The 72,089-nt window shown below is 33.0% G+C and overlaps 3 protein-coding genes across 14 annotated transcripts in view; all 3 read left to right on the top strand.

Annotated features, from left to right (window-relative positions):
• Positions 1-1,854, top strand: part of LOC128165331 (protein kinase C and casein kinase substrate in neurons protein 1-like) — a 13,333-nt gene extending 11,479 nt beyond the window's left edge. For all 6 annotated transcript variants that reach the window (XM_052829756.1, XM_052829753.1, XM_052829768.1 and 3 more), the window contains one exon: positions 568-1,854. In XM_052829756.1, coding sequence (XP_052685716.1) covers positions 568-674 — 107 coding nt within the window. In that variant the 3' untranslated portion in view covers positions 675-1,854. The remainder of the gene's footprint in view (positions 1-567) is intronic.
• A 9,802-nt stretch (positions 1,855-11,656) lies between these two features.
• LOC128165283 (lymphocyte-specific helicase-like) lies at positions 11,657-40,300 on the top strand. 2 transcript variants are annotated; one of them, XM_052829671.1, is made up of 19 exons: positions 11,657-11,759; positions 14,058-14,181; positions 15,000-15,134; positions 15,478-15,645; positions 19,577-19,673; positions 22,944-23,002; positions 24,410-24,697; positions 26,547-26,729; positions 26,820-27,043; positions 27,428-27,553; positions 27,656-27,758; positions 29,150-29,311; positions 30,840-31,021; positions 31,819-32,026; positions 34,416-34,535; positions 37,152-37,268; positions 37,905-38,064; positions 38,786-39,001; positions 40,007-40,300. In XM_052829671.1, the coding sequence occupies exons 1-19, from the start codon at positions 11,731-11,733 to the stop codon at positions 40,066-40,068; spliced, it is 2,763 nt and encodes a 920-aa protein (XP_052685631.1). In that variant the 5' UTR covers positions 11,657-11,730; the 3' UTR covers positions 40,069-40,300. The 2 variants fall into 2 exon arrangements, with proteins under 2 accessions (XP_052685631.1, XP_052685641.1); XM_052829681.1 differs by having other exon boundaries at positions 11,676-11,759; positions 14,061-14,181.
• Positions 40,301-46,551: 6,251 nt separating this feature from the next.
• Positions 46,552-69,599, top strand: LOC128165293 (transmembrane protein 117-like). 6 transcript variants are annotated; one of them, XM_052829721.1, is made up of 8 exons: positions 46,552-46,837; positions 50,998-51,163; positions 54,952-55,758; positions 59,860-60,095; positions 62,230-62,487; positions 64,582-64,705; positions 65,808-66,218; positions 68,296-69,599. In XM_052829721.1, exons 1-8 carry the CDS (start codon positions 46,820-46,822, stop codon positions 68,316-68,318), a joined length of 2,043 nt encoding a protein of 680 aa, XP_052685681.1. In that variant the 5' UTR covers positions 46,552-46,819; the 3' UTR covers positions 68,319-69,599. The 6 variants fall into 6 exon arrangements, with proteins under 6 accessions (XP_052685681.1, XP_052685689.1, XP_052685674.1 ...); XM_052829729.1 differs by having other exon boundaries at positions 65,808-66,223; XM_052829714.1 differs by lacking the exon at positions 68,296-69,599 and adding an exon at positions 48,989-49,008 and having other exon boundaries at positions 46,553-46,837; positions 51,001-51,163; positions 65,808-66,823.
• The last annotated feature ends 2,490 nt before the right edge of the window (positions 69,600-72,089 follow it).

The raw sequence follows: 72,089 nt of genomic DNA, 5'->3' as shown, positions 1-72,089 counted from the left end.
CTGAATAAAGTATTCAATTTTATTATGTTGGTCAATTTGAATTAAATTGATCAATGAAAGAAAGCAGATATAAATTTCTATCTGAATCACGTAACTTTGGCTAATGATTTAAGTAGGCAGATCCTACTGTGTTCGGTTCAAATAAATTGTTGTACAAAAATCAAATTGCACTATGTTAAATCTGCCTCGGTCCAACAGTCACACCGTTTTCATATTCATATCAGAGTGGGGGTATCAAAAGTGAGCATTGGCTCACAGATTCTCTTTTTTTTTTTTGGGTGGGGGGGGGGGGGGGGGGGGTTTAAATGCCCACAGGGAGAGTTTCTGTTTGTTAAGTAAGACAAGCAAGTTGCACCATATTCAAGACGAATGAAATGTATAACAGATTTTTAGAAAACTTGGCTTATGAAACAAAACACAGAGGCATTCAAGTTCTTCCTGTGAACATTTCAAGGGCAGACTATCCAATCTAAAGTTAGAAGCAGTATTGACGAAGACTAGACTTGCATGTAAAAAGTTTTGAAATAGGGTTGCTTTTAAACACGTATAATTTTGCTGTTGTAAAAGGTGATGTTTTTGTCAAACTGTCCGAGGAAGATGAGCTGGGATGGTGTAAAGGATACAAGGACGGCCGGGAAGGATTGTATCCAGCCAACTATGTAGAACCTGTGTAGATCTCCAAAATCCTTCCAGCGTTTGCATCAGAGGAATAACTCCTACATGATGGTCAAACACTCTAATAACCATGATCAAACTTTGTTATACAAAGCATTGGAATGGGATTGCGATGGCGAGGTGGCTGCAGCTTGTTACATCATGATATAAATGATATTACACTTGTTATTTCATTACTGTTACATAATGGTTATTGCCAGGTAGTACTTGTTTGTGTCTGGTTGTCTTTATGAACAGTTTATAAGAATGTAGGTTGTTTTTTCATGTATCCTCAATAATTTTATAATCAGAATATGCTGTAGATTTTTTTTCCCCCCACTCCCTCTATTCTGTATTCGCTGTGTTGAACAGAATGAGGTAGAATAAACGTGATATTGTTATTAATTACAAAGAATTGTGTTATCATGTTACATCTCCCTACCTTTCCCCTAGACAAATTTGACTACAAATATGCCCTGTGTGATATATCTCTCTTGCCACCACCAGTATAAAATCAAAAGGGAAATACATGTATATGTACTATCTTTAGGTCAGCGTCCTTTCTTGTTTATGTATAAGTCTTTTTATTGAGAACCTCTCTTTACATTCGTGAAATGAAATTGTTAGGCACCTTTGTTTAGTTGATTTTTGTATTCAAATATTGACATATATTCGATGAATTTTCTCAGAAATTTTCATTCTTAGAACTGTAGATAACTACCTCAGGTTGGCAATTTCACTGTACATGTAATTATCTCGTCATATCTTTTCCTTAATTGTTCTTGCTACGCACTTGATAGGCATTTTATTATCAACATCATGATTAAATGTGCAACAATCTACAGTATTGAAGGGACGGTCTTGGGAAGGCTTCTAGCTGGCTGATTTGAATGAGCTTCCATTTTTCATGATCCTATTGGTGTTTGATCTCCATTTTTTTTTTTTTTTTTTTTTTTTTTTTCATACATTCCATGCTTTTTTCTGATTGAAGGCCTGACATTGTAAGAATTAAAAAGTCATCATATCATCTATAGTTTTTCAGGTCACCTAAGTCACTCAGATGGTTTAAATAAAACATGTATATTAGTCATCTTATTTTAGGTTATCTATTAAAACATACACATACACCGAACTTGAAAGTTAACAAATATGGGAAATAATTTCCTATTAGAGTTTTACACCTTTTCAGTACATGTATTAGGTCATTGCCTGACGTCATGACGTCAGGCATATCTAAGGTTTAAAAGTTGCAATCTCCGAAACAGTGCAGACAATGGAACAAGCAATATCATGATATTTCACAAAAAAGATTAACCGATGCATGTTTAAGATGTCAGCATTTACGTTCATAATTGATGAAAATGTTTTATGGCATGTAATAACAACAGCGAGCAAGAGTTTTCAAGTAAAAGGGACGGTCACCATGAAGAGCACGTGTGTAATCCTGATTTAAAAATAGATCAGCATTCCACCATATTTGAACGGTGAAAAAGGGGGAGGGGTCATCGCAACAAGTTGTAACATATTGTCTTATACGGTACAATGTAAGTAATAATTGGTGTTGGATTTTCATTATTACAAGAGAGTCATCAGTTTGGATTAAAACAAATATATATTTATACAGCTGGAATGTTTACTGGAGGAACTAAATCGCCAAAGCGGGGTGTGACCCGATTTTCGTTCAGTTGGGCGATTTCATTAATCTTGAAAAGGGAACATAACTCGCGTGTCTTACTAAATGTACATTACTACATTTAACAATTACTAATCAAGTGTCTTTCTTAATTCGATAGATTTCTTCCAAAACATCCGATCCAAAGTATGATATACATGTATGTAGCTGTTACAAAACAAATGTCAAAAAATTCATTTAACCCCCCCCCCCCCCATGGATGAATTCATTCGTTGCGTGAACGGTAAAGCAGGATTTCGCGCCTAAATGTCTCATTCATAGTTTTTGCGCGCCGATTAGTTGACGAGTCCGTTGGGATCATGCAAATACCCCAGAGCACACCATGTGTTTACATCACAGGCACGTAGCATCGGGGTTGGGGTGAGGGAGGCTGTTTCCCCCTCCCCTCTTTTTTGACAGCTGGCACTTTTCTTAACTTTATAGGATAAATGGAAATATCATGGATTTGCCCCCCCCCTTCCACTTTTGTAGGAGCATGCAATAATGAAACTGCAAATAAGGAGTTCTAATTGAATTAAAGTTACAGTTAGGGTTTTTTCTTGAATTTGAGAATTCACCCTTTTTTAATTGCTTGTCAAGATGATTTTGATGAAGCTGCCCACACACATTAAAAACAATACGTGTTTGTATACCCTCTCATATTTCATGACGTTAGAAGTTTAAAAAAATGCCTTTCAGTTGATTTTGCAATTAATATAACAAATACAATTTGAAAAAACGACTATTTACTCTCCAGCTTTCAAGCTTACATGCACTTATATGATATGTGTGCATTCCTAAAAAATTGAATTAATAAAATGAATGAATTTCAAGTGATATATATGTACATGTTCTAGATCGAAGAAAAGACTAACATTTCGTCTTAAATTTGCACGTTCCATTTATAAATTTATGATCAGCAGCGAAAATTAAAATTCATTTCTGATAAGTTAGCCTAATTGATACATGCATGCTTCCATTGAATAATTTTGTTTAGTCAGGCAAGCTTTTTGGAAAGCTATTACTTGTGACTCTATTATGATCTTAAGGTTTTCTGCCCAAATTTTAGGTTTCATAGTCCTTTTTGAAAGATTTCAGGCAGAGGGGTGATCCTCATTACTTTTTACTCCAGAATAAAACTTAATTAAATGAGATTCCTCGACAGATATGGTTTTCAGGTGAACGTTAAGGCCTATTGTTTTAATGATAAATATAGATTTATTTTATCAAAGAAACAACATCAAATTTCCATTTTGTGATGTAAATACTTGGGGAAGGGCCATAACTTACATTTAGATACCACATTCTTTTCTTTGTTGAATTAACTTTTACATGTATTATAACAGATCCTGTGGTCTGTTGATTTCAGTCTATGTGCAGAAGATTGCCATAAACATTAAAATAGCATTATTTGCATGACATCATGGTTTAATTTTTCGTAATCATTGAAACATGGTGATAATTCATGTTCAGTTTTTACATAAGCGTTTTTGTACTTGGTATGAAGTCCCTATTGGTTCATGTCTCCTTCTCGTTTTTTCATTTCTTTTCCTCCATAAAGGATATCATTTATGTTTCTGTGGAAGTGTTCCATGTTTATCAGTGTATCCATTGTATGATAATTATGTTCCATATTTTGTGCCAGTGCTATAGATTTCATATATGCAAAATTATGGTTAAGATTGTATAGTGTTCAATGTGTATTGCATTAGAGTTGTACAATAAAAGCAGGTTCACAGGTGTCCCCCTTCATTGCTGCTATTGTTAAATCATATATATATGGAGGCAACTTTATTATCAAAAATGTGAAAAGTGATGTTCAATTGCATAAAGTTGTTTCTAATAAGCAGAAGCTAGGCTGCATATTTATTTTAAGTTAGTTTAATGTTCAACTGATTCTTTATGATTCGAATATTTATGTATCTAAGATGACTTCCGAATTACTGTTAATCCCACTGAAGAAAAAGAAGAAGAAGAAGAAGAAGCTTGGACTGCTTTAATGGTATTGAAGAGTGTTATTAATGTATTTTCATATAATATGAACTGTGTACAAGATACATATATATAAATATATCAATTGTGTAGCTGGGAAATTGACAGTTATTTATTACTGAACAAAAAATACTGCAATAAATAATTTCTAACAATGACATCAATATAGTTCATCTTTTGTATCTTCGTTATTCATAGTGCCTGTTAATAAGTCATTTTCTCATCTGCTTCCATAGTCTGTACCAAGTGATTGTTTCTATCATATTTATTAGACAATTTAATTCCTGTGAAAGATAAAACATTTGAAATAGATGAAAGGAATACTATTCAAGATATCTTCATTGACTTATTATCATTTTTCACTTGGAAAAACTCACAGGAACGAAAACAGCTTTTTAAGGATAAAAGAGATGGGATCACAGGGACATCGTATCCGCTGTACTCTCTATGACATATATATAAATACATGTATTACATATTAAATGATATATTTTGTATTATTTATATATATGTCATAAAATGTAGAGCGAATACGATGTCCCTGTGGATAATGAAAAGAAAAAATTAAAATATCAATAAATCTGATATTTAAAAAAAAAGTTTATTCAAAACATTATGTATTTAAAATATCAATTTGTAACCCTTAAATGTGTTCAATACTTGGAATATGTTGACTCTAACAGGGGTATACATATCAAAACCTCCAAATAGTGTCATTTTTTAGAACTTCAAGGCATTTTCTTTTATAGAGTGGGTCTGTGCTCCATATTTTTCTCATAGTCTGAATAAGGTCTTATGGAAAACAAACCAATATCAAACAACAAAAACTTGGAGGGATGACACACTATACATTGAAAATATCATTTTGTATCCCAACAATTGAACGTTTTGAAAAAGTAATACAAGTCCGTAAACTTGTGACCAAATTCACACACAGTATTTAAACCGCCTATTTTGTTGTGTCTGAAATGTCTCAGTGGTTAGAGCACCAGACATAAGCTAACCTTATATAACTAGGGTTTTTATGTTGTTGGTTCAATACCACAAAAATTTAAGGCAATATTTTTTCTTATTGTTTGTTAAATATATTAAAAACTGAATATAGTTAGAAACTATGCCTTTTCAAACTTGTATTATTATATAATGTATTTGAATAGAACATTTGCATTGTGCGCCTGTTGTTGATTGCATATTATGACGTCACCTTGTTTTGGAGTCATGAAGAGTTATTTACGTCACTTTTACGAATCAACAAATCAAAAGCGAATAATCTAATTCTGGTTGTAACGCGCTTTCTGATTGGTTAAAAAATTATTTTTTCGTATAAAGGATGTTGCCTACGTCATAGTAAGACTAATGTCAAAAACGTATCAATACGCCTGACGTTACGTTTGAATTTTGTTCAATTTTACATCATTTTAGAGGTCAAATGACCGTTTTTATCTACAATGAAGAGTAAAAAAAATTAAATTATAAGCAATGAATTCAATATTTATAAGTTTTATAAGATATAAAACGGTTTGAAACAGTTTACGCTCAGATTCAGCATTCAATCCTGTCTAGTGCATCAGTATCATAAGATACACAATCCATGCTAGTTTGGTGAAGTTGGGACCAGTAGTAACTAAGATATAATCATGGGAGGGCACCTGCTCAAAAAAACTTTAACCTGCTCCAAAAACCTTAACCTCCTGCAGCATCCGAAACCTATGGCTCAGATTCAGCATTCAAGCCTGTCTGGTGCATCAGTATCTAAGTCCCACCATCCTTGCAAGTTTGGGGACGCTAGGACCAGTAATAACTAAGATATATACATCAGAGGGCACCTGCTCCAAAAACTTTAACCAGCTCTAGAAACCTTAACTTCCTTCAGCATCCGAAACCTATGGCTTAGATTCAGCATTCCAGCCTGTCTGGTGCATCAGTATCTAAGTCCCACCATCCATGCAAGTATGGTGAAGTTAGGACCAGTAGTAACTGAGATATTGGCACCTGCACAAAAAAATTTAACCTGCTCCAAAAACCTTAACCTCTTCCAGCATCTAAAATTCAGGATTCAGATTTAGAATGCAAGTCTTTCAAGTCCATAAGTAGGTCCAGATGCATCATCCATGCAAGTTTGGTGAAGATAGTACAAGTAATAACTTAGATACAGGACCTGCAACAAAAACTTTAACCAGGTCCGGACACCGACGCCGGGGGAATAGCATAAGCTCCCCCTGACTTCGTCTCGGTGAGCTAAAAATGGAAAAATCAAATTTGACCAAAATTGTGACCATACCTTTTTAATGCAACTATGTCTGTTTTCCTTCTCATCACTCAAAAGGATGAATATTGAGTATATAATTTTAAATAAAAGAAGATGGGGGAATAAGATGGCGCAACTGCCCATTCGGTTTAGTCGTAAAATACAATTTCAAATTTAACATTTTTTCAATTAAATATATTTGATATGTTTTAATACAAGTTTACAAAAGGGTAATTTCTAACTCTATTCAGTTTGAAATATTTCAAAAAACGTATTAAAGGTTTAGTGGTATCGAACCCACAACCTAAAAAGCCATGTTCTTTAAAGTTACCTAATGCCTGGTGCTTCTAACCACTGAGCCATTTCATTCGCAACAAACTGCATTATTTAAATACTATATGAGATGTTGGCCACAAATCTACGTACTTGTATTATTTTTCAGAAACGTTCAACATTTTGTAAAATAACATTTTTAAAGTATAGTTGGTAATCTCTCCACATTTTGTTGATTAAAATCAGTTTAAATTCCATTAAACCGCATTTAGTCTATGACAAAAATATGGAGCTCAGACCCACTCCATAAAACGCATTGAAGTTATAAAAATGACACTATTTGGAGGTTTTGACACGCATACCCCAGTTTAAATCAACCTACTTCAAGTATATTAAAAATATTTAAGGGTTACAAACCGATGTTACGTTAAATATACACCGTTTTTAATTATTTGTAAAAAAAAAAAATATCAGATTAAATGATATTTTAATTTTGCAGTATCTAATCATTCCTCATATGGGCATTTTACACGCCTTATTCACCCATCTTCTTTGTTTACGTAAGATCAATCATAGGACAAACCCTTTTTAGCTCACCTGAACTGAAAGCTCAAGTGAGCTATTCTGATCACATTTTGTCTGTCGTCCGTCTGTCTGTCTGTCTGTAAACTTTTTACATTTTCAACATCTTCTCAAGAACCACTGGGCCAATTTCAACCAAACTTGGCACAAAGCATCCTTAGCCTAAGGGGATTCAAAGTTGTGAAAATTAAGGACCACGCCTATTTGCAAAGATAGATAATTAGGAATTTATGAAAATTTTCGAGAAATTTTCAAAAGTCTTCTTCTCACGAACCATAAGACCAGGAAAGCTGAAACTTGTGTGGAAGCATTCTCAGGTAGTGTAGATTTAAAGTTGTGAAAATCATGATCCCTGGGGGTAAAGTGGGGCCACAATGGTGGGTTTTACATAGGAATATATAGAGTAAATCTTTAAAAATCTTCTTCTCAGACACTAATCAGCCAAAAAAAGCTGAAACTTGCGTGGAAGCATTCTCTGGTAGTGTAGATTTAAAATTGTGAAAATCATGATCCCCAGGGGTAGGGTGGGGCCATATGGGGGGTCAAAGTTTTACATAGTTTCTCAGAAACTAATCAGCCAGCAAAGCTGAAACTTTTGTGGAAGCATCCTCAGGTAGTGTAAATTCAAAGTTGTGAAAATCATGATCCCCGGGGGTAAAGTGGGGCCACATTGGGGGGGGGGTCAAAGTTTAACAAATGAATATATAGAGTAAATCTCTAAAATTCTTCTTCTCAGAAACTAATGGGCCAGCAAAGCCGAAACTTGTGTGGAAGCATCCTCAGGTAGTGTAGATTCAAAGTTGTGAAAATCAGGATCCCCAGGGGTAGGGTGGGGCCACAATGGGGGGGGGGGGTCAAAGTTTTACATAGGAATATATAAAGTAAATCTTTAAAAATCTTCTTCTCAGAAACTTATCAGCCAGCAAAGCTGAAACTTGCGTGGAAGCATCCTCAGGTAGTGTAGATTCAAAGTTGTGAAAATCATGATCCCTGGGGGTTGGGTGGGGCCACATCGGGGGGGGGGTGTTAAAGTTTTACATAGGAACATATAGAGTAAATCTTTAAAAATCTTCTTCTCAAAAACTAATCATCCAGATGATTCTTTATAATTGTTAAAGGGTACCTGCAGTGCCGGTCAATTTTTGATATAATGGAGATCAGTGTGTAAAAACATCATCCTGAAAATTTTACAGCGATCGCATTAGTAGTTTTCGAGATATTTGGGGAAAACCCGATTTCACACCTGAACGAGTTTTGAATCAGGCCGATTTGGCGCGAGATGAACTGTGACGTCACGGGGTCAACACCGCTGTATGAGAAACAGGAATATCGTATGAAAACTGTTCGTTTTCTTGCATTGTTTTATCGATATATGAACATTTTTTTATGTTGTTTTATTTCCTTATCAACCCTGGATGATTAATTATACTGTTGTTTGAGTTTAACCCGTATTTCATCGAACAAAAATGCCGAATTCGGACAATTGTTCGCTTCATGAATTTCGTCAAATGTGTAACATTTTACATATAAATGCACAACATATGTAGCAAAATGACAATTAATCAAAGCATTATTGATATAAGAAACATGTTTTGTTAATATTGTCATTCTTTCGAATGATTTCTCAGTGACATTATTAACTGATTAATAATATTGATAATACATAAATAAATGATATTTCGTAAAAGGTAACTCGGGGTCTATTCCTCGTATAAGACATAAAATTACAAATGATGTCGCCCGATTATTCAATAATATTGATATCGGACCAATAACAATCAAAATATTCTGCATTCTTTAACAAACAAACACGGGATTATAAACGGATCAAGGCGAAAGTCCAAGATGGCTGCATGATTTAGTCTGTCTCGTATTCTAATGGAATTTAATTTTACATTTATTTACATCCTTTGTCAAAATGTTACAGTTTATTCAGATTTCATAATGATTCGTACCCAGTATTACAATTTAAGCTATACGGAGTTATAAAGCGTTTAATTGCTGGCCACAGCGCTCGAAAAAAAGTTGCACTTTATTAGATAAGGAATTATAAAGACCAACGTAATTACTTCCGAAATAATTACTTGATCACATAAAAAAGGTTTCAATTGCTCAATTGAAAATTTAGTCATTATTTAAGTGATTAGATAAGTAACAATAAAGGCATTTACTTCGAACATTAGTTTTACTATTTAATAGTATCATGCATGATTCTTTAATCACTGATTGACGGACTATACACTTGTTTTAGCTGACGAATGCTTGATTTTACACAGTCTAATTTATTTTTCTATTTTATCTTTTAACAATTCAGTAGCTAATTATACACAAATCAATTTACCCGTCTAGAGGTGTGAAACCCTCTTTTTGTTCACCAGACTCGTGTACCTTGTGTATACATACCCCAGATACACGTGTGTCTGGAGCAGTGGCTTCGTTAGTTTACCTGTCTACCTGTGTCATTGTCTCGGATCACCCGTGTGTGAAAGGATATTATGTAATCAAAAAATGATTAATGAACATAAATTTGCCCATGTAAGCGTTTTAAGATATCGTATTCATCGGTAAAAAGGCGACAGGAATAACAAATTTTAAAATCCTTTAAAAAGAAATCTGATTGTAATAAAATAATAACGGATACAAATTTCTAGATCTACAATACTTAAAATAACAAGATAAGTCAAAACATCAGACCTATATCAATCATTTTGGCTGAAAAATCGAATTTAATTTGTATAGTTTTGTAAGGAAATTTCCCTCCTGTTGACCTCGTGACGTCACTTCCGCTGAAGCCTCGTTATCGCCTAATTCTGTTTTCTCTTGATTAGATTTCCCAAAGCAGGTAAAAATAGCCACTTTGAAGAGGCGTAACTCTGTTATTTTTGCACCGATTTCGATGCGGTTTTTTGCATTATATTTTGGTAAATAAACTCTTTAACATATGTTTCACATCGGCTGGGCTGCAGGTACCCTTTAAGACTTTGGCCCCAAGACAATTCTTCGGCCTCACAAGAAGGTTCCGAGTTTGAAGTAGGTTTATATCCCATATATAAACAATTGTTAAGGATCTTTTTGAGAACTGCAATACTCACATGTGGTATGACTATAAAATCATCCTGTTTGAAAATGGACTAATGATTATAAACATAAGAATATCCAGGGGGAAAAATGGATTTTATTTATACAGGATCTGCATGTATTATTGTACATTGTCCAGATAGTTTGTATTATGACTCCATTAAACTGATTTTATCATACATATTGTTCCTCAGGTGAGCGATGTGGCCCATGGGCCTTTTGTTAATAATTAAAATTTACTTTTATGACATGTATTTAATTAATTTTTTTTTTATTTCAAACACAATACACAATCTTGAAAATTTATATCTGATATTTATTTTATTTAATTAAAAATTTACCTAAGGCCAATAACTGACCAGACTATAATTCACCTGTAATTAATCTCCTTTGTTCTTTTACACCCTTACCTGTGCACCATTCCCACTTTTCTAAAATCAGTCACCATTAGAAAATTCAGAATTTTAGCTAAGTGGGAAGACACCTATATGAAAGACTGTTGCTTAAAGAGTTTACAACCACTTTTGTTATCATTTTATCTCACCTGTCAGGTGAGATATTTATCTTTCAAAAATAAATTCCTAATTTAATTTGAAATTTCTTATCGGAATAAAAGATCGTGACATGATCTGATAAAATCCGATTGGAGAACTTAATTTCCTATAGGAAAGCTACCTGTCTGAATCAAATTCCTACCATTCTCCTGTACAAAATATTATTCCTCTAGGATTTTTTCTTAGAATCTTTTCATATCTTTACAAAATATCGATATCGTATGCAGAAAATGAAAGTCAACTCATAAACAAGGTATTTTTAAGCTAAAATTGTTGATAAATAGTTAGTTTTAATTGTAACACAGTGCTGGATGATTAACGTTACTGATTATGCCAGTGCCAAGGTGGCATTTTTGCACCCGCTTAAGATGCAGTTTCGGAAAAATCCATATATACCAAATGATAGGTCGTTGTTTAGAGAGTATGTAGCCATTTTTGTTTTTAGTGTATTTCACCTGAAAGTAGAGATATTTACCTTTAAAAATTAATATTCCATAGGAAAATGATAATTCATATAGAAGAAACGATTCCCCTACAGGAAAAATGACAATCCTATAGGATTTTCTATTTGGTTATATGAGATGACCTGCATACGAGTTGGTCTTTGTACGACTTGACTTGACACCACAGCGATTTTGTGGCGGGAACATACAGCCTATAAATAGTCGAGGTTGGTAATGGAAGAACAGCTGACAGCCAAGATCATGTACGTAAAATTGTATTAGAGAAAGATTTTGATGATTGTTTACACTGAATATATATATATATATATATTTAGAAAATATATATATAGAAAATATTTGGATCTGACCAACGAGGTAAGCTACAGAGTTCGCCCCTAAAAAACCGTCCGCGCTAAGACGTTTTGCCTCGAGACATTTCTCGAGACGTTTCGCACATGATCGCATCGTTTAATTATGTGTTGATTAGGCCTAAAAGTCGTGAACAGTAATTATCAGTTTGGACGGACTCCGAAAACGGAGTATGTGGCATCGTCATGCATTGCAATTTTCTCAACTTCTGTTTTGAAGCTTATGTAAATAATGGAGAGTTGCCTCCCTTCTTTGTGAAATTGTGATTAAATCAAATAACTGAAGTACTATATAACGGGAGTTGATTTTCTCGAATAATATTTATTTTAATATGTTTTACGGTGCTACCGTTCTGGCGGGCGCAGCAAGAATTGCACATACCTTGCATCATTGTCAACTTATATATACTTTTATTTAGGTATCAACGAACGTCAAAAATTTTTTGAGAGAGTATTTCTCTACAATAAGTATGCCAAAGGTACTAAATTTAATGGTTATGATACATACAGTGCAACCCCCTTCCCAGAGAGAGAGAGAGAAAGAGAGACCGGTACCTGTTTGTAGGTGTGTAATTTCCCACTTTTCAATTTAATGCAATATCTACATAATTTTTTTAAACTGTTTATTTTTTCTTTTTATTTCAAAATGTCCTATTGTTTATTTCCTACCTACTCATGCATGCACAATTAGCTTAAAAATGGATCGATATGACAGTAAAGTATGGCTCTTGCTAATATATATACATACAATCTCTATATTAAAAAAGATTAAAAACAAATCATACGTCAATGAGGCAGGTATCGCAGTCTATACTGAAATAGCTAGTACACGCATTACAGATGTTTGATCCACCTCTAAATTTATCGCGGGAAATATAGCGCGAGTGCACTGTGACGTCATCCATGACTTTGTTCGTCTTTGTTTACGTTTCTCGACTCAATACGGAGGTATGGAAGCATGTAACAAATCTTTTGAGTCTCGCCAAAGCATATGCGGTACTCAAAACGTGTCTTCAAACTTTAAATCACTGTAAATTACGAGTTAAAAGTCGGCCATTTTTGGCATAGCACCACGGCTGAAAACATTAGAGAGCATTATGGGACGTAGACAAAAAATTTTGTTTGATGAACAGTAGGTTTAGCTCGTTCTTTTTCCTGCGCACACTGGTTCTTAGAGCTCGCTGCGCTCGCTAAAATCAACGATATGTTATTTTGCATAGCAAGTAGTTTCTAATCTCTATTTGAAATGCGCACATTTGTATAATACGAATTCTCAGACTCAGGAATATGATTCAAAAATATTTTATAAATAAGTGAAGAGTGTTAAAAATCCAAAGAAAAATTCTGTCATCTGCATGTGATTCCTTTGATCGATACACATGTAAACATTACTAACAAAACCGTTGGGGTAACACGGAACAGCCGTCCAAATGAAGGTCTCTCTATAGGAGAAACGATTTGTAGAAATACTGGGCTGCTAGTAGAATAGAAATAAAGTTCGATCTTGTAATCATGAATGTTGCAGGATAACCACCTCGGTCTTGATATGTTGTTTTGAAATATCAAAGCCTCATCATACGCCTCGGTTTTATATTTCAGAACAAAATTTCTCGACCTCGGAGGTTATTTTGCAACATTCAGGAAAACTCATACATTATTTCTTAAGTATCATTTGGGAGAAATTATTATGTACATAATATTAATGGTAAGATTTGCCTCTCTTGTATTTGCTGACGTGAAAGCAAGAATTATTAAGACTGGAATTTCAGAAAGAAAACATTATTCTGATCAAATAATTTAATAAGAAAAACAATTTGTGGAGTGTTTTTCTCTAATTCTAGAAACATCATACTTGCGAATCATTGTGTTGGGTTGTACTAATTTGATCAAAATTGACTGGTGTTCGAAATTACCCTGGTTTTCCCTATTTTATCTTTTAAATTTGTAGAAATACAATCTCAAAAACAGAATTAGTTGTTACATATTTTACTTCTAAGTTCTTATTGCTTATTCCTTGCATACAAAATCTAAATTTCGATCCCAAGTCATGCAATGAGATCTTTTAACTTGTAACTTTGAGCACTGGATCTTGCCATGAGATAATTTCATCAAATCCTGCCTGCCAATATCAAGGATAATGAACTAACACTTGAATTGTAATTGATCATTTGAATTTCTTTTGTATGTTAATAGCAGGACAAAGATGTCGGGAAATATTTCCCCTCAGATCCCAAGTGTTGAGGCTGAAGAGCCCAAAGAAGTAGCAAAAATTATTGAAGACGATCATTCCAAAGGAGTTCCTGAAAATGATCTGGAGGTAAAGACTATAATATGGATTAAAGCTATTTGAATGTATCAGACTAAACAACTGCTTAATCATCCCAGATATGTAAGGCCCAGTCATAACTCTTTAAAAACTGTCAGATTGGCATTTGCAAAAAGAAAGCTTTTCACATGTGTATTTTTTTTTTTCTAATAAGGCTATCATTAAAAATATCTCTGTTACCCCTAACCCGACCCTAAATTTTGAAGTTGGGTAGGTAGGTAGGTAAATTTTTTTTCCCGCCAGGGCAGAATTGATAATAAATTGTAAGTTAAAATTAAAAATGAAAATATCAATCAATACTTTTATTAATTACAAAACTAAAAAAACATGACCAATTGTAAACAATTGTTATACTTGTACTAATGGAATCAAATTCACAATTTAATATTGTTAATTTTAAATTTAAATATGTAAACTTTGTATCAATCACAGGGGCATCGTATCTGCTCTACACACTTTGACATTTATACCATTATGGCAAATAAATAATACGCAAGGGTAAAAATACGAAAGTAGGACACAATTTGTAAACAATGTCAAAAAACAACTTACTTGACTCCATAAAGCTGATATTATGTCTGTTGTTGCTCAGGTGTTTCTGTTTTAAAAAAAAATTATCTCAGTCTATTCAATGTGGTAAAAAAAAATCAGTTGGCAGGATTTAATTGGGTTTGCCGCAGTAGGGGAAACAAAAATATTTTTTATTTTGGCCTAAAAACAGCTTTCTGTTCTATTGAAATCATTAATATTATTTCAATGGGTATTACAAAAGAAGAGACTTTTTCTGGAAATGATTTAATTCTTTAAAGAAAGTTGAAGATGTTGAGGAAAGCAAAGAAGACTCTTGTGAGGGTGTGGTCACAACTGATATGCTAAAGGAAGAGGAAAACTTGGAAAATGAGGGAAAGAAAGAAGAAGGGAAATTTAAAGAAGAACAACAGAAGGTAAATTAAAATGTGCTGTATTACAAGTGTGTCTCTCTTTATCTCTCTCTCTCTTCGCATAATGATTTTGTGTACAGTAGATTTCTTATATTATTATGTGAGTATTTAATTCCACGATTCAATCATTTTGCATCAAATTGAGAGAATATAAAATCGCAAATGACAAAGTTTTATCAGAGTTTTTTTTTTTTACATGTCTGAAAAATAAAAGTGAGATTTCAAAATCTGCGAGATGTGCAACTTTCGAATTTATGCGTATATATATATTCCTGGCAATTTATTGTTAATCTACATTAATATGGTTGTTTTGTGTATTTATAACAAACAATGTGTATCTATCCAGATATGGGATCAACTTGACAATGCAGATCGAGAACTTCGGTACAACAAACTTCAGCTTCTGCTGAACAAGAGTACAGTGTATACCCAATACTTAATAAAAAGGATGGAAAGACAAAAGCAAGAAGACCAAAAAAGGAGAGAACGTCTTGCTAAAAAAATGGCAAAGAAGGTAGGTAAAATGATGGATTTTGTGGGATTTTTAGGTCACCTGAGTCACTCTGGTGACCTTTTACAATTGGCCTTTGTCTGCTGTTGTGCATGTATTAACAATTAATTATTTTCAACTTCTTATTAACTACATGGCCAATTTCTTTCAAATGTTGTTTGATGCATCTTTGGAGTAAGGGAAACATGAATTTTAAATTTCATGACACTTGCCCCATAGGAGCCCTTAGGGCAGGGCAAAGAGTTATCGAGTTATCTTCCCTTGCTTGATCATATTCAATAATAAATCATTGTAATTAATGTAATAATTAAAGAAGTTGTGAAAGAATCATGAAAAGAGTTTTACAAGTATTTTTTACATAGAACAAAACAACCAAAACAGTTTTTAGCTCACCTGAGCTGAAAGCTCAAGTGAGCTATTCTGATCACTTTTTGTCCGTCGTCCGTCCGTCCGTCCGTCCGTCCGTCCGTCCGTCTGTCTGTCCGTCCATCTGTAAACTATTTACATTTTGAACTTCTTCTCTAAAACCGCTTATCCAATTTCAACCAAATTTGGCACAAAGCATCCTTATGGGAGGGCGAATATAAATTGCAGAAATAAAAGTACGATCTGTATTCAAAGCGGAGAAAACCTTGAAACTGTAGAAAAAGGGGGGTGCATTTTTAAAAATCTTCTTCTCAAGAACTACTGATTCCAATTCAACATAGTTTAGCATAAATTATCCTTATGGGAAGGAAAATATAAATTGCAAAAATTAAGGTCTAATTCTGTTTCAAATCTGAGTTATTACGAAAATAATAATAAAGGAAAGGCGTGTTTCAATCAGTTTAATAGCCTCGGATTCGGCATCCGGTAAAATGGGTAGACAAGACTTTGCCTGGGCAAAACAAAAGATAAGCAGTTATTAATCTGCCAATCTCATTAAAATTTCAGGATATTTGATGGACCAGTATATTTGTATTTACTGTAAATATTGCTGCAAAATAATGCGTATTTGGAATTGACGATTGCCGATCTGCCCCGGCTTTTATTTTGCCACGGCCCGGTTTTGCTTACCCATTTTACCAAGACTCGTATTCCATACTTCTAAAACGAGGTTCTTTGTTTAAAGCAGCCATGACATTATACGAAAAAGGGTCGATCTGACTATGATGAATTTGCTTGTTGTGCAACAGTTCGCGTATGAAGGGAAATTTTTGAAACATGAAAAATATATTGGTGCCGATTTTGTGAAGTAAATTGAGGCTAAATATTTCAATGCGTTGACAGTTTTCACACATGACGTTGATGTTAGCTTGTTCTGATTTTCGTTCCGTTTTCATTATTTATGCTTTGTAACCTGGAAACTGTTGTCTGTATTTCGTGCTTTTTACGTATCAAATCAAACAGAGACTTCGGTAAATCAAACAGTTACGTTAACTGTTTACCTGCGCAAATTAAGCAAAATCTGATGTAGGAGTACTGAAATACAATTCATTCTATCGGTAATTCAGCATTATTTTTTGCGTAATGGTAGATTAATGCAATAGGTTTTTGTTGAGATGCTCGGCATTTTCTCTAGTTTATTCAGTTTAAATAGAGTTTGATATCGCTTACGGAAATATGTAGGTATATACATGTATACATATGATTCATTTCGAAAAAATAAATTGTGTTCTTTATTTGTTATACATGTAGTGCATGTTTCTTGTGTTTAATTGTTAACAATTTCTATTTACTAACCATTTTTGAGTGTTTGCTTCGAATTATAAGCAAGATACAGAGATTTGCTAACAATTCTATGTTTGTACACAGATCTTAAAAGCTAAAGATTAAATCAAAGTACTGATAGTACTGAAAAGCGCTAACCCAGCTTCTGTATGTATATAACAGATATATGTATATAGCATTTCAGCCTCTGTATACGCACTATATTTCCTCATCACTGCATGACAGTCCCTGCAATGATGTATGTAAGCCCCGTACATTAATTTCACAATAACCCATAAATTAGATTCACAATAGCCCGTGCAGTTATGTGCATAAACCCCTGAAACTGGTTCCCTAACCAGTTTAAATGATGTATACTTTTGCTTATAGGGGGCGGTTATTCGATGCACCAGAAGTTGAAGTCTAACGACAATAAAGGGCTGAGCTATGCTTAGCGCTTTAAAAAGTAAAAAAATTGTCAATATTTATTACGAAAATTTTCAAAATCTGTTCTTCCAGAAACCAACTTATTGAATTGTAAACTTAACCTTTTTAGCTCACCTGAGAATGGGGCCACAATGGGGGGTCGAAGTTTAACAAATGAATATATAGAGTAAATCTTTAGAAATCCTCTTCTCGGAAACTAATCGGCCAGGAAAGCTGAAACTTGTGTGGAAGCATCCTCAGGTAGTGTAGATTAGAGAATGTGAAAATCATGACCCCTGGGGATAGGGTGGGGCCACAATGGAGGGTCGAAGTTTAACATATGAATATAAAAAGTAAATCTTTAAAAAACTTCTTCTCAGAAACTAATTGGCCAGGAAAGCTGACACTTGTGTGGATGCATCCTTATGTAGTGAAGATTCAAATTTGTGAAAATCATGACCCCCGGGGGTAGGTTTGGGCCACAATGGGAGATCGACGTTTTACATAGGAATATACACAGTTAATCTTTAAAAATCTTCTTCTCAGAAACTAATCAGCCAGGAAAGCTGACACTTGTGTGGATGCATCCTCAGGTAGTGTAAATTCAAAGTTGTAAAAATCATGACCCCCGGGGGTAGGGTTGGGCCACAATGGGGGATCGAAGTTTAACATAGGAATATATACAGTAAATCTTTAAAAATCTTCTTCTCAGTAACTAATTCGAAGGCAAAGCTGGAACTTGTGTGGAAGCATCCTCATGTAGTGAAGATTCAAAGTTGTGAAAATCATGACCCCTAGGGGTAGGTTGGGGCCACAATGGGGGATTGAAGTTAAACATATGATTATATACAGTAAATCTTTAAAAATCTTCTTCTCAGAAACTAATAAGCCAGGAAAGCTAAAACTTGTGTGGAAGCATCCTCAGTTAGTGTAGATTCAATTTTGTGAAAAGCATGACCCCTGGGGGTAAGTTTGGGCCACAATGGGAGGTCGATGTTTTACATATTAGGAATAAACAGGGTCATCTTTAAAAATCTTCTTCTCAGAAACTAATCAGCCAGGAAAGCTGGAACTTGTGTGAAAGCATCCTCAGGTAGTGTTGATTCAAAGTTGTGAAAATAATGATCCCCAGGGGTAGGGTGGGGCCACAATGGTGGGGGGGTCAAAGTTTAACAAAGGAATTTATAGGGTAAATCTTTAAAAATCTTCTCAGAAACTAATCAGCCAGATGATTCTTTATAATTGTTAAGACTTTGGCCCCAGGACAATTCTTTGGCCTCACGAGAAGGTTGAGAGTTTACTGTACGTTTATATCCCATATATAAATTATTGTTAGGGATCTTTTTGAGAACTGCAATACTCAACACATGATATAACTATTATAAAATCATCCTGTTAGAAAAGGGACTAATGATTATAAACATAAGAATATCCAGGGGAAAATGGATTTTATTTATACAGGATTTACATGAATTATTGTATATTGTCCAGATAGTTTGTATTATGACTCCATTGAGCTGATTTTATCATACCTATTGGTCCTCAGGTGAGCGATGTAGCCCATGGGCCTCTTGTTGAAATTGCTTTGAAATGCAAAAATGGTCATTGAAAACAGGCATGTTGAAAGCACGGGACCTTAAAACACTGGCCACGTTAGACATTATGTCGCTTAAATGAGTTTAAATATAGTGAAAAACTAAACGGGTGGGATTCAAAACTGGTCGCTCATGGTGAGTGGCCACTGATTAAAGGTGGCCGTAACAGCAGGTGCGAATATATATGGGTAAGGAAATATTTAGAGTTGTTCTTTTTTTTTTAGACTCAAGCAGAGACTTCAGATCAGAAGAACTCAACAGATGAAAGGCGATCACACAGAACCAAGACCTCCATGTACAGCTCTCCGTCATCCTCTCAAGGTGATCTTTATCATCAAGTCATAATCAAATGGTTTAAAAAATTTCTTACATATGAATTGCTGTAAGATCCAGAAGTTATTATGTAAAGCACATTTGATAAATCATTGAAAACACCAAATTCCTTTGTTGTCAATTTATTTTGGTGTTTGATTTTGTGTAAGTTTAGTGATTGTTTCCAAAGATAATGAATAACTATCAACTTTTTTCGCTTACCTGATCCGAAGCTCAAGTGAGCGTTTCTGATCACAGTTTGTCAGTCTTCCGTCTGTCGTTTTGTCAATCTATCTGTCCATCTGTAAACATTTCACATTTTGAACTTCTTCTCTAAGAAAACTCGGCCAATTTCAACCAAATTTTGCACAAAGCATCCTCATGGTATGGTGAATATAAATTGCAGTAATGAAAGACCAATCTTCATTCAATTGGAGAAAACCTTGAAAATGTGAAAAAAGGGGGGTGCATTTTTAAAAACCTTCTTCTCAAGAACGACTGAGTCAAATTCAACATTATTTAGCATAAATAATCCTTATGGAAAGGAAAATATAAATTGCAAAAATTATGGGCTTATTGTTTCTCAAATTTGAGTAATTTACGAAAATATCAAATAGTGAAGCCAATCAGTTTTATAACTTCAGGTTCAGTATTTTATATAATGAAAACCAGGTTCTTTGTTTGAAGTAGCTTTGTTGGACGCATGATAAATGGGTCAAATTAACAAAGATGACTTTGCTTGTTGTGCTACAGTTTACGTGCAAAGAGAATATTTGAAACATGGAAAATATATTTGTGCCGATTTTGTGAAGTAAATTGAAGTTTAATATTTCAATGTGTTAAAATTTTCACTCGTGACTGTGGTTTTAGCTTGTTTTGATTTTCGTTTTATTAAGGCGTCGAGCTAATGCTCGACAGCCTTCTAGCGATCGTCTGGATTGGCAATCGTCCAAATTCATGCTCTGCACCGCTTTTTAAATGCGTATAAGAAATAAGTTCCTTAAAGTATTAAGCGTATTACAAGATTTTTATTCCATTTATTAAACTACCGGTAATTTGTGTACAAAAAAACAAACTTTGCCTACCTTGTTATTGACAACTCATTGCATAAGTATAAATTTGCTTAATCAAGAAATGGCGGATGAATACAATCAGGTGTAAACATTCACTAAATATTATTTTAGTTTATCGCTTACATTTTAATTGGAGAGCATGCCCGATAGAAATAAAATTTGCGATGTAAATTTATTTGTTATCGGGCACGGTCTCCAAAATAAATGTAAGCGATAAACGTAGCTAGTGATTTTGTTGCTAAAAATAAAGTTGATCTGGTCGAGCATTTTAGATAGCACGTGTTGTGGATTTGTTTGTAAACAACAGTACCATAGGGAATCTTGTGTCAAACGGGAATTGAAATAAATAAAAGTATGTTTTATTATTATAATTAGGGACATACTGTTAATGTATTCAAATCACGAACCTGTGAAAATTGTTTAAAGAAAATAATTTATTTTTAAACTTTGAAATTTCTTCGAATTTTGTAACCATAATGAGTTATTGAATTGTAAAAGCACCAATACCTATTTTATTAGAAAATAAACTTATTTTTGTTTTTAAAGCAGCACAAAACATAATTCATATACTTCTCTATTCTATGTCTAAAATTATTTGATATACAACTATTAAATTAACAGAAATTCAAATTATTGATATCATTCTATATAAAAGAAAAAGTCAGTTCGACGCCTTTGTGGCCGTTCCGGCCTTTGATTTTCATTATGCTTTTTAACTTGAGGGGAACTATCGCCTGTATTTTGGAATTTTATGTATCAAATAAAACAAAGACTTCGGTAAATGAGTCAGCTGATTGTTTACCTGTGCAAAAAGAGCAAAATCTGATACACTAATAACATATTTTAAAATAGTATACATTCTATTGGTAATTCTGGTCAATCTCTACGTAATTTGGTTGATTAATGCAACATGTTTTGTTAAGACACTCAGCATTTTCAGTCTAAACGGATGTTATTTTCACTTCTAAAAATATATAGGTATATATATGATGAAAAATAAATTGTCTCTTTCTTTGTTTTAGTGCATTTTTCCTTTGTTTCAGTTGTTTAAAATTTTCTATTTACTAACCGTATCTGAGTCACTGAGTTAAGCTTTGAGTTATAAGCAAGATTCAGAGCTTTGCTCAAAATGCTATGTTTTAAACAGAGTTGAAAATCTTAAGTTGAATGTAATAAACTCATGTGAACAAAAACAAAGCTTTGTATCTTGTTTATAATTCTATGATTGATCATTAGAAATTTCTTGCTTTAATCATTTAATACATGTACAGAAAAATTAAAAGGATGATATGTTGTAACTACTTTCTGGTGCCCCTTCTTATACGATGAATTATTTTAAATCTACACAATTTTGATAGTTTTTCAAACACAAGTAAATAAAAATGACATCTTTTAAACACTTTCCATAGTTCTGACACATTATTAATATAAGGATTAAAGCATTATCGTTGTTCTTTAAAATTATTGCTGTGGGAAATCATCTTTGAAGCCATTTGTTTTTTTTTTTATAAAGATGAAAATAATGAGGGGACCTTAGTACAATAGAGCAACATGCCTGTCAATACATTGATAAGAATTATAGCTCTTTAAGATATCATGTGACAACATTTATCAGTTTTTTCATCATTTATGAAACGTCATATGAATTCACCCCAGGTAATTGTTTATAAAGGAGAACACCAATTATATTTTTTGAATGTTTTTAATTTGAGGAATTGAGTGCATTGGGGTACAATGTTCCTTTTTTACATATAGGAATTTTTGAAAAATAAAATACTGGTTCAATAACTAGTAAGTAGTTGAGGTAAAAAGTGTACCTATATGCTCTCATGTATTTTTATTGCTTTGTAAAGTGATGGGGGGGGGGGGGGGGGGAATAAAGGGAACTGAAAGTTAACAGTGAATCAGTACTGAAAATTTAGTTATATATATTGCATATGATCTTATTTTCGGTAAAAATGGAATTTCATAAAGATAAATATGTCAAAGATTGAGTATATGAAAAAATAAGTGTAAAATTCAAATATTTATTTTTTGTTAATCTACCAAGGGGCCATATGGCACAATATCCTTTGAACGCCCATATAAAGCCGGTGTCACTTAGGTGAGCGATGTGGCCCACAGTCCTCTTGTTTATTCTTTTGGTCGAAGATATGTTAGCATAGTTAGTTATCTGATGTGTTTATAATCAAAACTTGCATTGCAGAAAAAAAAATTGGTAAAGGAAGAAAAAGGAAAGAGGGCATGGAATCTTCTGATGCTAAGGTAATCCTTTCTAAAACATTTTATTAGCGTTGTAAACTCACAAAATTTCAAACATTTTTACCCTCTCACGCAACTTGTTTCAAAGGTATTATAGCAATGCTACCATGTGTGTATGTATATACAGTAAAACATGGTTATAGCGAACCCGCTTATAATAATTTGACGGTTACAGCAAAGTGGTGTTTATTCCCTCCGACTATTACATGTTGTAAACCTGAGAGATATGAGCATGTCCTATGATATCGTGGTAGTTAAATAATTTTGTCAAAAAATCTATCAATGCAAAAATATTTCCAGAAACTAATGTTATTGTGAGTTTCCTTACATATACCTCAGTGATGTTCAGCGTGTGTCTGTTTTCTATGTCTAAAAATATTCCGACGTCATGTCAATTTGAGCGCGTGCTACTATACCTAAACAGAAATATCGCGATACCATAGAACCCGCCATATGATAGGAAACAAGTATATAACAAGTTTCACTTATAATGAAGAAAAATTGCCTGTCCCTGGCACTTCTTTATAAAAAGAAAACCATCGCAAAAATGTTTATCGAACTTCGTACACTCCTTTGGCATGGTAAAAGGACCAGCCATATTAATGTTCACAATATATCGGCAGTCAAGACTCCCTTGGAATCAAGAATCATGGCTTGAAAAAATGGGGTAAAATTTTAGTCTTATGTACAACATGCACCACCCACTTTTGATCAAATTTTTGCCAAAAAAAAAGTGCGTGTTATACATGTAACATTACAGTAATCGTTATTATGAAAGGTGATAAATACGCAAGTTAATCATCAAACACAAAACAAGGTTAAATTCATTCTATTGGACACCATTTTATCATTGGTGAAAAGTTGCTAAACACAGTCTGCATGGCATTTTGGGACTAAAAATCACAATCACTTGTCATGTAAGGCACTGGTTCGCAAAATGTAGGATGTTCATATAGAAAAATATGTTGGGCAGGTCGCAATATGGTGGCATAAGACAGAGAGTCGCTTAATACAGTCTAGACTGTACTTCATCTTACAATTTTTGTTATATTTAATACATTGAAGCCTAGGATAATAAGATTGGTCAGTTGATTTGTTTAAGATTTTAGGATATGATGTCCTATAAAGTAGGCTTCTATCTATGTGATGCCCTAAAAAGTAGGCTTCTATCTATGTATTGTTTGATGTATTGTCAAATCTTGGAATATATGAGAGTTAAACTAGATTATTAAAGAAAATGATATATTTATGTACATTTCAAAATAGAATAATACAAAAAGAACTGTTCAGCTGGGGATACCCATAAGATTAATGAAAATTTAGTGAAACCAGATCTAACAAATTCACAATATTCTAAAAAAAAATTTAAATGTAAAAGGTCAAATTTATAACAACCATCTATAATTGTAGCCCACAGCAAAACGTAAGAAGAGAGATCCAGATCCACAGAACTTGACTGCAAGTGAAGGTGATAATGTTAACCAGGAATCGGACCAAATTAATTCCTCAACTACAACTCAGTACACTAAAAGTATCGCAGATGGGTTATCAAAAGAACAGGCAAATAGTGATACAGAAGAGATGTTGATTGAAGAGACAGAGAAGAAAGCATTGTTGGAAAAGAATGATGAGCACCCTGTGCTGTTTACAGGGGGAAGTTTAAGGCAGTATCAAAAGGAAGGATATAAATGGCTGAGGGTAAAAGTCTGACTTATTTAAAAGCAGTGGTGGATAAGTGTTACAATGGATGTATTTATTCTAATCTGGTTTTCCAAAGGAAAAACTTGGTTACTGTAAACGTACTATATTTGGCGTGTACGATATTTGGCGTAAAATAGTTTTTGAACAAGTTGGCGTGGATTTGAACTAGCTTATTACTGACTGTGACTATTCTTATACATATATGCATTGAATTTAGCGATGAACTTGATTTAGCGGAAGCCGCATTCCGCCAAAAATGCTAAATAGAATACACAGCCAAATGTAATACGTTTACAGTATTGAAATGGTGTAAATGGCTGGTCGGCGGCTGCCAAAAGTGTACACCTATTGTACTCACTACACCTAGACTTATACTTTTTAAAACACTATGTCACTAGATGGTGATTTAAATGATTTGTTGAACTGTTCATATCGTTCGATTGGGTTGTATATCGTCATAGCTCAGTGGTTAAAGTATTGGGCTTCTAAACCGCAGATAATGAGTTCGAATCCGCTTGGAGCTTTAGTAAATGGTTACTGAATTAAATTTTTGAAAATGTAATTTTTCATTCCAAATTGCACGTTTTTTTGCCTTTTTGAGTTAAACACTTCTTATCAATTATGATGTCTATCATAATCAAGTAATTTTCTGCTGATTTGAGAAAATATTTCAAGGTGTAGTGAGCCACCTTAAAGTTTTTGGTGCAGGTCCTGTATCCAAGTTATTACTTGTCCTATCTTCACCAAACTTGCATGGATGGTGCATCTGGACATACTTGTGGAACTAAAAGACTTGAATGCTGAATCTGAGCCATGAATTTCAGATGCTGGAGGAGGTTAAGGTTTTTGGAGCAGGTTCAAGTTTTTGATGCAGGTGCCCTTTGATGATCATATTTCAATTACAGCCGCTCTTAACATCCCCAAACTTGCATGGATGGTGCGTTTTGTAATACTGGTATTTATGACAGACTTGAATGCTAAATCTGGGCCATAGGTTGCGAATGCTGGATGAGGTTAAGGTTTTTGAAGCTTCTTAAAAGTTTTGGAGATAGTTCCCTATGATAGACAAAAACTTGAATGCTAAATCTGGACCATAGGTTTTGGATGTCTTAAAAGTTTTGGAGATGGTGCCCTTTGATAGACAAATCTTAGTTAGAATTGGTTAAATCTTTATAAAATTTTGATAGATTATGTATCTTGTGATACTGATCCTGGAGGAGATTAAGTTAAAATATTATATGATAGGATATACTATTGTATCAAAATAATTTGTATAATATGATATTATATTGCTGATATTATATTGCTTCAGTGAATCATATTATTTGCAATGTTGTATTTAACAGTACTATATTGTATCATATAATATGATATGATGTTGTTTTATGTGCTATGATACAATATTGCATAAACTGATACAATGTTGTACTGTATCAAGATATAATTCAGTGTAATATTGTATCACATGATAGTTTCATATGATACAATATTGTATTTTATAGTAGTGTGTTGATAAATTTTGTATATAGAATACAGTATGAAATTTACTTTAATTAAATATGATTATCATACAATTTTGTATCATATGATATATGATTCTGTGTCAAACAACACTACAGTGTCCAATTTTTTATTGAAGATCATTAACTTTGATTTTCATACAACATGGTAAAGTGGGTCTTATATAGGTGATGCCTTGTCTCGGTGAGCTTTGTAATCTGTGATTACCTATGTTTGATACAGATCGTTAGCTATAATTTTTTTATATAATATAATTAAGGTGGTCTATTAAAGGTGATGTCTTGTCTCAGTGAGGTCTGTAATCTGTGACTTCCTATGTTTGCAGACATCGTATGAAAATGGGGTGAATGGAATTTTGGCTGATGAGATGGGATTGGGTAAGACTGTACAGTGTATAGCAATGCTGGCCCATTTGATCTATCAGGGAGTGACTGGGCCCTTTCTAGTGGTTGCCCCTTTATCCACCCTTCCCAACTGGTACTCTGAGTTCAGAAGATTTACTCCAAAGGTAAGATTGATCACATATAAACATTTGAAATCAATTAGGCCATATACCATTGATTCAATTTTAAAGTTTAAATGTGAAATGTTTCTACAGGTGCCTGTGATACTCTACCATGGAACACCCGATGAACGCACACGCCTCCGCATACAGATCAGGAAGACTACTCCCATTCGTGAGGGTGTCAATGTACAACCAGTGGTCATCACGTCGTATGAAATAACCATGAGAGACAGGACTTCACTGCAAAGCCATGATTGGAAGATCTTGATTGTGGATGAAGGTCATCGCATCAAGAACACTCACTGCAGACTCATAAGGTGTGTTTTGTTGTTGAACGTTTCTGACCATTTGTGAATGAATTTTAAGACATAAGATACACAATGATTTTCTTTACAGTTTAAGATTTCTAATTAAGGTCTTGTTTCTAATGGAAGACCCTATACTGATTCTGATGGAAATTCCTCATTATGGTCTTCCTGCTTCAGTGGAAGACCCTTTTGATGATATTTGATGACTTAAAATGTGTGAGACTTTTGGTATAATCAAATTTCCATTGTTATAATAAAAAAGTAAAGCATCTATTTTGAGTCACTGTATCACTTTAAAGAAAAAAGAAAATGTCAATTGTCTTTTTCACCTAGCAGCTGCAATGGAAGACCTACTCTTTGCTCTCCAGTAATTTTATTGCTTTTTTTTATCAGAGAGCTGAGGATGTACGGAAACACTCATCGCCTGCTTCTCACCGGAACACCTCTACAAAACAATTTAGCAGAGCTGTGGTCCCTTTTGAACTTTCTGTTACCAGAAATATTTGATGACCTTGGCAGGTACCTGTCCCTGATATGTTCTTTCTATTTTAATTTTTAAAAGTTTTCGAATTGCTAAACATATATATTGAATTACAATGGACTTTTGAATGTGTTTTGTAGCTTTGAGATGTGGTTTGATGTGGAGAGACTGTCATTAGAGAATGCAGAGGAGAAAATTGTCAAGGAAGAGCAACAGAAGAATATTTTATCAATGCTCCACCAGGTATTCACTTCTTATTAGTCCCCTACCGGTTTCACCGGAGGGGACTATAGCTTTCCTCTGCATCCGTCAGTCCGTCTGTCTGTCCCACTTCAGTTTTCCACACTTTTTTTCTTTATGCATTTGAGGAATAATATGAAACTTGCTGAACAGCTTCAAAATGTCAAACTACAGATCAAGTTTACACTTTTGTAGCGTCTGATTGACATATTTTCGAGAAAATTATTTTTTTTTATTCCAATTTTTTAATGTTCGGGTTCGTTATCGGGTTCGGTGTGTAACTGAATAAACGAGGTCAGTATGTAGTCAGTAATAATATCGTGCGTTACTTGTACCATTCCTTTTCCTGTACCATTCCTTTTATCATTTCTAACAAACAAATTAATTCTATAAAATAGTGTCAAGCATTGTGTTGTAAATTTAATCGGCAGGGTTTTTTTGTATTATTATTACAATCGGGTTCGTTGTCGGGTTGGGCTGTTTAACTGTTTGGTTTGATTCGGGGTACAGAAGACGGTAAGAAATGATATTGTGCATAACAGTGCATTGTTTACACAAATTTTTACCAGCGAATACAGAATAGACTTGGTGAAATTACAGGAGATGAAATAAAGAGTATTATTTCACCTATTTCCTATTTAATTTCTATATCAACTATATAGTTTTAATTTCCTCTGTTCTTTTATCTCTGATTAAAGCATGACATCTCGTTTACAATAGCTCTGAAATAGTTGTGTGCTTGGAAGCTTTCATAGAATAATACAAACCGGTAGGGGACGTGTATTGCTTATGCAATACTCTCAGAATGCTTGTTGAATCATGCATTATGATTTTAAAGATACTAAGACCCTCTGTAATATATAAAAAAAGTGTTTGTAGAGTTATCTCAAATCAATATCCACATCAATATCCACTGATGCATTTTACATTGGCGGTAATGTTAACGTTGGGGTTCATAGCTTCAGCCCTAATTTTCATTCAGCAATGAGTGACCTCTTGAAAAAAAAGCTCATCAACTTGTCTCTCTCCTGTTAAAATTTCGTGGTGTGAAGTGCGATTCATTTTCCAGCAAAATGTGTCTGTTTTGAAAAACTCTGAAAATGAAAGTAAACATAGGGAATTTCACAGTTTTGGAAAGGGTGAACATCAAACAACTTCAATTCTTTTCTAACAATAATTCAATTTTGACACTTGCTTTTAAAATTGCAAATCCTTTTTTCTTACATGTGTCAAGCATTCTGATTTTAAAAAATGTACCAATAAATGTTTATACACTCTGCAAGTAAAGGAACTATTTTGCTTAAAGGCACTACTTTGTTGTCCTACCCATTCTAAAACTAGTTAGAGGGATATACCCATATCATAGTGAAGAAAATGTAACATTTCTCTTTCAGATTCTGACCCCTTTTATGTTAAGACGATTAAAGCAGGACGTTGAGTTAAAATTGCCACCCAAGAAAGAGCTTCTTGTTTACGCCCCCATGTCAAGCTTGCAGCAAGAATACTACACATCTACTGTGGACAAAACTATCTTGGACAAGATTCAAGAGAAATCCGTAAGACATTTCTTTACAAACATTTCTATTTTTTAAGATATATAAAAGGCAATGGAAATGGTAAATGTTTTAATACTGTTTCAGATAAATTTTCTTGCGTGATAAAGTGCAAAAAGCTATGTACATGTATACAGTGGTTGTGCACATAGCAGAGATAAAAGATTTACTACATATGTACACACTTTCAAAATTGAAGATTTTAACCAGTTGTTTAAATTGTCTTAACAATTGAAAATTAAAAAGACAGGTCCATCACTCCCCTTTAATTAGAACTGAATATTGGACCCATTCCCAATGGGGGGAAAAAAAAACATATTCCCAATTTCATGAACCAATTCCCAAATGCATTACCTAATAATAATATTATGCCAGAAAAGCTCAAATTTGTATGGAAGCATCCTTGGGTCGTGTAGATTCAAATTCGTCCTTAACATGGTCCCTGGGGGTAAGGAGGGGCCACAATGGGGGATGAATTTTTGCAAGACTATATAGAGAAAATCTTTAGAAATCTTCTTCTCAATAATCATACATTCAGAAAAACTTGAACTTGTGTGGCAGCATTCTCATGTTGTGTAGATTCAATTTTTTTCATAATCCTTGGAGTATTGGGGGGGGTGTCAAATTTTCACATAGGAAAATATAAAGAAAATCTTTAAAAGATCGTCTTGAAAAGCACAGAGTCCAAAAAAGCAGGAACTTGTGTCAAAGCACAGGTTGTGCAGATTTAAGTTTGATCAAACCATGATTCCCTTCAGAAAAGTGGAGCCACAAGGGAGGGGGATTTTTATGTATAAAATTTTTTGGGATTTTTAGGAATAGAGAAAAATCTTTCAAATAGTAAAACAACATAAGGGGCTTGTTATTTATTATAAAAATATGTGGATAAAAAGCTGCAGAATTTTTTAACTTTTAGAACAAGATCTACTGTCAAGATATTTTGATTTTGATACTGTAATGCTGATTTGATCAGAGTTATGGATATTGTTGCTCAGGTGAGCGATGTGGCCACTGGGCTTCTTGTTTTAATCTATTTTTGTAGGTTTTCTTACAACTATTGAAGTTCAATTTGAAATTTAAAAATATTGTAAATGAACATATTTTAAAAATATGAATAAAAAAATTGAAGTCTTATTTCTAAAACTTTTCCTTATTTTTCTGTGAAAAGGATAAAAAGTTTTCTTTTAGGGCTGTAAACCATTGGTTTGTTCGTGAGAACATTATTTAGAACACCAAATTTAGCTTTAAAATTTCAATTTTAAAAAGTTATCAAAAGATTTTACTATGAAATATAGATCTCTTTTGATAATGTAAGTATATCAAATTTTCCAATATAAAAAAATGTTGATAAGTTTTCCAATTTAGAGTGATGTGGTCCCTGTACAAAAAAGTGCTTTGACAACCCTAAAGAACATTAATGGGAGTTTGGTCTTATTTTTACAGACACAATGTCTGCATGTGTTTTTGTATGCATTTTTTTAGCTTGAAAACCGTAAGATTGGAACATGTTCTATACTCTTGTAATTCTCAGAAGGAACCAGAATTCATTGAATATGACTCAAATGGTCGCCCAGTGAGGCAGTCAAGGAAGAAAACTGTGAATTACTCTCTGTTGGATGAGAAGGATGATGGGTGTTCCGACTCTGATCTGGAAGAAGACTTGGAAAAATGGTTCAATGTAGTTCAAGACAGCTCAGCATCATATACTGCAAAGTACGAAAATAATTGTTTTTGAATTGGGAGGTACCGGTAGTCAAAATATGAATTGCAATTAATATGAGCTAATTCTGTTTCAAATTTGAGTAATTAAAGAAAATATTAATAAAGAGAGAGTAAGGGTCAATTATATTATATCTTTAGGTTCGCTATTCTATATATCGAAAACGTAGTTCTTTGTTTGAATTAGCTATGTTTGAAGCATGATAAACGGGTCAAACTGACCAAGATGTATTTGCTTATTGTGCAACAGTTTATGTGGGAAGGGAATATTTGAAACTTGCAAAAAATATTTGTGCCAATTTTGTGAAGTAAATAAAGGTTAAATAGTAAGCACTGATCGATTGTATTGAAAATAATAGAATTTAACGATGAAGCACTATACTGAAAAATAAAAGTTGGGAACCGATTTAAAATATCCATGGACAACAGTGTTTCTGTTTACACCATAAAAACAAGAAGTGATATTCAAGAGAACTCTTTGTCAACTATTGCAGTAATTTAATTAGTTTTTGCAGTCCTGATACTGAGTTAAACATTGCAGCTAGCAGTTGGGGAATTAAAATATCAATGCTGTGCAAGAGTGGCCGGCCACCAAGTCTTCTTTTATAAACTGCAACCCATGATTCGACCTTTTTTTATCAAATAGTCGTCCCTCATTGCATTACTATATCAGCCGAAGTGTATACTTTCAAGCAAGATTTGGGATAACATGTGTGGAAATATTCTCTTTATAGGGAAGTTGTTCCCAAGCTGATGAAGACTAACTTGCTTTTTTGTTGTTTTTCAATCAGAGAGAAAGTACCTGCCAAGTCTGTGGTGACCATTCGCATGCAAAACATTATGATGCAGCTGAGGAAGTGTTGTAACCATCCTTATCTGTTGGAATACCCGCTGACGGAGAGTGGAGACTACAAGATAGACGAGGACCTTGTACAGACCTGTGGAAAGATGAAGCTTTTGGATGCCATGCTTGCAGAGCTCAAACTCAGGAAACATAAGGTAGGTGATGCACTTTAGATGTATCATTTTTTACACGTATATGTTAATTGTTATGTTTATGATACAGGTGACACTTGATGGCTCGAACTCCGATCTCACGAAGTTCTTGATCTCTCTGAGTGAAATCCTGGTCCCAATTTTTTTCATTTTATAACTAAGCAAATTTACTCTTGATCTCTCGAACTCCGATCTCTTGAAGTTCTTGATCCCGCGAAGTAAAACCATGGTACCGTTATACATATTTCTTTGTTTTTCACTCTTGATAACTCGAAGTGGTGGCTGTGTACATACGCAACCGATCAAGCGTGTAATTAGCCTTGTGTGGACCTTACCTGGATGATCGAGTGAACGCTTGGGGCTAGCGTGGTAGTGTTGATTGGTTGATAACGCTACCCTTTGCATTCTTCAAAGGGTGGATAGGGAATTTGTAATTGATCTATTAATTTCAACAACTTTTTAAATTAACGGTAAATTAAACCTCTCTTTATTTAAAATATTCTGCGATTAAGAAAACATAAAATACTTAAAAGTTTTTAGAGTTGATAAAATAACTCTTATTAAACACACAACTACAAGTTTTGTAATGTTGAAAATGAAGTAAAGTAGCAGAAAATGCAAATGAAACCATGTTAGACAATCCTTCAGTGTTATTATATAAACTTCAGATTACTATAATTTTAGAACCAAAATGGCTGAACCAAAATTTTCCAGATTTTTTTAAACTTTCGATCTCTTGAACTCTTGATCTCTCGAAGTTAAGTCATGGTCCCCTGAAGTTCAAGTTATCGAGATTCACCTGTATATCTAAAAAATAAAGTTCTTGTTGGCGTTAATGTTGCAGAATCATAACCTCTTCAGTCTCAAAATGTTGTTATAAAATATAAAAGCGGAGGCTTTTATTTCTAACAACATTATAAGACTGAGGAGGTTTTCCTGCAACATTCATGTCAACAAGAACTTTATTTCGTCTTCAAGCAGCTCAAAATTTTTGCTGATCTTTTTTTTCAGGTTGCACAAAAGTGGGAAAATCAGGCATTTAACACTTTGTTTTTTCATATCATAAAATAAGTATAGTCCCTGTCGCTGGCGGAAAACCCCTTAAAAAGAAGGGAAATTTGGGAATTATTTTGCCTCAGCCATGTTTTGATGTGAACCTTTGGAAAAATGTTGTTGTGAGACCTATAGAGAAGCAAATTAGATTTTGAGATGGCTGTTCTGTGTAACCCCAAAAGCTTTATTATTAGTGTTTACATCTGTATCAAACACAGATTACCAGTATTGAAATGACATGCAGACAACATTTTATCCTTTTTTAAAATATCATTGTATCATATTTGTTGTAGTTTTAAGAGTTAGATAAATATGATTATTAATGTAATTCTTTATATTTAGCTCACCTTGCCATACATAGAAAATACATTTGATTGTTCTCATAAACTCAAAATGTAAAGTTTTACTTATATGTAAGCATCTTGACATTTGTTTTCCTCAGGGGTTACTCTATGTCCTTTGGACAATTTTGGGGCAACACAAAGGGTTTTAGGTTTGATGTAGGTTTATATTTACAAGTAAATATTCATATCTTGAACATGGGATATCTCGAATACCCTGCTTATGTCAAAGTAATTTTACAGTCCCAATAACATTTTACCTGGGTTACCTCGAAGTGAAATCAATTTTCCAGTCTGCTAATCTTACCCCAGATCTTCTTTTCTTGTTATTCCCACCTGGGGCAATTCACACCTTTTTAGCTCACCTGAACCAAAGGTTCAAGTGAGCTTTTTGATAGCCTGTTATCTGCCTGTGTGTCTGTCGGTTTGTAAACTTTTCACATTTTTGACTTTTTCTCTAAAATTACTTGGCTAAATTTAACCAAACTTGGTACAAAGCATCCTTATGGAAAGTGAGTACAGGGTGTGTGTCTTTTAAAAATCTTCTTCTCAAGAACCACTGCACCAGAAATGCCAATATTTACCCAAAGCTTGTATATATAGTGAAGATTCTAAATTGTAAAGATTGTGACCCCCGGACCACTACTGGGGTCCCAGGCAGGGTTCAAAGTTCAACGTAAAAATATATAGGAAGTGTTAGGTATTTCCTTGAAACAGCCACATTGAACTAGGCAATTAATACACATCGTTTCAACTGGAAATAAGACATGAAATTGACATGGTGTCAACAAATTATGTTCTGATGTCATATATAACCATGATGTTATAATGTTGATATGTGTTTCTGATCTGATTATTTACTGATGACTTATGGTATATTGGAGACAGCATCTGTTTGATCTCAGCAATAAACTGGTAGAATGATATGTATTGTTCATTGTGTATATAAATCTGATAAATGTGTTGGATTCTGATAAAGCTTGCATGTTTGGTTGCAGGTCTTGATCTTTTCTCAGATGACCAAAATGCTGGACATTTTGCAAGATTTTTGTTGGCTTAGAAAGTACAAATTTTGTCGGCTAGATGGCTCCACCAGTATCCAAGAGCGCCAGGAGCAGGTAAGTTTTTCCTCTCTACTATTTTTTTTAGCTCACCTGAACCGAAAGTTCATGTGAGCTTTTCTGATCACCTGTTTGCCATCCATATGTCCATCCATCTGAAATTCTTTTCATCCTATTTTCCACTATATATTATCAAAACCGATTTGGTTTGACTTTTCCTATAGCGTCACGATCATTTCTGTCAGCTACGTCATGCATAAATTATACACGCCACTGTTCTGAAAACTTTATGATTGGTTGAGTTAGGCGGAGTTATCAGTACATGCTTATGCAATGCCAGAGCTGAAGGATTTCTCAGAACAGTTCATTTCCCCCCAATATTATTCATTCAAAATCGACTATCCCCTATGTTTAAATTCTGTGCAAAACTTTCTCTCTCTCTCTCTCTCTCTCTCTGTCTCTGTAAACGGGCGTTAAACCATAGCTACGGTCCAGAGTACGGCGTTATAAAAATATAATATTTAGAAGTTGCATGTGCTAAGCGTTCAATTCATGTAAATACCGTAAATGTGTAATATGCACATGCATTACCTACTAACTTGCCAGTCGAAGTGACAGATATGAATTCCTCGATTTCTACACCTTTCGATCGGCAATCATCAGTCAATAAAAGAATTGAACGATGGTGTGAAAGAACGAGACGGAAGTGGAGAGTGCAAGGGGGTTTGTACATGTGCGTCTTCATTAGACAAGTGTCCGATTCGTTTCTCTTCTGTTGCCCTATCACTTTCGGTGTAATATATATATACTAAAATATCCACAAACCATTTATTGCTTTATTTTACCTGTCTCTGAACCGCCGATCACCAGCTCCATACATGAACAATGGTTTGTTTACATACATAAAAAATACAGTTCTTGATTCGCCTTCCGAGTACGGAAGAAGGTTGTTTAATAGGAGAAAGTTTGGGGCAAGTAAAATACAATTATTAAAGCTGAACACCACTCGTAAGTAGGCACTGTCCGCCATATTTCTCTTTAATCACTGCTGTCCCTACAACCCTTATATAAAGGACAGGCCTCTAAACACTTGTGTGGACGTACATTTTGCCTCGCCGTGTTACCCGGTCGCGATGAAATTATCAAATTTTACGCACTTTTCGAAGCCAGGAGAATACTAACATCAAATAAATTGGTCAATGCATTATTTATGAACAGAAAATGAACATAAGATAAGAAAAAAATGCATAAAATCTAAAGACCACGAAAGGAATACTACATGTCGGCCACGAGGTTCAGGTGTGCAATCGGGTGTAACGAAATCGAAGGGTTTATATACCAGGTATCTGTGTGACGGTGCCTATTTACGAGCGGTGTTCAGCTTTAACAGTAGTAAACTAAATGAAAAATTATTATTTTTTTCAAAAATAGCGTTATTTTTATATGCAGCAAATTGCCGTAAAGTTTTTTTGTACATGTAAGTATTGTATGCACTGTAGCTTTATATTTTCTAACCCAAAATTTATACATAGAGCTACAGCTATATATGTTATGTACCGTATGTATTGTTTTATCACAAGTGTACACTTTCGAAAAATACCCCAATTTTGACAGTCACGAGTACCCATGTGAATTTTTCATTCTCAGATATGTTGTTGTTCTGTCCGTGCATAATTTAGTCTTAGTTAACCAGCAGCCAATCAGCGGTAAGCTGAATCCACCAATAAAAAAATTGTGGTAAGGTGCGGGTATTGTTTATGTATGACGTAGCTGAAAGAGTTGAACGCGACGCGATCAGTAAAGTCAAACCAAATCGGTTTTAGTAATATATGTATTTTAAGCAGGGCCCTTTAAGATGGTCACCATCTCAAAGTTGTCTAGTTTTCAATGTAGTAGGGCCTTCAGGGGTAAACAATAACGGTATTTCAGAGATTTTGTACATAAATTAAATTACAAAAGCTGAAATTCTCTTTGAAAATTTGTTTCATTTTATCTCATTTATAAGCAAATTTATCGGGTACATCTATTTTTTTTTTAATAAATTCGCAAGTTTAACATGAAATTATTTGTTTTAAAAAATAAATTTGTTCATTTAACAAAGAATATCAGTCAGAAAATGATTTTCTGAAAGTCAACTTTCAGGTTAAGGCTAAAAATTATTCTTAATGTATGAAAAAAGCAACATTTTCCGCAATCGCTTGTGTTTTTAGCAACAGCCATAGCGTTTATAATACCGATGGACCAGCCAACTGGATAAAATTTGATAAGGATATATTCCCAGATACATATTTGAAAAATCTGAAAAAATTCTGTACATATTCTATTTATGTAGTTGGGTAATTGGATCATTACCTAAATAGCATATGTTTATTTTTGAACAACTAAATCATGGTTTAGAAATGAAACTCTAACAATCCATAAAATAAAAATTTGGTTTAGCATTCCATCTTGATGTATGGTCAGATCTTTGAATATAAGGGAGTTTTACAATATTTTTTTCAAAAGTTTCGTACTTAAACATTCGAAACAGAATGATGCAAGAACTATTGTTCAAGTGAGCGATGTGGCCCATGGGCCTCTTGTGTTTACAAAGTTGCATCAGAAACCAGAGGAAATTGCACATTTAATAATGAAAAAATAATACCAACAGAATTTTTTTTGAATACCCTACAGATGGCTGATTTTAACAGTAATCCAGAAGCATTCATTTTCCTGTTAAGCACTAGAGCTGGAGGGTTGGGGATCAATCTGGTTGGGGCAGACACTGTGATCATATACGACAGTGACTGGGTAAGTCAGTGGATTAGAAATATATTTAAACACATATGTGAAGGGTTAGCTTTAACAATGAATAAAACTAACAAGTTCTGCTCACAGTACAGTAAAACTTGTTTAGAATGAACACATATATAGCAAAATAAAGAATTTAGTAAAGTTTTGTGGAGTCCCCAACAAAATTCTTAACAAATCATTGTTAAATTTTTAATTTTTTTTTACAAGTACAACACTAAAGTATGTTTTTATTTAGATAATAATTATAAGAACAAGGAAAGCTTTTAATTTTTTAATACAACAATTTTTGGGCAAAAAATATACAATAAATTAAAATAGAAAAGGCCTAGTTAGAAGTTACTTAATTGTATCTTGTTTATTTAATTTATTTATTTAATGAAAATCTCACTGATTCCAATCACTATTTTATGTGCATATTCTGTTTGTAAATAATGCATTGAACTGTTTCTTTAATGTTTGAACTCTCTTGGCTTGAAAAAAGGTGTAAAATTTGATTAATGTGGAATCATTAGAATTCAGGGTCAAATGTTGACCTTAAAACTGGGAAGTGCTCAAAATAAATCAAATGATCCTTAGGAATTCGCTAAAACAGAGTATTGCGGTAGAAGGTTGGATGATATTTTTGTCTTTTAGAATCCCCAGTGTGATCTCCAGGCCCAAGACAGGTGTCACAGAATAGGACAGAGTAAGCCCGTGGTCATCTACCGCTTAGTGACCACCAACACCATTGACCAGCGCATTGTGGAGAGAGCTGCAGCCAAACGGAAGCTGGAGAAAATGGTGATTCACAAAGGTAGGTGTGACTTGCCAACTGTAGAAACTACAACCTGTTCTTCTTAAATCTCTTGCATGTATCTCAGGTTTCATCATGCCCTGTTTAAATGTGTTGGTTTTGTTGTGTCCATTTTTGCAAAACAATTGTGATACCGTATTTTTCGGATGAAATGTTGATGCAGGGTGTTGGACAAATTGCTCATTTTCAGGCAAAATTCAGGAAAAATCCTTAGAATAGACAATCTGGGGGATAATACGATTTTCTATCGTTGATCACTATGTAAAAACTAGTAAAGATGATGAATGGGAAATTCATCAAACATTGCCACAAGGTAGTCATAAACAATAATAAAAGGATAATGGCAATTAAGTAAAAAAAAATTAAACTTTAATAATTTAAACTGTGATAATTTAAAAATATTTAATAATGCTGCTGATTGAATGTTTTCAGTAAAGGAGACCTAGCTACTTTAATTATTATGGACTGAGCAGTTTCCATATGGCTGACATTTTTTAAGGTCTTCTGTATCCAACAGAAGACCTTGTACTGATTCCGATGGAAATTCTTCATTATTATTCTTAAGGTCTTCCGTTTCCAATGGAAGACCTGTTTGTTTTCGTTCGGTTTCTTTTTTCTTACTATTATTTTTCTTTTACCAATATTGGACAGAAAATTAGGAGTTTTTTTAATTTTACAAAAACAGTTTTAGTAAGTTTTCTTTTTCAATTTACTTGTGCAGGAAGATTCAAGTCTGGCATGGAAAACTTTAGTGACAAGTTTAAACCTTTAAGTCCCCAGGAGTTAATGGAGCTACTGAAAGCCAAGGACCATGAAAATGAAGTGAAGGATGTGGACAACTTGAGTAAAGAGGCATTGGACAGCCTGTTAGATAGATCAGACCTGTATGCTAAATGGAAGGATCAAGAGGAGGCAGATAAATCACAAAGGACTAAAGGTACAGGTTGCCTATTTAACTTATTGGCTACCTTTTAATGTGGTCATTAACTAATGTGTATTTATTTTGTTTATCGCAAATCTAACATGGGTGTACACGCTGCGACGGATGGACTGATGCATTGAGTGACGACACTACTGTAGATTCCTTATTTTACGCGAGAACTTAATTCTGCGATTCAACGATTCTCCATCAAATCGTGAGAACATGAAATCGCGAATGCCGAAATTTTATCATAGTTTCATGTAGTTTACATGTGTCGGAATATTTAAAGCGAGATTTTAAAATTCGCGAGACGAGCTTCTCGCGATTTTACGCTGATATTAATTCCACGCATTTAATTAGGAATTTACAGTATTGGAATCGCGAGTTGAGGTTTATGAAACAAGCATTTTCATTGGCCATTTTAGTACCCGATGGCTCTTTATTGATGATTTATGCACCAACTGTCAGCTGTGTTGTTTAACTCTGTATCATGACTGCAAAAACAAAATCATTGCAATAATTGACTAAGAGTCTTCTTGTTCTTTATGGTGTAAACAATTTGACCATCATTAAAAAAAATTTGTTTGATGTACTCTGACCCACATTTTTAATAGTGGGTTGGTAGGTAGGGTTTTAATTTTCTATACCATAATTTGCTGAGTATAATACACAGTTGTCTAATACCCCCCCCCCCCCCCCCCCCCCCCCCCCCACTTTGGCCTGAAAATTTGTGAATAAACGTAGTTTGGGTGTATAGTATGTTTAATTATTTTTTTTGTTCAAACATATCTTATTGTGTAAATTACACAAGAGGATTAGAAACAAGTTGTTCCTCACCTAATGATAATACATACAATATATACAATTTTCATAGTGATATTACATGTTACTCGTAGTTATTGACTTTATAATACAGCAAAACTCCATAATGCAACATCGGCCATAGCGTGTACACCCATATTGGATTGCGATAAAGTGAAGTTTTATATGTGACTGTCTTACTATCAATGTTCTTTGCAGGCAAGAAACCAAAGAAGCAACAAAAGACAAGTGTATTTTCAGTGATAGATGAGGAAATTTGATGATAAAAAATGACAAGATATGACTTGAGACGCCTTAATTCCCTTTATCTTGTCAGTGAGTCAATAATAAAGTTAAATCCAACTGATTTGTTATTTTATCATATAAATCATATGTGAGTTATTCAAGAAAAATTAAAAACAGTTAACCTTTTCTTTAAAATAACAATTTACCATGTACTGCATGTGCCTTCAATATTTTATAATAAAGAAAGATAACTCTTGCTGATTGAAACAGTTTTTGTTAATTTTTTTAACCTATACAACAAAGTGCTATTCTGAACTAAAAAGCACCACTTCATTATGTTCTGTTGTATATAACTATTATTTTCATATGCTTTTAATATTTTTAATTTCATGCAGAGATGGTAAAATTTTGCTTTTTGTATTCACTATGTCAAAGAGGTATAGCGTACTTCATATACGATTTGTATGGAATCTGGTTAGGGCCATGTAATTCTATTGCATCATCGCACCATCGACGTTTGAGTCTATAGTGTGATGAAGATGGTGCGATAGCGCGAAAACGATGATGTGATGCCACGACAATTGATGACGATGGTGCGATAGCATGATAAAGCGATAGCGCGATGACACGGTGATACGATGGCAATGATGCAATACTCTATCACTTCATCTTTAGTTCTTTATCACATCATCGTGCCATTGCATCATAGCTCTATTGACTTTCTTTAAAAAGGATATAAACATTCCCAGCAGCCATTGCACAACATGGCATTTGATGACGAAGGGATACTAGAAAAATATTATTAATGGATAGGTTTAAGATGAAATTTTATTACGGACACAGTGACATGCAGATGCTTGTGTTTGTTGATGTACATGTATAAATATAAACCTTGCAAATATATTATAAGAAAAATAACTATTATGTAATTAACTTGTACATAATTTCCATCCAAATCTAAATGAAAGTATAATACTTTTGCAATATCTTGCAATATGATGTACACAAGTCTTATTCTTATTATGTACACAAGTCATTTAAATATTTAAAGGGAGGTAACTTTGACAATTACAATGAATGTGGAGTACGTACTTCTCCCTTAAAAGTCATAACAATAAGTACTGGTTTAAGATATTAAAGACACACTCTTTTTCAAATCTAATAGCTCACTAGTATACCGGAATTGATTCTTATTTCGCTCAATTCTATGGAGTTTTCAAGATAGGAAGTTGTTCTTTTGCAGATCAATTGTACTTATATTAGAGGTGTGCATATTGCTAGGATTTTGATTTCTGATAATTTATAAAAAAAAATACCAGCTTTTGAACTTAGTCATTTTTTGGCAAAATATTGCATATAGGGTACCCTCATTGTACGGATAACTGTTTCTACAGTTTTCAAGAGAGGAATTTGTTCTTTTGCAGATTAATTGTACATATATCAGAAGTGTGCATATTGCTAGGATTTTGATTTCTGATTATTTATGAAAAAAATACCAGCTTTTGAACATAGTCATTTTTTGGCAAAATATTTCATAAAGGGTACTCCATTTCACTGGATACAGGTTGACATGGATTATGGATACAGTTCACACAAAAGAAAACCCGGTTTGCTGTCACATTGATAGCTGCAGGTCTGTAGTTCTCGGTCTGAAAAAATTCGGATGGATGACAGTAGTAAAATGTCTGAAGAATTTAATGGTACTAATTGTTTTCACAGAATTTATGTGATCGGTATTTGATATATTAGGTTAATCAGTCCAAAGCTAGCGCAATTTTTTGTGCGCCGTAAATTGCAGTTTTTTAGCTCACCGAGACGAAGTCAAGGAGAGCTTATGCTATACCCTCGGCGTCGGCGGTGGCGTCGGCGTCGGCGTCCGGACCTGGTTAAAGTTTTTGTTGCAGGTCCTGTATCTAAGCTATTACTTGTCCTATCTTCACCAAACTTGCATGGGTGATGCATCTGGACCTACTTATGGACTTGAAAGACTTGGATGCTGAATCTGAGTCCTAAATTTCAGATGCTGGAGGAGGTTAAGGTTGTTGGACCAGGTTAAAGTTTTTGTTGCAGGTGCCCTTTGATAGCAATATCTTAGTTACTGCTGGTCCGTACATCACCAAACTTGCATGGATGGTGTGCCTTATGATACTGATGCACCAGACAGGCTTGAGTGCTGAATCTGAGCTATAGGTTTCGGATGCTGGAGGAGGTTAAGGTTTTTGGAGCAGGTTAAAGTTTTTGTTGTGGGTGCCCATTGATAGCAATATCTAAGTTACTACTGGTCCTAACTTCACCAAACTTGTATGGATGATGCGTCTTATGATACTGATGCACCTGACAAGCTTGAATGCTGAATCTGAGCAATAGGTTTCGGATGCTGGAAGAGGTTAAGGTTTTTAGAGCTGGTTAAAGTTTTTGTTGCAGGTGCCCTCTGATGATTATATCTTAGTTACTACTGGTCCTTACTTCACCAAACTTGTATGGATGGTGCGTCTTATGATACTGATGCACCTGACAAGCTTGAATGCTGAATCTGAGCAATAGGTTTCGGATGCTGGAGGAGGTTAAGGTTTTAAGAGCTGGTTAAATAAAGTTTTTGAAACAGGTGCCCTCTGATGATGATATCTTAGTTATTACTTGTCCTTACTTCACCAGACTTCCATGGATGGTGTGTCTTATGATACTGATGCACCTGACAGGCTTGAATGCTGAGTCTGGTTTCGGATGCTGGATAAAGTTAAGTTTTTAGGAACAGGTCACATGTTTAATAGATGATAGTACTATATCAAACTTGCATAGTTGATTTTACTGTAATATGAATGAATCGCAGAGGTAGCTTCAGATGCAGAGCTTGATCTCCATTATCAAGGATGCTAAAAAATAAATCTTAGTTATTACAGGTCCTAACTTCACCAAACTTGAATGGATGGTGTGTCTTATGATACAGATGCACCTGACAGGCATGGATGCTGAATCTGAGCCATAGGTTGCGGATGCTGGAGGAAGTTAAGGTTTTAATTGCTAGTGCCCTCTGATGATGATATCTTAGTTATTTCTGGTCCAAACACACATACCAATGCACCTGATGGGCTTGAATGCTGAATCTGAGCCATAGGTTTCGGATGCTGGATGAGGTTTAGTTTTTTGGAACAGGTCACATGTTTTATAGATGATAGCTTGCATAGTTGATTTAACTTTATTATAAATTAAATGCAGAGGTTGCTTTATATGCAGAGCCTGATCTCTATTATCAAGGATGCTAAAGAAATCTCCTACCTCACTCAAACCAGCTCGATAGATAGATGTGTTTGTTGATAAATGATATAACATGATTCCTATGATATAGTATTGTATGATATGAAACAATATTGTTTGATATGATACAATATGATATCATATGTTATATTATAAAAAGTTATACAATACGATATGATATTGTATCAATTTTTTGGATATTTTATGATATGATATTGTATCATGATACTGTTATGTATAGTATTGTATATTATGATACAATATTGTATAATATTATATTGTATTTTTAATTTATTATTTTATCACATGATACAATTACATAAGATATTGCAAAATATTATATTGTATCCTATGATACAATATTGTATATTCTATAATATTGTATCATACAATATTGTAAAATATGATATTGGTTTCAGTAATATAGAATTATATCACATGAAATTGTATTATATGATATTGTAATATTATATAATATTGTATCATACGATATTGTATGATATGATATTGGTTTATATGATATATTATCTTATCACATGAAATTGTATTATATGATATTGTAATATATATTATTGTGTCATATGATACAATATGTATAATATAATAATGTATTTTATAATATTTTGCTTTATCACATAATATTGTATCATTTGATAAGATACAATGTTGGAATCAAATTATATTGTATTATATGATATAATATCATATAATGTATCAAATATGTTTCAGTGTCATTCAATACAATATCATACTATATTATACAATATAATATGTTTCAATGTTATGATGTATTATGTAATATGATATTGTAATATAAAACTATATTGTATTATATTTTATGATATTGTATTATGTAATCAAATACAATAAGGTATAACACAATACAATGTCATATCATACATTATAATATCATATCTCATTATTGTTTATTACCGTATTTTATTGTTTTATATGATATATATTATAAATATGACATGATACAATATTTAATTTTATATCATTGTATTGATTAACATATGAACATATGATTATCATAAAAAAAATTTATGAGATGATATACGATATTTTTGTCAAAACAGAATCCATGAATATCCAAGATCATAAAGTATGATTTTCATATAAAATGATAAAGGTGGTCTTATGAAGGTGATGTCTCATAATGGTGATGCTCCGTCTCGGTGAGCTTGGTAATCTATGATTACCTATGTTTTACTATGGGAGGCACTGTAGCTCCCAGGTCGTCCATCCGAATTTTTTCAGACCGGGAGCTACAGACCTGCAGCTATCACATTGACAGCTTTTCGCTTGTTACATATGTAGAATGGTAATTATGGTAATGTTTTGGGAGTTTATTAAATTTAACAAGCTCATCAAAGAAAATCATATTTAACAAGCTCATCAAAGAAAATCATAGTCCTATGGGATCAATTTTCTGATATGGAGTTCCATTGTATCATAGGAGAAAGTGGGGAAAATTTGAAACAACTAATTGCTTCTGTGAAGACTCTTGGCTTTTTAGAATGTTTTATCAACAGAAGAGCATTGCTTGGCTACCGGTATTTCCATTTACTGCAAAGGAAGGGGTTATTGTCATTTTGTTGGTTTTTCTTTCAATTCAATTATTTGTCCCATTTGAAATTAGCCTTGCGGGGGTATTAGTTCCATTAGGACAGTTCTAGTTTAATTCAGTCGTCTGTTTCGAATAAAGAAAAGTAAGTTTGCTTGAAAACTTTCTTGAATATGATTTAACCATGAGCTTGAACGATCATTGTTTACCACTGATTTACATCTTTGCACTTTCAGCAGTGGGGGAAGTTGCGTAATAAGTTAAAAACTAGATTATGAACTCTTTGTGATACGTTATCATATACCTTTTTTGATTTGACATAATATCAATACATATATCATGTACAAACAAAAGGAATTCATTAAACTCTGAGAGATTCAAAGCGCAGTTGAACGCCTGATTGCACAATATTGTGTATTGAAAAGCCAACGATTTTGTGTATTACTGTCTGATAACAAAAGAATAATTCTATGAGTTTTGTTTACGTATTATAACCCCAACTACCTTTAGTCTGCCCCAAAAAGGGACATAATTGATATTACATTATGCAGAGTATCAAATCAACATGTACAGGGATTTTACTATGTTATTATAGCAAAGCCGATAACTGGTACAGTAAATCGTAAAACATGGCACATACGGGGCGTGCTAAAAAGCACAAAAACAATATGTTTTGGGTTCTGAATGATGATAGAATCTAACAGATGGATAAACAAGGAAATCACCATTTAAAGTATGTCAAGATTTATCCAAAAATATCAAGAAGCAAGGAAACACGAAAAGAAAACGTTAAATTTAAGCCGATTACTGGTACAGTGCCAGTATATGTCCCTGATTCGAGTTTGTAATATATATTTAATTAATTGCAACAAAAGAAAAGGGGTATGAGAACACTGATACAATATAACGATAACTATGTGAAAAGGTGAAGTTTTTCAAGAAATAAAATAAAAAGACATTGATAAATGATTAAATCGACAGGCGTAAGCAGGGTAAGAACTCTGTCTTCTTTACAGACTGAGCATTTTTAATAATATTTTTCATTAATCAGTGAATATAAAATAACCTTTTTTTTCTTTGATCATGTATTTTGTTAGGAAACATAAAATATCCAAGAATTTTTTAAAATATTATCCATCAGATACACGGCAGGCGTATAGATTTTTCGGCAGGCGTATGCAATCTGCGTAATAGTTATCTACTTTTAGTTTTTCCCGATTTTTACCAATTTTGTTTTGTTAATTATTGAATTTTAAAGTCAACTTTTTTTTATTTCTGTTATCATTTATTAAGCTAAATAAACTAAAATATCAAAGAAAAAATTAAAATCCATCAAGTAAAGGGCAGGCGTCTAGATATCCTCGGCAGGTCTATGATTTCTTGGTGTAAGAGCTATCTGCTTACCCGATTTTTACTAATTTTGTTTTAATTAATGAATATAAAATCAACTTTTTATTTCTATTATTATTGATTTAGTTAGAAGAAATAAAATATTAAAGAAAAAATATTAAAGAAAAAAGATCAAATGATCCATCAAATAAACGGCAGGCGTCTAGGCGTGTGAATTCTGCGTAAGAGTTATTTATCTTTACCAACATTGAACATGTGCTAAATAAATATAAAGTCAAGTGGTAATTATTATGATCGTTAATTAAGTTTTAAAGTTAAATAAAATATCAAAGAAAATATTAAAATTATCCATCAGGTAAACGGCAGGCTGGTGGTTTTCTCTCGCCAGGCGTGTTTTCCCCGGCAGCCGTGTTTTAGTATGACCGATGGGTGCGAACCATCCCGGATTCATATTTTACCAAGACTCCGGGTTTTAGTCTGACTTCCTGGTACCTAGTTTTACACCAATCAAACAGAAATGTAAACAATTCACGATTTGTGATTTGATTAGGATATTTAACAAGGCGTGGACATTAGGCTAGTGGTGTCTTTTTATCCCAAATACTTCCATCAAAATGTCAGAGCCTGAGGAGGTTTGTAATATTAATTTTTTTATAATATGTGTATGATTTGGTTGTTTGCCCACCAAACGGGACTGAAAACACGAGTTGGGGGGGGGGGGGGTCCAACCTGATTATTATTACTAATTAGCAGAGAATTTATATCTTTGCTAATTAGAAGACATGTCAAGATTGTATTTGATTTAAAAAAAAAAACAACAACAGCTAAATAGACACAGCTAAATGCGCTTTTCATCTTCATAGTTGGGGATAACTTTTTCGTACATAATATTTATAATTATTGACAATCGCACATTTTGAATATGCAGCCCTGGGTTAAAATTAACTCTAAAAATGTAGTAGCCAAACGGACTTCTAACCTTTCAATTTTTTTAACAGGGACCAGCCTATATACACATGTATAGTGCAAAATTTTAGGTTTACATATCCTTAACTTCTTTCTCACAGAAAAATAGGGAGAAGTTTGAGAAATTAGGGAAACTTTATTAATTTGATGATTTTAACAATGATGTACATGCACGGAGAGGGTTCTAAACATTATTTTAAAATAACAGTTCTTAAAAATGAATAAGACTAGAAGCAATTATAGTCTGTCCCAAGTTATTGCTTCCATCACTTTTTGATAATTTTTAACAAAAATACACATACATGTGAAAAAAATACAGTTGAAATCAATAAAAAGGAATATATCCAAGATATCTTTATTGAACAATTATTATTTTTCACTCATAAAAGTTCACAGGAATGAAAACAAATTTCTTACTGAGATTTATAATAGGAAATATAAAATCTTTTTTCCATTTGGAAGTACTCAGAACAGCTCACACATTTTTCAACGTAATCATCCGGGCTTATAATTATTAATGGCTGACACAATGCAAAATCCCCAGTAATACAGTTATATTTCTTGTCCATTAAAGCTTTTCTTTAAAAAAAACCCACTTATTCAAACCTTTGCCAATGGGTGAATTTTCTACATTTCTCATGAACAAATCTTGTAAAAACTGATTTATGTGTTTCATTCTTTAAGAACAGAAATCATTATATAGCCAGTTGATACTATAAAATTAACAGTAATCCAGACTTAAGAAAGAACACACACCGGGCTGTCACAGCACTTTTTGGTACAGGGACCACATCCCTAGTGCTCCCAAGTGGGAAAATTATCAACATTTTTTGTCAAATTGGGAAAAGTTAAATCATAACGTAATCTTTTGTTAACTTCTAAGAATTTACAGTTCAAATTTTACTTGAAATTTTTTTTTTTATATACACAATGTAAAATTTGTCATATTGGGGATTTGTTGATGAGTAAATTGGGAATTTTGGGGTTTTTTCCCAATTCGGAAGTGTCCACTTATCGGACCAATATCAAAGAGAATGAGTTAAGTATATCTCTTACATATTTCAACCATGGGTGCATAAACAATTCATCAGAAAAACGTTTATAAATAATTCACTATGGTGTAATAATAATATTAATTGAAGCATTTTTAATTAATTAATGCCTATAAAAGCATAATCATTGTAGGTAAAATTATAATTTTGTATGGAAAGCACAATCGATACTTAATACAGTAAACAATTTTACTACCCAGTAAAGACTGCATGTTTACTGCAATTAACAATTTATTTTGGGAAGGGAAGTCATGCACACTGGAATAAGACTTAGCCTTAATTTTTATTCTACATTTATCACCGTTATAATAGATTCTACAAATTCGGTAATCAATGATCATTTTAATCAAATAAACATGAAATATAACACATAATAAGTTATAGAAACTTTGGTAGATATTCTGTTTACTGGTTAGAGAGTATATAGGCGGGAATCAAGTGTAAGTTTGCGTAGTTCCAAGGCCATGATGGAGGAGGGATATGGTTTAAATCAGACTGGCATGCATGTTGTGTAAAACGGTTTGGTATGAATTAAGAACTGAGTGCGTATTGAAATATGTAATTTTAATGTAAATTTACAGAATTTAGAATGCTACAGTTACATGCAATAATCAAGTAGTTACATGTGCCTGACTATAGTATACCAGTATGTATGTAGGTGTGTGTACCGCTGGTACTACCAGCTAGTGTTTCCATTTGATGAAGTCCTGTTAAAAAGATAAACATATGAAAAATTTAGTATCTGATTTACATTTTACCCTGCAGGCTTGACTGATATTAGATAGGTAAGGTATTTTACATAGTGTACATATTTTATCTTGTATTTATGAAATATTTACTAGGTATTTAGAGAAGAGTGCATGCATTTTTAAGCTTCCTATATTTTGGTACATTTCTATGTATAATTGTATATTTTTGTAATCAATGTAGATATATGGACTCATTGGGCTGTTCAAAAAGTTTGTGGACGATCGCTTTTTTGTCATTTTAAATGGCTTTGTATATACGTATATACATATCGTTATACCGAAACACTTAAAAATTGAACTATTAACATTTGACTGTATTATATGGTAACAGAGGTAAGCACGGTCCAGTGTAAAAGTTGTCCAGATTTCGTAAATGAGGTTTGAGATATGAATGTATACACAGTTTTTATGACACAGGTCAAAACATCATTTAAAATCTTCAGTTGTGAAGAAGTAAGTATTATGTATGTCATTTTCATGTGTCATTTGAAGTCCTTTTTAAATGAGCAGAGCTATGCGCAAGAACATATGTCTTTAAAAACGCCAGAAAAAGCGATGTCGGCTGACCTCATGGGACAGAAAGCCATCATGAAAGAAATGTAACGAATGAATGAGCTAGGAAACAGAAAAACATTGAACTGTTTCTAGGTAACTTATCTACAAGTGACACAAGTAATGTTTGTTTGTTCCCTCTGGCCAGACAGTGAATGCAACATATCTCACTCTAGGAAAAACCAATTTTTAGGACTACGACATTATAGAAAACGTTGTTATTATAAACTCAACATTACATTAGGCCGTGCGGACTGTATAGGCAATGTACATATTATACCAGTATGATTATAGCTCCAATGTAAGATTAGTGCACATTGCTCTGATTTTTATACATACACTAATTATATTATACTCTTTATTCAAAATTTATATTACCGGTACTTTCCTGAAAATGGTGCTGTTATTTTGAATGAAAGTACATGTGTCCACAAACTTTTTGGACAACCCTCGTATGACCATAGTACCGCATTATTTTTGTATATGATATTTTATATTTTGCATGTGTTATGAAGTAGTGTATGAATGACTTCTGCTATCAGTTACTTTTGTACAATTTATTGCATTGCTTTGTAATGTACGTGAGCTGTTGTTCTTTGTTTACCTGTATATTATAACTGTACATTCCTTATAGGAGTACAGGCATTTGCTAAATTCAAGTGAATGCAATATCATCATATTTCATATTTAAAAATTTGTTGCATTTTTATCGTATAAAACTAAATAATTATAAGGTATTGCATGAGTTCATTCCTTAAATATTAAACTTTCAGTAATTCTATTTACCATTGGGAAAGCAGATGATTTAACTGTAAACAATGAAAATTTATTCAACCTGATGTCAAAAGTAAAATATTTCAAGTTATTGGCTAATAACATCCCATGCCCTGCCCCATAGTACACCATGTGTTTGAGGATGTTTTTATGTAGAAAAATATTGACAAAGCATGTAATTCAACTAATCTATAGTAAAAAAAATTACTTCTAATTGAAACATATTTCTTGTGTTAAGTGTATAGAGTAATTGTATATAAAGATGGTATGGTGATCTGTAGAATGCCTAGGATTTGCATTGAAAAAAATTTGGCTTTGTAAAAACGGTATAGTATAATGCATGCATTTGCTCTTACTTTCTTTTCGCTATTTAAAAGAAGAAGTTCTTATAAATTAATATTCACAAAACTTTTGGTAAAACACCATATGTTGTTATGTAAATAAATTTTTCAATTTTTACAAATACCCCCACATTTTTTAATACTTATACCAGTAAATTGACTGGTTAAAAAAAGGACACTTTTTGTATCTTTAAAAGTGCTTATTAGAAAGAATATTGAATTAGTTTCAACACAGTTGCTGAAAGGTATGAATTAATTGTCACTTAATTAGTCCAACCAAGAAAGCTTAAACAAGCTCAAGCATGCTGAAAAATCAAAAAATTAATGTACAAAATATAATACATTTGTTTCAATTCAGCAGCAGAAAGATATTCCACCAGCCAAATCCAAGAGGATTAAAGTGCTGACCATGGAGGAAGACGGTACTGATAAGGGGAGTGTCAACAGCGAAGATCATCTCCTGCAGAAGGCCAATGTCAGCAAAGATCATCTCCTGCAGGAGGCTGGTACTGAGAACAGAGAGGGTAAGATTGAAGATGTATGGAATTTGTTTACAATCGGATAACATGATTGCATTAATTACAGAATATCTTTTTAGGTCACCTGAGTCGCTCACTTATGAAGGTGACATTGCTATTGGTCTTCATCCGTCGTGTGTCTTCCGTTAACAATTTTATGCTAGCTGTTAACTTCTTCTTTGAAAACTACAAGACCGGTTGTTATTATATTTGGTTTGAAGCATCTCTAAGAGTATTCTAAATTAATTATGAAATTCATTTCTTTACCAACCCCCGAGCTGCATCGGAGGGGGTCTGATATGCAAAAAAAGCAGAATTTTCAAAAATCTCCTTCTCTTCTCCCACCCCTGTGGGAAAAAAGATAATTGTATGGTTAGGATGTCCACAAAGCCCTCTTCCAAAACTCATGGCCTCTGGGTCAGGAGTTCAGGCCCTAGGGTGGGGCCAATATAGCCATATTTTCAAAATGTATTATATCTTAGAAAATCTTCTTCTCTATTCTGTTACCATGTATAAATATACTTGAGAAAAACTAAATGCATGATTATGATGTCCATAAAGCGTTCTACCAAAATTGTGAAATTCATGGCTCTTGGGCCAGGGTGGGGCCAATATGGTCATATAGTGAAAATGTATTGTAGAAAAGGATTTTCATGATTTTTCATGATGTATATACCGGTACATGTATTAAAACAAAGAATAAGTCCAATGCTTTTATAACTTTTATCTTTAGAATAGCATGAATTTTAAAGTAAATTCAATTGTGTGAATACAACAATGAATTGCAGATCAAAAAACTTCATTTACTGCATGTTGTGCCCTACTTGTGGTTACAACTATATAGGGCATACTGATACCAAACTTGCAAATAGCAGCAGATTAGAGACTCGTCGATGAGGAACACACCATTCACTGGACATATGCAGAAAGGGGAACTTTTATATTTTCCCTTTTTATACATTTGCAGAAAACAATGAACAATTGCGGAAAGCTGAGGAAAATTATTTTATAAAACTGTTTAAACCAAAACTGAATTGTTCATATAATTATGTATTTTTAACAACTCTTAAATTGTACATAATGTACCAGGATATATATATATGCACAAGAGAGAGTCTGGAATTTTATGATTATAATTGTGTTGACTCTCGTTACACACTGAATGTTTTGACGTTGCTATGTTTTGACGTCATAATCACATCTACAACACTATGATTGTATCTTTGCAAATATGTTTCTTTATATGAACCAATAGAAAAGCGAAAACGTTTAATTCTGTGTGAACTTTTTCAGACGTCACAATAAACATAGCATGCGCTTTTCGCTTGTCGGTTGGATTATTGTAAACATAAAATCTCGGTAGTTTTAACAATTCTGAACGATTTGTTTTTTTCAAACATATCAAATATAAGTAATTAACAGCAATGTTAAAAGGTTCACTGGAATATGAACTTGGTTGGTACGTGATCATATCTTCTGAGAAGTCCTTTGGGGTTCACAGGATTTGATCCTGTGACCAACCAAGTTCATATCCTTGTGAACTTTTTATCCTTTTTAAATTGCTGTTTATTTCTTAAATAACATTGCCTTCCTAACGTCACAAGATTGACATCATAATATTCTTGTTTACTTTGTTTAAATCAGCTAAAGAGCCTTATAGGGTGAAAACACTATAGATAAAAGTTGTGTGAGCATAGGACTTATTGGGGCTTTTCGACTTTTGGTCGAAAAGACCTATTGTTTTCGTTCTGTTTTATTATTATTATTATTCTCGACAAAGTTTCTTTGGTGATTTTTTGAAAACAGTAGAATAAAATCTAAATATAATGTTTAATTATTGTAGCAATCTCTTAATTCTCCCGAATGTCCCCTTTTGAACTTCCAGTATATATACTTTCGGTTTACACATGCAAAATACAAAAAATTAAAAGGACCCTTGTATTTATTTTATTTTTTTCATTATAAACTAAGAAATTTTGGAATTAGATACTTTGTGTTATGATATACAAAATTGTTAGCAACAACTTTTTCCTTTCTCTTTCTGTTTTCGAGATATTAGGCTTCAATCTTTGAAAAAGGGGGGGGGGGGGGGGGATGAAAAAAATAAAATAAACGACAAATTTTTAAAATGAGGCATGGGAAATGTTGAAATTGTCCTAATCCTCATATATTTTAAGGTTTGTTTAAAACTATTGAGAAGTTCCGGTTTTATAAGTTGATAAAAATTGTCTATGGGAGTTTTAATGTTAATCTACATTCACGCGTGTCATGTTTTCTCAAGCAGTTTTTCAGCAAATATCTTTAAATTCCTATTATGGGACCCAATGCGCAGTATATAGAGATAGATATAAATACTCTTAGCATACCAGGTATTGGGTCTGAGAAATAAGTGTTTACTTTTATAGAATTGTTTGAAAATATTCTTTACAAAATTTAAAGTATATCTACTGATAGAGTTCTGTAGTTATCTTCTTTTGACTTTGCATTACTTATAAGTTCTTATTTAGGAAGTGCTTATACTAAAGCGTTGAAGAATTTGTAAACCAAAATAGACATGATTTTTCCTGGCATTTAATTAGTGGATGTCGAAAAGCCCTTCCTTTTTGTTGAAGACAAAAAAAGTTCTAGTTCTTTGTGTTTTTATCCCCAGTACCAAGAAAAAGGATTTATTATATATATACATGTATCTATACTACTATATTGAAATAATAGACTCAAATTTTTGGTCTTTAATACTAAGAAATCGGAAGAATATTGTCTTTTGTTTTACATATTTTAAACATTATTGGTACCTGAAGATTACCAATTTGTTTTTATTTTTTCTCAATTAATCTTCACTTATTAATAATCATCGAAAATTTCTCAAAAAATCCTGGAAATCACCTGGATTTTTTGGATTTTACAATCTTGCGCTTGCGCAATACATTCACGCCAACGGGATCTTTAGTTTATGTTTTCACAATATCACATCAGCATGAATAAACTCAGAAATGATACTACAAATACGGGTAAATTTTCATTGGACTTTTTCTATATATTCTGTTCATAAATATTAATGATTTCTTATGAGAGAAAGTATAAAATAACAAATATACATTTCAACTATGTACTATGTCTTCGTGATGACCAAAAATATTTGATTACACGCAAAAATGTTACATTATATCTGTTTGGAGAGTGAAATTAGAATATGTTTTATTGTAAAAAAGAATAATGTCCTAGGCTACGGACCCAGTTTTACAAAGAAAATATGTGTACGTTGGTGAAAAGGTGTTGAATTCTTTCATTCTATGGAATAAAATTTTTAGTTGAAGGTATTTGCAGTCTCAAAATGGTTTGTTGGGATGAATTTGACTGTTATTTTCAAGGCAACTTCATTCACTTTCTCTAAAATCGTTCCGGAGCGCTTCCGCAGTTTTCTGCTACATTACGGGTATAAGGGAGGCATTCTAACTGTGGTGAGGGCCTTTCCCGGGCCCATAACACAGTTAGATTATTCAAACTAAGGAACGTGTAGTGAAACTAATAGCATTATTGTTGGCTTATAGCTTTGTTATGTAAATGTTAATAATAAGGTGTGCCGATGTACCTATTGCATAAATGTCTGATATGCAATGTCAACCCGTGCACTCATGGGTCAAAGTCTAGTTTATATATGAAAAAAATCACAACACCGAAATAAACTCAAGCAAACATATATTTATAGAATTTATATTATATTATATATTCATAGAATGTATATTATACTATATATATATATATATATATATATATATTTTTTAAAATTTTTTTAGAGACCAAAGAAACAGAAGAAAATAACAGGGAGGTCATGGAGGACAGCAGTGTCAAACTCGACAAAGAAATTAACAATGAACAAAATTTGGATGACAAAAACAGTGGTAGCAGCAATAACAATGAAAGGAAACCAGAGAATTTAGATGAGGATATCACAGTCATAGATAAAGAGGAAAGTGCTCCAATGGAGGATCCTTTGAATGCGAATCAGAGCAACACAAATCAAAATGCCAAAGCTCAAAATGGTAAACTGCTAGAAATGAAAAACAAGGTGTTGTCTGCGTTTGCTTTGAAAAATGACAAATCGAAACAAGGTGAGGTTGGAGACCATTGCACAGACAAAGACCTTGAAGTTCGATTTAACCTAGATAAGAAAGAACACAATAAAAATAACTCCAAAGAACTCCAAAAGAGAATTAGAGATGTAGAGGAAGGGATATTTTCCGTTACAAAGGAGGACTTGGAGAGGAAGAAGAAGAAGAAAGAAGAAGAGGATGAGGTGGATTCCATGTCCGTCTGGTCCTACTTCATGCCCAAAAAGAATTTTCAGTACCATTTTCAACATCCCTACTTTAGGCTCTTCATAGCCTACTTTGTGACTTTCTGTAATTTTCTGATCTATGCTGAGGACCCTGTTGCACACTCTATGAAGGAATGCACCATTCCATTGGTTGGGAACGACTTTGCATTCGTAGCAACAAGGTATGCCCCAAATGCATGGAGTGTCCTGAAAGTATTCCTTTGGCTCTCCGCCATTTTGCTTGGAATTGTGCTTGGAAAAATCGTGGTGCATGGATTATTTTTCAGTAAGTATAATATTTTTTTGTATCACCAGCTCCTTTCTTAAAAATGATGATTATATACCCTTTGTCACTCATACCTATAAGTCTTCTGATGAAGTTTAATAAAATATTTGACATATTAAACTATATTTGTGATTGAAAAAAAAAAAAGTAAGAAATTTCAGCAGTTTTTATCTTAAGTTAGATAATTTTAATTCTTCAACATATATTCAGAAAGCGCTCATCTATTCAAACAATTTTCAAGAACAAACCTCCCATATGTTAATGTTCATACTGCAATGTAATCATGAGCCTTGTGACTTGCAGTTTTTAAAGATCAAACGATTTAAAAATGATAACTATTTTGCATGAATATGGGTATAGAGAGGATCGAGTGTTGAATTGTGTGCAAAATGTATTAGTAGGTTTGGCCCTGCTGCTCTTGAAATTAAAATACCTGTGTTATAAAGGTTTCATGGAATGTTTAAATTTTAAATTAATATTGTGATTTTGTAGAATATGACTGTGTTGTACCTTGCTACATCATCACAGTGGTGCATACTGTGAAATCATTAGATTTCGTGGTGGCTCATTTTTCGTGGAATTCGTGGGTACCTCTCATCCACGAAATAACATCCTTCACGAATTGATGAATTAGGGTAATAAAGTCATATTCCCTTTTGTAGATATATATGAATACACGAAATTACGTCCCCACGAACCTGTAAAATTTAAGTCATCCACGAAAATTGGCCCCCACGAAATTTAATGATTCCACAGTATATGTTTACATGCATAATATCTGTGAATTTTGAAGCCAAATTAATTCTGTGTATGAGTATAAACTTATACCTCTGATCATTTGTCTTGAGTTCCCTCTCTGTACTACTTTATAGATGTAGTACAATACTTGTACTTGTGAAGAAATATACCAGTATGAATTTGTGTCAGATATTTAATGCATGATTTTTATGATGATTATATGGAGGCTTGATTACATTGAAGCTTATTGTTCAATGTAGAAGTAATTTAAAAGGAAAATTGATATGCCTGTTTCATTGATAGCTGTCTTCTGTGTTGTAAGGTAACTTTTCGGTATTGTCTCATTAGAAGAGCATAGCTAGACAATTTTCAGTTTTGTCTTGTTCAAAACTTCAGTTTTAAGTTTCACTACAATTAACCACATTTTTATTTAATGTATATAATAACTATAAAGCATGTGCATGGAACTTCATTTGATTATACATGTATAAATAACAAGACATGATCTCATTGCGAGCAACGAGGAGGTCTTTCATCTAATTTTAAGCTCACCGAGACGAAGTTGGGGGAGCTTATGCTATACACCCTGGCGTTGGCGTTGGTGTCGGCGTCCAGACCTGGTTAAAGTTTTTGTTGCAGGTCCTGTATCTAAGTTATTACTTGTCTTTTCTTCACCAAACTTGCATGGATGATGCATCTGGACCTACTTATGGACTTGAAAGACTTGGATGCTGAATCTGAGCCATAGGTTTTGGATGCTGGAGGAGGTTAAGGTTTTAAGAGCCGGTCAAAGTTTTTAGGTCACCTGAGTCACTCAGGTGACCTATTGCAATTGGTCTTCGTCCGTCGTCGTGCGTTGTGCGTCGTGCGTTAACAATTTTACATTTTTAACTTCTTGGAAACTACCAGGCCAATCGTTACCATTTTTGGTGTGAAGCATCTCTATGGTAAGAAGAATCTAAATTGTGAAATTTATGGCTCTACCACCCCTGGGGTGCCACAGGCGGGGGCCAAATATGAAAAAAAAGCCAAATTTTCAAAAATCTTCTTCTCTACTTCCACACATGTGAGGAAAAAACTGAATGCATGGTAATGATGTCCATGAGGCCCTCTACCAAAATTGTGAAATTTATGGCCCCTGGGTCAGGGGTTCTGGCTCTAGGGTGGGGCCAATATGGCCATATAGTAAAAATGTATTAAAATCTTAGAAAATCTTCTTCTCTACTCCCATATATATTTGTTAAAAACTAAATGCATGGTTATGATGTCCATGAAGCCCTCTACCTTAATTGTGAAATTCATGACCCCTGGGTCAGGGGTTCAGGCTCTAGGGTGGGGCCAATATGGCCAAATAGTAAAAATGTATTAAATCTAAGAAAATCTTCTTCTCTACTCCCACACATGTGGGCAAAAAACTGAATACATGGTTATGATATCCACAATCTCCTTTACCTAAATTGTGAAATTCATGGCCCCTGGGTCAGGGGTTCAGGACATGAAGGGGGGGGGGGGGCGATATGGCAATAAAGTGTAAATGCATATAATGTTTAAAAATCTTCTTCTCTATTCTCACACATCTGTATAAAAAAAAGACAAATAATTATGTTTACCAGGAAGTCCTCTACTGAAATTTTAATTTTCATGTCCCCTGGGGTATGAGTTTTGACTCTAGGGCAGGGCCAAAATGGCTGAATAGATGTTAATGCATATAACGTTAAAAAATTATCTTCTTTACTCCAACACACCTGAAAGGAAAACTAAATTCATTATTTTGTAGACCAGATCTTTTAGTTTTTCACCAAAATTATAGGTTTCACAGTTCTTTTTGAATTAAATGTGGTTGTCATTACAAATTTATAATTTTTCTACTCCAGTATGAAACCTAATTAATTAGATGCATATATGAGACTCCATGACAAGTTTGTGTATTGGATATATGCTACTCAGGTGACCGTTAAGGCCAATTGGCCTCTTGTTGGAGCAGGTGCTCTCTGATGACTGTATATTACATGTAGTTATTACTGGTCCTAACTTCACGAAACTTGCATGGATGGTGCGTCTTATGATACTGATGCACCTGACAGGCTTGAATGCTGAATCTGAGCAGTAGGTTTCGGATGCCTGATGAGGTTTAGTTTTTTTAACAGCTCACATGTTTTATACTTGATCATATAACTTTTTACAATAGAATATATGTTTTATAGGTTATTTTACTATCATATTGAAAAATTTATGAAACAAATAATATAGTTATTGTACTATATAAAGAATAAGCTGTACAATGGACATTTTGCTTCTATAATTAATGACAAATTTTTATATAGTAAAAAAAGACTTTAGAATTTTCTTGAACCTAATAGAAGGGGCCAGTTCCCTTTTCATGATATCAATTGAAACGTCTCAAAGTTATAAATAACTTTTACTTTAGATGTTTTAACAAAAAATTTTTTTTTACTGGTTTAAAGATATTTCAGAAGCATGAAAGGATTCTTTAGTGCAAATCGGTTGAAAAGTTTTTGAGAAATAAAGCTTTAAATAAAGCAGAAAAAATATTAAGGATTATAGAAAGAAACAGTGGAAAAACAAGAGGATATTCCGTCATGAACAGAAGACCCTAATAATAGGTCAAAAGAAACCGAACGAAAACAATAAAGTTAGAAATGGAAGACCTTAATAATAAATATTATATAAATATAAGGTATGGGCATTACACATCTATAGCAGATTACATGTACAGTATGGTTTTAATTCTATAAGTTCATTTGTTTATTAACTTCTTTAACTTTGGTCACCAGACTTTTAAAGTATATGCTATATACATGTACTTGTATATTAATTTTGATTTTTGAAAAAGCAAAATAAGATATTTGTTCAAGCTTGAAGGTCAAAATTGTTTAATGCATCTGTCTGTTGCATGACATTTAATTTAAGGGCATCACATAATTCACAAAGTCACCTTATTATAAGTTTTGAATTTACAAGTTAAGCAACTGAGCTTGAACCTATGGTAATTGATATAAACAAATTTAATTTATTAAAAAAAAGAATGCAGTATGACTCACAAATTCACGATGTTTATGATTTAAAAAATGAGCACTGGTAATTGTACTTTAACAAATTATGAAAGTCTTAAAAGCTGATACATACATGTATCAAATCTTCAATCTATATTTAGTGAATAAAATCCATATATTCTAATGGTTTGATATTTTACTGAATAAAAATAAATTTTTTGAATGAAAGTTATGTTTATATATTAAAAACATAACCATCGCCTGTAAAAATTTGAAAACAATAATAATCTTGTGTGAATGTTTCGAAGTAGATGTTGTTCATGTAATCATGAATACCTGACATTTGTAGACCGTTTGTGTAAACTGAGGATGTTTGAGGACGACATGGGGTCCTTTATGGTGATGTTCCTGGCATCGTTAATTGTCCTGTTTGTCTTTTCCTGGATCTACAACGCTTTTTTGCTGATTGGTGGCAGTGACACAGAAGACTACCGAATCTCGGACCTCATGGGCATCTCCAACTCCCTGTTCATGAAAATGGCCGCCACCGGCACATGGTGTGGGGATTTCTTCACAGCCTGGATGGTAATAATTGAGACTTAAAAATTGATTGTCTTAAACAGAGCGGAGTCAATACAGAGCTTTTTGTATCACATATTTATTTTCATGTTATTTGATATAAAATAAGCATAAAATATCTTTTTTAGCTCACCTGAGCTATCTCATTTTTTCTGTCTTCCTTCTGTCTTTTAACTTTTCACATTTTCAACATCTTCTCCAGAAGCACTTGGCCAATTTTAATCGAATTTGGCCCAAAGCACCTTTAGGCTAAGGGGTGCAAAGTTGTGAAACTTAAGGATCATTAAAAATTAAAAATCATTTTAAAAAAAATAAAGATCTATTTGGCTAAGAAAACTGAAACTTATATTGAAGCATCCTCAGCTAGTATAGATTCAAAATTATGAAAATCATAACCCCAATGGTAGGTTGGGGCCACATTTGAGGGGGGGGTCAGGTCAAGCTTTACATAGGAATATATTGAATAAATCTTTGAAAATCTTCTTCCCAGAAACTAATCAGCCAGGAAAGCTGAAAATTCTCTGGTAGTGTATATTCAAAGTTGTGAAAATCATGTCCCCCGGGGTAGGGTGGGGCCACATTGGGGATCAGATTTTTACATATGAATATATAGAGTAAATGTTTAAAAATTGTATTCTCAGAAATTAATTAGCCAGAAAAGCTGAAACTTAATTCAAGTTTGTATAAACATGATCTCCATGGGAAAGAATGGGACCACCATTGGGGGTTGAATTTTTACATAGAAATATATAGAGTAAATCTTAAAAAATCTTCTCAGAAACCAGTCAGTCAGAAAAGCTGAAACTTGTGTGAAAGCACTTTCAGGTAGGATAGACTCAACTTTGTTCAAATCAAGATCCCTGGCGTAAGGTTGGGCCACAATGGGTTGAATTTTAAATAGAGATATATCTAGAAAAGTCTTTAAAATCTTCTTCTCAAAAACCAATTGACCAGAAAAGCTGAAACTTTTGTGCAAGCATCCTTAGTTAGGGTAAATTCAAGTTTATTTAAATCATGATCCCTGGGGCTAGGGTGGTGATGCAATGGGAGTTGAATTTTTACATCGGAATTATTAAGGAAAAATATTAAAAAAAAAAGAAACATTTGCCGAGAAAAGCTACAACTTTTATAAGTGAAAGCAACCTTAGGTAGTGTAGATTCAAATTTGTTAAAAACAAAATCTTGAGAAGGTAGGTGGGGCCATATTGGGGATCCAATTTTACAAAGGAACCATTTAATTCATAAAAGCTGAATCTTTGATAATATATGGTTTTACTTAAATATGAGTATTTTGACATATTGCTAATTCTTTAAAATTGTTTAATTTATGACCCCTAGACAATTCTTGGGCCTCACAAGGGGTTCAGAATTTGATGTAGGTTTATATCCCATATATAAAGAATTGTTTAAGGATCTTTTGAGAACTGCAATGCTGAACAAATGATAATGATATGACTAAAAATTACCGGAAATCGGACTTGATTATAAACATAAGAATATCCAAGGTTAGAATGTACTTTTATTTATACAGGATCTACATCTCTTATACTACATTGTCCAGACATCTCGTGTCATAACTCCATTAGGCTGATTTTATCATGCTTATTGTTGCTCAGATGAGCGATGTGGCATATGGGCTTCTTGTTCATATGTTCATTCGACAAACTCTCCACTCAAATTTTATTTTTATTTCTTGTATGTTTCAAAAGAAGTCATAAGTAAAAGATGAAAATTGCATATTTTTTGAAAATACAATATGCAATAAAAGAAAAGTCACATACAAAGTATATGTACTATAAATGAAAACCATTTTATATCGTATAAAACTAATAAATATTGAATTCATTGCTTATAATTCAAATTTTTTACTCTTCATTGTTGATAAAAACATTTCACTTTTAAAATGACGTCAAATTGTACAAAATTCAAACGTAACGTCAGGCGTATTGATACATTTTTGACGATAGTCTTACTATGATGTAGGCAACATTCTTAATATACGATATAAATTAATTTTTTAGCCAATAAGAAAGCATGTTACAACCAGAATTAAATCATATATACATAGTACATGTACTATAAATGAAAACTGGTTAAATTTCTGCTGCGTAGATTTATCACATTAGTTCCTCCACTGCAGGTGACAGACATGATGCTACAAGAGAAGCTGTACCCTAAGTGGGTGGTGAGGGTCAGGCAATGGTGGAACACGGGCTATCGCCGCATCATTCTGTTCTGGACGGTCACCACAGTTGCCACGCTGATTGTGGTGTTGGTGATTGCCACAGATTACATTCAGTGGGACAAGCTAAACAGGGACTTTCTTCACAGCAATGAGGCCTCCAGAGCAATCTTGGCTTCACTTATTCTTGTAATGGATATCCTCATTGTTTTACAAGTAAGTGTAGTACCGGTACGCCTCAAATCAAGAAGACATATGTGATGTTATCAATTAAGAGCTTTCATTTCACGGAAGACCTTTTGACTGATTGTTCCAATTAAATTAAAGGAGGTTGGCACCTGAAATAATAGTAATGCCAATTTTTTCCAAAAACCACTTTGATATAAAGATGGGGACCTAAAATGTTCATTTGTTTTAATTATTTGTGACCCATGTCACATACAATATTTTTTTAAATATAGGGCCCCAAATAGAAATGATAATTTTCCTGATATATTTGCTAAAATTTGGCATGAAATTGATAATTTGAAGCAATCATACAAATATTTATAGTTTGAACTATTATTTAATTATGATTTAAATAAGTATGAAGTTGAACACTTATAGGGACTATAAAAGTAATATCTAAGTCAAAGTTTAAAAAATCTTGCTTTACTGGTTGCTTCAAATGCCAGTACATAATGAACATAATAACAGATGTTAACAGTGTCACCAAATGTTGGAGTAATCAAATTATAACGCAAATAAAAATTATATATTAGTAATGTCATTTTTCCAAAACCTTGCATACAAATAGACACTGCATACATTTAATGTCTCAATAGACATGTAAATGTAAAAAAGTAGGGGTCAACGTCCCAAAAAATTGAGATATATAGCATGAAATAAGCTAATTTTAGGCCAAAATTGGAGTTAATTTTTTCAAAACTTTCATTTTGTGACCCAAAATGGCTACCCAAAACCTGAGGAGCGAACCTCTTTAATTGTCCCATACTGGGCTCTAAATGGGCTCAAACTTCATAAACTTGGTTTGAAATGATATTCATACATCCTTATAGACACTGATAAATGAAAAAAAAATATACAGTCACATGCTACACATGTTACAACTGATGATAATATAAAAATTGTTCAACATGCTGATGATTGCACAGGATTGATAAAAGATACTGAATCACTAACGAAGATACTAAAAAACAGCTTCAGAATTCACATGAGTTAATTGCCAGACCTTGACTAGATATAGATAAAACAGAACGTCAACTTCCTGTTAAATGACAACTTCGTTTATTTTCAGCCAAAATTTTAAATTTTCGTCAAAGATTTCTCAGAAACTATTTATTGCAGATGCTTTAAATTTTATCACACCATTTGTTTAGGCATGCCATATTGTAGGATCAATTTTTGTACCAATCGGATGCCAACTTCCTTTTAAATGTAGGACTTTGCTTATTTGCATATTCAAATTACTAGTGAGCATTGGTTCACAGATATCTTGGTTTTTTTTTTTAACAGAAACTTGTTAACTTGAAGAAATATCAGTTTGTTTTAAGTGCACTAGCTATCTAAAAACTATATTCTTTTTTTACAAGTACAAATACTAGAGTTGTTTCTCAATTTAATGTCAAACAAAATCACAAGACAAGTACTTTATTTGAATCAAAAGAGTAAAATATCATATGGACCTCTCACTGAAGTTTATCAATGTCTTAGATTTTATGGACATACAGTTCATATGAGAGGAAATGAAATCGAGCTATAAATATGAATGAAATTTTTTTTATCAAAAGTAAACAATTCATTAAATGGAAATTGATCAATTATCATCCTATTACCTGATCAAATTATATTTAACTAAATAAAATAGCTTTTAGTAGAGTAGAAATGATGTAATTTTATATTTGCATTTAGACTTTGAATGAATTCAAATTGTATTTATTCATTTATATCCTGCATGCAGTGTTAAGACATTCTGGCTCCATTGTGTCTAGGCAGGGCTGTAATAGAAAGTGTCGATCAGATTTTTCAGATTTACGTCTGTGGTAACGTTGATTTCATGTTCAGTTTTTTTTGTAGAAGTCAGTCACTTGAAAATTTATTAAACCACTGGAAATTGTTGCTTTAACTGCTTTTATGAAAATGATATATTTTTCGTTTATGCAATTCTGTCCAAACAATCAAATAATACCCAGAAGCCAGACTAATGCATTTATATAATACAATTTGTTGATGGATTTTGGAGAGTTTTTGTAGGAGTATTTATGATATTTGAATCTTGAATTAATATATGATATATTACTGTATTTTCAGGACTGGGATTTCCCACATTTTGTCAGTGCAATTGATATCAAACTTCCTGGTATCAATACAGCCCACATCAAATTCGACATCCCAAAGTGTCTTAAAAGAGAGGTGTGGCAGGTCCATATTACCGGTAAATTATCCTTAAAAAAAGTTTGGAAATGTTTCCATTTTTCATGTAGCACATCAAATCTTATCTTCTTATGTACATATAATACCTTTACGTTGGTTGGATAAATCATCTGGTATGCAGTAAATGATATATCTATACACAGATTATAATTTTACCACATTAAAAGATGAGAATGTTAAGCTAGGAAGTGAATTTATTTTTAGATTTCAACAGTTCAGTAAAAAATGAAATAAAATCTCAAAAATTAAGTATAATTTCTTTAAATAAAGATACATTTAAGCAATGAATGCTTATATATTTCTGGAAATCGTCGGTCCTATAACACTCTGTGCAGACGCTATGATAAATTTGTCTGCACCGCTTGGTGTGTTATGGGACCGACAATATCCAAATTATATTTGGAATTATTTTAATCATATTTCATACTTGTGTTTATTTATTTGAAAAATATGTGTTTCGTTGCTGAAAAGCCATTATATATACGCTCTTAGTCAGGGATATGAAACATACATGGAACAGCCATATTAACCTGTTATTTAGTTCGCTACCACGATTAAAAATATTGTGCCAGAAACTTTGTCAAAAAAAAATTGATCGACTAATAGATATGATTTAACGATTATTTTCCATTAGTATATGACAAATTAGTTATGTTAGTTTGAACATTTTATTTAATCCTTCAATAAAAAATCTACTCAAAGTGCGTGATGAAGTTTATATTTGTGCTTATGGTGCATGAATTAGCAAAGTAGTGTATTCAAAGAGAATTGAACATTACAGATTTCCAATGCAAACATAAGGGGAAATATACACTGATTGTAAATATTTGTAAAAGATAACTTAGAAGTTTACAGATTAAGAGTACTTAAAAAATTTGCCAGTGGTTTGTTATAAGCTGTAGTTAATAAAACTATGATGGAAAGAATAATTGTTGAATTGGTTTATTTGCAGACTAGTTTTCTCACAATATTCACCTATTTGATTTTAAAAATATGCATTATATATTGAGTTGGAATTGTGGTAACTTTCATCAAGTGCTATTTCTATACAGTTCAATGAAATATGAAACTGGCATATACAATTTTTCAATTGTGCATCCTAGGAAAATGGTTCAACTATGGAATCCTGTTTCTAGTCATGATTTTGGATCTGAACATGTGGAAAAACCAGATATTTTATTCTCCATTTGATTACGGCCAATATACAGACTCGGACGGTAAAATTCACAGTGTTACAGACGAGTACAGTTTGAAGACTTTCAACGAGTCACAGCTTTCATACAGCTACCGGTCAGTGACGATAAATCCGCTGACCAACGCCACATATCTTGCCGGGGACACAGTGATGAATGCCCGTTACAATGGCTACCACCTAGTCATAAAACTGACGGCATTCATTCCATGTTTTGCGGCATTTATAACATTTGGAGTTCTTCTGTGGAAATTTGGCCGACGTGTACCTCACGAAAAAGATGTGTATGCAGGCCGACTGAAAAAGAGGGCAAGAGACCCAAGTAAGGTGAAGTTTAAAAAGTTTAGAGGACTAGCTGCTATGGTGAGGGCTTTTAGGCTTAAACCTAAAGTTGATGCTAATGAACTGCACTTAGTTTCTTATGGAAAAAGAGATGAAAATAATGCTGAGACTATACGAGATCCCGTTTCTAGTTGACACCAATGATCTTTCTTTTGTGTATTTTTTTATTTTTCTTTTTTTTAAAACTTTTCCTACAACATTTCAGAGTTACTTTTCTTTTACCCTTTTGGATGAATTCTCTTAAGATTGAATCATTATGGTCCCTTTTTAAGGTAATCTGTATATTCTGTTATCATATTCAATAACAACATGTCAATACAATCGTGTTTGTGGTAGCTAGTTTACACCGTTACATCCTTCTTGAATTAAGAGTTGTATCAAAAGCATGCATTTTTGCGATTCTTCTTTCATATCCTGTACCTGCGCAATGTACTTTTTTTAAATTGTTTTTTAAGCATAAATATTTTTTATGTTTAATCATATCATGTCATGTCAAAGAAGTGTTGAATTCCTTATTTATTAGTTTTATATGTATATATGCAGGACATGTTTTAAAGGAGTCATCTTTCTCGATGAATTGTTTGTTGGTTTGTGGTAGGCTTTTTAAGTGAGGTTCTATAGCTGGCACTTACGACAAACAGACTACTGTAAACCAATTACTTTCATTAGTAGCGACTTTATTTTGCTATTCACCTGAGATAAACTGGTTCACAGCGACTAGTTTTCCCAAACAAGCCTTATATCCACATCTTGGTCATTATTATAGCGACATGGCAAGGCCTAATAATGGCGAGAAGTATATTCGACGTTGAGGATTTCACAAACCTCGTACCTCGCATGTGAATAAAAATTGGTTACCAGTATACCAAACATTTATTAATAATGTTCTTGTTATGAGGTTATTTGTTGAAGCATGGTCATCTTTCAATACATGATTGTTTTAATTTAGTCATGACTTGTACCATGCGATTATCGTCTAAAAATTATGGGTTTATTGGTAATAAATGAGAGGGAGCTCTTTCTTACACTACTATCTCCCGCATAAACAACACTTGAAATAACAGCATGAGCTACTGCAGCTAGCACAGGGAGCATGGCGAACTCAGCATGCATGCATTTATCTATACTCTTTAATTAAGATAACAATTCTCTTTAACATTAAAGTTGAAATAATAGCCGTAACTTTAATGAATTGCTGAAATTAGAAGACGATACAATTGAATCAATGTTAAAAAATATGCATTTCAGGGATACTTGATATTTTTATTATTATCTTTATTACATATTCACATGTACTTTTAAGAAGCTCAGAATAACTGAAACCCTTTATTCAGATGTATTACACGTATTATGTATATATTCACATATGTAGCTCTAATTTGAGAGTTTATTCCACTAGGATCATTTTATTTATATCATTTAATTTATATATTTACATCTACCAAGTACGATTTCCTCTATTTCTTACGGAAACTTATACTAGTAGTTAATTCATAGACTAAGCTATATAGAAACAGCAAGACTGAAATCTAAACACCTATTTATCAACTGGTCGAAACCTACAGCGACCTATTTTAAGTAAAATTACGGACTGCATAAAATACTAGTAATCATGATGGTTTCAGACTCAAATTCCCATAGGAGACAAAATTTGGCTTGTTATTTTAGCTAACGTACTGATGTACATTAACAGTTATTTAGTGAATTTAACTTACTTTTTACTATCAATTTCTTTTAAGAAAATTGTAAATATAAACAATAAAATGTTTTATTTGATTATTCATGCAGGTTGTGAAGGTAACGATCATTGCAGAAAGGAGTTACATAATCCATTAATGCTGGTTATGTATTTCTATGAAATGTCAACACCTTCATATCCCGCAAAAATTACCAAAGAAAGCATTTATTGTTTAAATAACTCAGGATCTAGTTTAGGACCAACACAAAAAACCACACACTGAGCTAACACAGAAAATATGATCATTTACACAAAAACTATGCTACATATAAAAACAACTTCTTAGTTTGTATACTGTACATGAATAGTTCATTTTCAGATATGCCATCAGTAAATATATAAAACAATGAAGGGCTACAGAAACTGATTGATATTCACGAACAATTGGTATATGGTCATAATATACATCTTGGAACCACCTTTGTAACAATCAAGCAGCTAATGTGATATTTTACTGAATCTAGAATTCCATTTGTTAACCAAGGAGAAATGTTTTAAAGACATGCATATATATGCAATTTACATGCATATACATACACATGTATTGTGTCTGAAAATAACACTGTAATGTCTTAATTACTACAGGTATAGTGATTGCATGCAAAAATTAATCTCATGAATTCTAGAGAATGAAAAAAAAAATTGACAGCCCTCCCCTCCCCCTGTCTAAACCCAAATGCTAAAGATGTCCAAAACATAAAACACCAAAAAGGATTATATATATATGTCATCATGTATTTTTTATAGTAATTTTTTAACGCATTGATTGTTTACCAATAACTTGAAGTATTTTCCTTTTTATACTTTAGTTTTTTTTTTGTTTTTTCATTACACCCCCACTCTGAACTATTTGTTTAGGCATGGGATATATTTTTGTACCAATCGAACTTCAACTCCCTGTTAAATGACAACTTTGTTTATTTCAAGCAAAGTTCTCAGCAACTGTTTATCGCAGATGCTTTTTGTAACTATTTGTTAAGGCATGCCATATGGTGGGTTATATTTTTGTAATAATCGGACGTCAACTTCCTGTTAATTAAATGACGACTTTGTTTTTTTTTTCAGCCAAACATTTTCGAACAAATTTTCGTCAGAGATTTCTCAGTAACTATAAATTGCAGATGCTTGAAATTTTGACATACTATTTGTTAAGGCATGCCATATGTAGGGAAATATTTTTGTACCAATCGGATGCCAATTTCCAGTTAAATGTAGACTTTGCTTATTTGAATATTGATATCAGAGTGGGGGTGTCACTAGTGAGCATTGGCTCACAGATATCTTGTTTTATGTTGTTGTTGATTTTTATAGTTACACATAATTGCTTTCAGATATTTAATGTTTTTATGCACTTTTTACAGTTACTGAAATGGTTTGATGGTATTATACCATGTTTTATTCAAATCATTGTAGATCAATGCCTAAATGATCAACCTAAATTAAAAATCTTATGAATGATAATATAAACAGACATATAAATTGATCTTCTATTAATCTTCTTGCAGTTAAAATAAATTCGAACCCTAGATCGGTTTTTCTGAAAAACATTGCCAGTCCAATAGATTGTAGACTATATTTACCTGCAGTTCAATAGATCAGTTTCAATAGTTTAGAAAAACTAAATATACATACAATATAAACGAAACTATTTAATTTTATATAAAACAACAAAATTCCTTTGATAAGGTAATTACTCTATAAATCATTGATTGTATCATATGATCTGTTATTTTTAAAAAATCAAAAATATTTTTTAAAACTTTATATACATACCCCTTTTCTGAAATTGCGACTTTTTCTACATGTGAAATTGAAATAATACTGACATGCATTTATTTTGATAAATTTATGAAGTTATAAGGTGGACTTGGTTACAGTGTGGAAGTTTTTAATGAACAAATAGTTTAAATAGTCCATAAATCAAGCGTAGGTGGTGACACTTGTTTAATTGGGCACATTGTTACTGTTACATGTATCCATATCCAGCTGTAAAATATCCAGATGTAAAACTATCCAGCTGTAAAAAATGGTGTTTGTCCATGCATGCATGCATATGACATTAGGGTACTTATAGATTAGTAGAACATGATGATTTTTAGAAAAAGAAAAAAAATATTATGAAGAAGGTTTCTGATGTAAAATATTTAACTGAACTTATTTATTTTGCAACGATTGATAAACAACTTGTTCTATAGCTCATATTGATATCTCTCGTTGGTACTGATGTTAGCGCGAGGGGATCCCTGATGTAGGAGGAAGATGTTTGATACTATTAACATGTACCCTTTTTGATAATTTATGATATTTTTATATTTCTAAGTATTGGTTAAGTTTGATGGAATATTTTATTGATTTGAAATAGATATATATGTTTAAGGAATTTCAGAAATGTTATATGTGAAGGTGCTTTGTTGCCATATTATCTGTCTTGTAGTGCTAATAGTTTCACAGCCTCGTATAATAGGCTGAACAGTTATTAGAAGACAAAAAAGCAAGTGTGTAAATGTTCCAGAAATTGTACATGCTATATGTAAGAGACATTAAAAAAATTTTATTGAATTGTAACAGTTATGTAAGATAAATGTAAATTATGGTACTTGTGTTCCTGTAATATTGTATGTGATATGAATTTAAATGAAAAAATTTGTCGTATAAAAACAACTTTTCTTGTACATTATTTTTTGTACTGTACTCTCTTTCATGCTTGCACAAAAATATGAAGTTTTTAGCTCACCTGAGTTGAAAGTTCAATTGAGCTTTTCTGATCACTTTCTGTCTGGGATCAATCTGTAAACTTTTTATATTTTACGACTTTTTCTCCAGAACCACTTGGCCAATTTTAGCTTAACTAGTCACAATGTATCATTGGATAAAAGGGATTCATGTTTATTAAAATGATGGGCCACACTACCTTTCAAGGGGAGATAATTAAAAATTATCAAAAATTTGTTGGTATTTTCAAAAAAATTCTCAAAAACCATTTGGCAAGAAAAGATAAAACTTATTTGGAAGCATCCTCAGGTACGGTAGATTTAAGTTTGTTAAAATCATGGGGTTGGGGGGGGGGATGAATTATTACATAGGAATATAGAGAGAACTCTTTACATTTTTTTTCAGAAACTGATCTTCTACAAAAGCTGTTAAGTGAAAGAATTCTCAGGTAGATACAACTTTGTTCAAATAATGATCCCTGGGGTTAGGTTGGAGGGTCACAATGGGGGGGGGGTGTCATATTTTTACATAGGATTACACAGAGAAAAATCTGTAAAAAATAAACTTCTTTAAATCCATTTTCCTAAAAAAGCTGTAACTATATAAAAGTGACCTCAGATAGTGTAGATTCAAATATGTCAAAATCATAATCTTCAGCAGTAGGGTGGAGCTACATTGGGGGTCCAGCTTTACAAAGGAAAATATTTTAAATTATTCACCAAAACTCTAATGTTATAGGGTTTTACTTATATGTGAGCATTTTGACTTATTGTTGATTCTTTAAAATTGTTTAGACTTTGGCTCCTGGACAATACTTGGGCCTCATTGGGGGTTCAAAGTTTGATGTACTTGGTTTATATTCCATATATAAACAGTTGTTTAAGATCTTCTTGAGAACTGCAATACTCAATATATGATTGGTGATAGGACTATAAAATCATCCTGTTACAAAAAGGGCTCAAAAATTAACATAATAACATCCAGGGAAAACATTCCAAAATCATTTTATACAGGATCTTTTTTCAACACTGTCTACATATTTGTATATGACTCAATAGAGATGATTTTATTGTCTATTGTTGTTCAGGTGAGCAATCTGGCCCATGAGTCTCTGGTTTTTAATGAAAATTATTTGGACCTGAGTCACTCAGGCGACCTATTGCAATTGGTCCTCGTCCGTCGTCGTGCGTTAACATTTTTACATTTTTAAGTTCATGAAAATTACAAGGCTAATTGTTACCATTTTTTGTGTGAAGAGGAATCTAAATCATGAAATTCATGGCTCTACCACCCCTGTGGCTCAATGGGCTGGGCCAAAAAAAGCCAAATTTTTAAAAATCTCATTCTCTCCTCCCACATATGTGAGGAAAAAAACTTAATGTAAGGTTATGATGTCCATGA

The sequence above is a fragment of the Crassostrea angulata genome, chromosome 1 (genome assembly GCF_025612915.1).
Source record: "Crassostrea angulata isolate pt1a10 chromosome 1, ASM2561291v2, whole genome shotgun sequence".
NCBI classification, from domain to species: Eukaryota; Metazoa; Mollusca; class Bivalvia; order Ostreida; family Ostreidae; genus Magallana; species Magallana angulata.
The sequence above is the reverse complement of the archived record's forward strand: the minus strand, read 5'-3'. Positions and strand labels throughout refer to the sequence as shown.

What these genes read in the sequence shown, in the direction of transcription:
- LOC128165283 (XM_052829671.1), top strand. Translation starts at nt 11,731, where the DNA reads ATGGAAGAACAGCTGACAGCCAAGATCAT. An exon ending in ACTCACTGCAGACTCATAAG is followed by an intron (nt 27,044 to 27,427) that starts GTGTGTTTTGTT and finishes TTTTTTTATCAG; the next exon opens with AGAGCTGAGGATGTACGGAA. An exon ending in ACAAGATTCAAGAGAAATCC is followed by an intron (nt 29,312 to 30,839) that starts GTAAGACATTTC and finishes TGTAATTCTCAG; the next exon opens with AAGGAACCAGAATTCATTGA.
- LOC128165293 (XM_052829691.1), top strand. An exon ending in ATTTCTTCACAGCCTGGATG is followed by an intron (nt 60,096 to 62,229) that starts GTAATAATTGAG and finishes CCTCCACTGCAG; the next exon opens with GTGACAGACATGATGCTACA. An exon ending in GTGGCAGGTCCATATTACCG is followed by an intron (nt 64,706 to 65,807) that starts GTAAATTATCCT and finishes TGTGCATCCTAG; the next exon opens with GAAAATGGTTCAACTATGGA.